General features: G+C 39.3%; 3 protein-coding genes and 1 long non-coding RNA gene across 4 annotated transcripts; 3 read left to right on the top strand and 1 right to left on the bottom strand.

The window, feature by feature from the left end:
* The first annotated feature begins 5,480 nt into the window (after nucleotides 1–5,480).
* Nucleotides 5,481–13,993, top strand: LOC139129718 (Golgi-associated plant pathogenesis-related protein 1-like). Its single transcript, XM_070695397.1, has 6 exons — nucleotides 5,481–5,637; nucleotides 8,260–8,296; nucleotides 9,238–9,396; nucleotides 10,852–11,118; nucleotides 11,937–12,014; nucleotides 12,671–13,993. Exons 1-6 carry the CDS (start codon nucleotides 5,566–5,568, stop codon nucleotides 12,844–12,846), a joined length of 789 nt encoding a protein of 262 aa, XP_070551498.1. The 5' UTR covers nucleotides 5,481–5,565; the 3' UTR covers nucleotides 12,847–13,993.
* A 4,248-nt stretch (nucleotides 13,994–18,241) lies between these two features.
* On the top strand, nucleotides 18,242–41,571 carry LOC139129700 (cilia- and flagella-associated protein HOATZ-like). The gene is made up of 6 exons (XM_070695377.1): nucleotides 18,242–18,439; nucleotides 21,023–21,061; nucleotides 25,434–25,504; nucleotides 26,934–26,993; nucleotides 30,888–30,937; nucleotides 40,974–41,571. The coding sequence occupies exons 1-6, from the start codon at nucleotides 18,256–18,258 to the stop codon at nucleotides 41,077–41,079; spliced, it is 510 nt and encodes a 169-aa protein (XP_070551478.1). The 5' UTR covers nucleotides 18,242–18,255; the 3' UTR covers nucleotides 41,080–41,571.
* Nucleotides 41,572–43,921: 2,350 nt separating this feature from the next.
* On the bottom strand, nucleotides 43,922–60,492 carry LOC139129699 (DNA-directed RNA polymerases I, II, and III subunit RPABC3-like). The gene is made up of 4 exons (XM_070695376.1): nucleotides 60,291–60,492; nucleotides 59,408–59,491; nucleotides 50,019–50,199; nucleotides 43,922–44,652 (listed from the first exon to the last, which is right to left on the bottom strand). Exons 1-4 carry the CDS (start codon nucleotides 60,475–60,477, stop codon nucleotides 44,535–44,537), a joined length of 570 nt encoding a protein of 189 aa, XP_070551477.1. The 5' UTR covers nucleotides 60,478–60,492; the 3' UTR covers nucleotides 43,922–44,534.
* Nucleotides 53,257–58,019, top strand: LOC139129701 (uncharacterized). The gene is made up of 2 exons (XR_011551649.1): nucleotides 53,257–53,731; nucleotides 56,521–58,019. It is a non-coding gene; the product is annotated as an uncharacterized lncRNA (long non-coding RNA).
* Nucleotides 60,493–65,400: the final 4,908 nt, after the last annotated feature.

Raw genomic sequence — 65,400 nt, 5'->3', positions numbered from 1 at the left:
AATTTGGGGGTCGCTGGGGGGGTTATTGCTTATTATAATACCTACAATCTATGGGGAAGAGGAGCTGTTTGGTGTAAAGTCGTGTGTCCGGTCACTGACTTGACACGGTTTCCGATCAACGAAAGTCAGATAGTAGCCCTGAGAAACGTGAGGTAAACTTGATACACCCATTACACGGCCAGGCACGCAATTGTCGATTTTGAAGTAAAAGTCTGAGATTTGCGTTCAAGACTTGAGTCCCGCAGGATGCTCATGAAATAGTTTGTCGGAGAAAGGGTCGGGCATGAAAATGAATAACAAGTCGTTGGATTTCTCCACAGGGCAATTCGAACAAGTTGTACTTCGTAACCCATTCTCACAAGTCGTGTTGTAACAAATATATTTGCGCTCCTTCGTAACACGACACCATGATATACAAAACAGCGCAAACGGAATGAAAACCTCTTCGTCACCGACGAAATAACTGCATTCCTCAATCAACTCAAAATTGCTGAAGTATGCTCCGATTACCTAAAATATGCAAATGTCATAAAATGTTATATATATTCAATTATATACCAGTATCTGGAAAATGGTGCATATGACGACGATTAAGATTGATGAAACCTGGAAGATGAAATGCCTCACCTGAGGTTTTCGGCAACCGGAAACATCACAGATGATGTATTAGAGCGTTTAGTCTACAAGAAGACATTGTTAATTCAATCGCTCCGAGTCGATGACATGACTGAAACTTGGACAGGGAATGGTTAGTAAGGAGTCGTAGATACTGCTTGTAAGACTAAGAGGTCATTCATATTGAATACGCGCATGACAAACGAAAGTCGTTGTGTTCAGGGGAAAGTGGTTCAGTTCTTGTTCGATTATGGTGGCGCAAATTGACACTTTACTTATGTGGCACGGTTACTCCATGGAAACTGTATAAGTGCATACCGAACACTTTATTAGGAAATGACTGTTTTTAAAAACCTATTAGTAGCTTAAACTTTCAACAAACTACTTCAACAATTTCTTTTTATGTTTGTTTTTGAAGATGACAAAAACAACATAATTGAAGATTGGTAAACACAAGCAGAAACTATTTAAAAACAACAAATGTCTGAAAAACTGTCCTTGAACACGTTTACCCGTTTGTGTATGTGTGTGTGCGCATGCGCGTTGTTTTCGATATTTATTGACTCGATTATTTTACTAGAAGAAAGAACACAGACTGACAAGTATGACGTCAGACTGTACACTTGTCTCTCTGTCCCGTCCATCTGTCGTTATGTTCATCCACACAGTCAAACGCACATACAGTAGGCCACAATTCTATTCATGCAAGGCCACTTACTAGTAAACTTTCACTCTAATATTGCAGTCTCCTCTAATTAAATATGTGATAATTATTATTACGGTAATCACTCCATTTATATGCAAAGTGAAATACGCGCCAAAATTGAAATTCCTTAGTTTCTAATTTAATAATAAATAGGGAAAATGACGGGTGTGTTGAACTCGATGAATACCTATATTATTCGCTTGGTTTCCTCATGTCTAACTTAGTCGGACACTGCGTGAATAAGAATTACATCCACTTTTTGTTAAAACTTCCATGGTCTTTCATACAGATAGGCAATGACACACAGGTACACAGACACAAAGAGAAAGTCTAGCTCGATAAGATGGCTAATTGCAATTTTATTTCTAACTAATTTTTTTGCAGTACATACAAATGAAAGTGTAATTCCCCTGTTGTCTTTGTGAACAAGTTTATTTGAATTGAAAAGGAACATCACTTGGGATGCAAAATTAAAGTCCTGTGTTAATTCGACACAGTTATTTTGTTATCAGAACATACGCATCGGAAACAATATGACAACTTCCATTCATTGTCAATAATGAACTCGGTGTGAGTTTCTCTGAGAGAGAGAGAGAGAGAGAGAGAGAGAGAGAGAGAGAGAGAGAGAGAGAGAGAGAGAGAGAGAGAGAGAGAGAGAGAGAGAGAAGAGAGAGAGAGGGAGAGAGGAGGGGAGGGGAGGGGAGGGGAGGGGGAGGGAGGGAGATAGAGACAGTATAACAGCGTCACGCAGCATTGAGTGACCTTTTGTTAGTATGTAATGTTAAAATGTTAATGTTTCTAATGCCGGGAAATCCACCCATGGAGAAACATAGGTGCAATGACCTTTGACCTGAACACTTCGTTTGTACTTTCTCAAGCTGCAGTAAACAATTTGAAAGATTAATCGCTTCAGATAATAATAATATTAATAAGAACTATGGTCTCGGAAGAACACAGAAAAAACCTCTAAAAATGTGCACAAGAAAAAATGCCTAAAGCTTGCATTACAAAAATTCCAAACCGGTATAAGTAGACGAGGCGATTCCGGGGAACAGATTAATTATTCTTTGTAGCCCAAAGTTCATTAAGATTTATTTTTCCAATTGGAATTCCATAGTAAGTTGGCGCAGAAACTGTAACTATCATTGTGGAATTCAAATGACGGTGTGATGAGCTCGAGGTCACTTTTCCCTCTAATAAAGTAATGGAATTACAACACCTAGTATTTGCTATTTTATCAGGAATAATAATAGGGAAAAGTGTTTATCAAAGAAATTTTAGAAAATGCTTTAAACTTCTGTAATCGATTTTCATGTACTCTGTACATGTACATGTACATGTACATTGTGATAACCAGCTAATATCGAGCTTCGAAAAATGTGCTTCCATGCATTTGGCTAATCTCTTTTTATTTTCCATAATTCAATTCCATGGTTCACTCCTTCCCACCGTTTTCTATCATGGCTTATGATGGAAAAGTGAAACAAACTGTTACAAATAAATGAATAAATGACAAATGGGAATAAATAAAGCAACAAGATGAATAAAGGTATTAAACTTGAACATACTAAAGCGATGCACCCTTTTTGTGAAGGAATGTTGTAGGCAACACAAACACATCTTCCGACCCTATCACAGTCCCGCCACTGTGGCCCAGGGCAGCAAAATTTAGCTCTCGAACGAGGCCGAGTCCGTTGCTGTTCTGAAGCAAACCGTCAAGATGAATTTTTAGTACAAAATATCTGAACAATGTAATTTTGGAGACATCACGACATAGGACTGGCCCTACCCGACGACAAATTGTTTCTGTCATCTGCAAATATTGAAAAAATTACTGCATCCAATTATTCCAGGACGTTCACAGGTATTTCCCAATTAATTTAAAAATGTGCAATATAGAGGTCATCCACCTACCGCTTGAAGACACATTGAGTTGTCAACGAACTTAATATTTTCTTTGAATATTGAAATTATTTTGCGCCCTGAATACAAAAAATCGTTATCAACATGGGCCAGTAATGCAGTTTTAACGCATAGTACAAGTAGCTTGAGTGTTTCCTAAAGTTTGTCATAGTGTTGTGGCCATGTAGCCAGATCTGGGCGATTATTCCATTAATATTATCCACGTTCAAGGGATACCTTTCTATTATAATGGTTGATGACTGTACTTGATTGAGTGAATGGACAACATTTTATGTAGAGCATTGTCATTACTTGTGTACAATTGATTCTAGTGATCATTTGTAGTAGTAAATTTTCCATACGTTTAGACACATTCGACATAATGGCGCGCAGTATTCAGAATCTTAAGACGGTCGTTTGACAAACTCGAATCGGCACAAGTTTTGCCACACATTAAAACACCTTCTTTCGGGGGATAAACGCCCTTTAAATCGATTGACCAATAACTAGTCTGCCGCATATTGACGGACAATCTTTTAATCCACTGCAGATTTCCCTGTCGTTTATACCTTGTAAATTGTGCTACTCTACAACAATATGCTTAGTAAAGAATAGATCCTCGCAGAAAAAAAGGGGGTGGGGGTGGGGAGGTAGAGGGGTCCATGATTAAAGTATCGCGAATATATATATATTTTAAATCCCGTTTCTAAATGTTCTTTCTTTTTGCAAGTACCCATCAATATATGAACAATTCATGGTAAAATTACAGTTGTAGGTTTTTATTTAACACGTCGAATTAACTTCTTCTTCGTTTGTCATTTCACGTGTGACATATTTTCTCTGAATGAAATCGTTTTAGAATGTAAAGGAATGTGGCTAGTTATTTGTAACTATCCCACTGAACCAGATTATGATCAGTTTTTGGAAATTTTCAGTATTTGTCTACATAAAATTTAAGTTTTAAGACGGCTTTTGACGTGTTATATACAGTTGTCATAAAACGTAGGAAAATGCGATGTGGGAGTCTGTTACGGTATCCATTTATATTTTGACCATGATGTGCTGAAGAGGTCACCATGCTCCAAGGGAGGTAGTCTTTACACCGAAAGCCTTCGCAGTGGAAGGCATGATGTCTGCTGCAACGAACACTCGATGTTACATACAGCCGTCAAATTTATGAACTTTCTCCTGATGTCTCAAAATATGCGAGTAGTGTCGGCAGGAGAGACAGTCAACTTACACTTAATCATGCATGAAATACACGTGCGTTTTCATTGGCATCTCGCTAGGATATAGGGTGTGTCTGGGTGGGACACTTTTCTTTCATTTTTTGTGCTACCCATTAAAAAAATCCGGCATATTTCTACATAAAAAATGGGTAATTTCAAAAATGTGAAAGCCAAAGAAAAGTATGAGGGTTTTACAGTTCGGTGTTGAGTTACTGAAAAGACACATGTTTTGTTACTTTTACCTTAATACTGCAAAAAAAAAACCGACGATTAATATCCAGATCATGTTTTTCTGCGTCCTAGTCGGGCGTTGCCACGTGCAATGCAATAACTCTGGTTCGTGATCACGTGATATTGATTGTACAAGGGTTTGCAATAGGGTATGCAATGTTCCTAATCGTGTCATCTGTGTATCTCTTCAAGAAATACTCTATTTTCGAATGAAGAAATGACATGAGATGCTATCAGTAGATCGGTCAAGAGTAAACATCGAATGACTCGCATGACGGAAATGCGATAAACTTTGACAAATTAAAATTTTGTAGGAGAGAGAGAGAGAGAGAGAGAGAGAGAGAGAGAGAGAGAGAGAGAGAGAGAGAGAGAGAGGAGAGAGAGAGAGAGAGAGAGAGAGAGCAGCTGAAAGGTAACGGTCAAAGAAATTGTGCAATATGAAACGATTGCTCAGATCACTTTCCCTGTGTTGCAGCATGTGCCAGGCGGTCGATAACAATACAAGTGGATTGTGAAACGATACTCTTGAAAGTAGTTCAGTGACACGCACGGTACATTAGTGGAAGTGAAAATTTTGACACTTTAGCTCAAACAAGGTGACGTAATAATTTGTCATAATTTAGACGTTTGGGAGAAAAAAAGCAGACGGCACTTCGTGATACAATGATTGAAATTTGATTATAGACATACCAATATGCTAGTGGTAATAACGCATCGGAATGCCATCTTTTCTGACCTCGCATTCCAAATGTAATTTCTAATTACAAGCAAATACCTGTCAAAACTCTGCTATAAAAACCCGTGCCGACGATTTCAGGCCTCGCGTTCCGCTTTCTAGTGGTAAGGTGTTGGGTGAACAAGCCTTCGGCTGTGACTGCAATCATGCCGCCGATTAAATCCCGCCTGACGCTGGTCATCCTCATCGTAGGATGTATTGCAATTGCAAGCACACAGGTAAGTCAACAGCGTTTATTTGCAGACCGTATTAAGAGGGAACATTATTTGGATTTGACCCTTATAGTTCGGTGATCTAAAATTATTACCTCAAGTGCACTAAGGGAGCGCATTTGCCCAGTTGCAAAATCTATTCATATTGCAAATTTACTCCTACACCTGTTACTTCTTTTAGCCGAAAATTATGTGTCTTCAGTGTAAAAGTTTCCGTATCTTCTCTCCCGGGTTGGACTTTTAGAAAAAATGAGCACTTCTCCGTGACTTCCCAGATAGCCATTGCATGCCCCTAAATACTGATTACATCCGACCGTACGCGTTTTCTTCTCTACGTACGGGGATCTAAATATCAATCAGCGGCAATACCAAGTCTTCGCTGTCCTCCAATATACCCTTACATATCTTTCTTTCACCAAAATGGTTCTCGCTGAAGTGTGACTGTAGGGATAGAAAAATCAGTAGGGATAGAAGAATCATAGTTCAGTTGAGTCGAGGTGTGGTTATACGTGTCAGTTACACGGGTCATTATCTCCTAACCCGCCACGTTCACGATACAAATGGTCTCTCCCCCCTCTCTCTCTCTCTCTCTCTCTCTCTCTCTCTCTCTCTCTCTCTCTCTCTCTCTTCTCTCTCTCTCTCTCTCTGATGTTTTCGTATTTGTTGGTTAAACTAATCGAGACAAGTAACTATTGCTGCGAAACTAAAACTCTATTAGGCTGCGTTCACAAATAACAATTAGGGGGAGCTGGAGGAATCTCGATTGAAATCTTTTTTTTTCAGATCCCCCCTAAGTACCCTAAAAAATTTTCAAATACCCCCTCTATATGAGCAAAATTTTTTAAGTCCCCCAACTATCATAGGCCCGCATATTTGTAAAGGATGTGAGCGCAGAAAAAATAAACATGTATTGCGCCGCTCCGCTCAACAGGTGTTCAACACTACCTGTATTAGCACTTTGTATAGTCATATTTCAAAGGCAAGTTCTTTAAATGCATCAGTGAATTGTTTGAGATTTATTGGTCAACTTGAGTTAATCCAACTCTGGCAAGGTCAATCGCTCCTGCTGAAGAGCACACAAAATAACAATCATGAGAGAGTAGGCAAATTCACGTGAATTCTGGCTAATTGCCATATTGCACAGTGACCTACCAAAATTTGTTTCAAAACTACAAGACATATATGGATTAGATGCTACTCAAAATTGATAATACTTGAAGGTTAAAATATTCCATCATATAAATGTTTTAATCTCTGAAATGTTGGATGTAATAATTGCAAATTTGGTTAAAAAATAATAATTCCATTTGGTCACATATGTTTTCTTTTAGTCTTTACTGTTCAAAGTTTTACTTCTGTATCATTTTATAACAAGAATGTGAAAATTTAGAAAATCAAGCATGGTGATCCCATCTTTTTTCTCTAATATTTGATTTCTCATATGCCAGAATTCAAAAATTTCTTTGTGTTCTTCCATGTGTTGCTCTCTTGCCTGATCTTGTGTACAAGTATGTTTCACTGTCATGAGCTTCATTTGATCCAATCTCTTCTTCAACTACCATGTACATCAGAGTCAGAGCTATCTCTGTCACTGTTCAGGTATGCAGTGAAAGTGACACTGCAGTAGCAGAGCATTAATGGTAGTGACACTACCCACTAGGCAGTAGCTGTATTAACTTTGATAATTTTGGCAATATTTTTGTTCAGTTTTACCATAGACCTTTAAGGTCTATGGTTTTACAACTGCGTTCTTGTTCTACTCCCCCTACAGCATGTTGAACTGTCCAGTATTCAGCTTGCTAACACAGCCTTTGTATGTGTACCATGCATTTGTATCACTGGCAGCTGACTGTCAGTCTGGACTCCAATTAAATTATCACCAAATACATATTTATATTTATATATACAGGATTTGCCGACAAACTAATATTGTGTGTTTGAGCATGCTGTAGGAGATAGCAAGAAAGTGTAGTAATTGTTATATTGCATAGAAATATTGCAGAAATCGTTAACAGTTGCAGCTTCTGCCCTGTTACTTGGCTCAAGTTTGTTTTTACGACAAATCACACTTTAGATTTTTTCGAGATAAAAGTCATGAAATGTGACAAAATGGTTCTAGATTTTGTTAAATTATTACTAACATTACAACAATTGGATGACATAAAAATGGTATTCATTTTTCATTGAATTACCTACAAAAACTTGGAATTGGAAAATGTAAAACACAAAAGGGAACCAAAAAATTTCAAGTCCCCCTACAGGTAGAGCAAAATTTTCAAGTCCCCCTCTACTACCCCCAAAATTTTCGAATCCCCCTGAATTCCTCCAGCCCCCCTAACCGTTTTTTGTAAACGCAGCCTTAACTATCTCACAGTCCAAGCACACGAAATCACTTTGCACATTATTTCTTGTTTTAAAAAATTGGAAAAATGATGTTCTTTGGAATTAGAAGAGCGGAGTAAGTTACCCGACTGTAGACTTCCGTTCCCGGCGAATAAAATATGGACTGCCCTGTCGAGATCGGATGCTATACTGTGATTATTACAATTGAGCAGTTACTACAGCTTTTTTAGAATGTAAAGTAATCCTAATGTCTCTGTTTATTTTTTCTGTCTGTCAACTTTACAGGACTTGAAAAAGGGACCAGACTCCAAGAAACGAAGAGGTAAGTGAAATCAGTCCATAAGATTGTGGCAATCACAATAGCATTCGTTTAAACTTGGTTCAAGTCGGTGAATTTTAGAATAAAATCATTTGCAACAGTTTCTCCTGTGTCTCTTCTATTCCAAACAAAACTACTCGAAATTTAGCAGGCCAGGTCAGTTTTTGCTGGGGACAGAACGGGTTACCTTTAAGGCTGCGCAGCAGAGAGTCCGTTTCTGCCGGATTCACCGTTGAAACTCTCCCGTGTCGCGTAAACCCCACTCATCGCGTTCAAACCACAAATATAGTTACGTTTCATACGAAAACAGAACACAAATAATCGCGTTTACCCCACTCAAACATTCACAAATCACAGACTTGAACCAAGGCTAGCATTCGCTACCTGACAACAAAGTGTTATAGCAAATTAATACACATTTGGTAAAATCCAATTCTATTGTATTTTCGTCTTACATAAAATTTCACAACAATATGCATTGGATGCATATAATTGTGTGTATATTCTCACGATAAATTACTGTGAAAATTAAGTGTGAACAGTGCCGAAGTTTTGATCATACTCCTCATAGATTTCTGAAGGGGAACGTCATAATTAGCAAGGTGACTCTCACTGCCATGTCCCATCGTCTAGCGGTACACTATCGCATCTCTTTGTACAAACAGATGATTAACCCTTTGAGCGCCGAAGTCAATTTTCGCCGCCTTTATAAAACCTATATCAAAGTCAATTTTTTTCAGAGTTTTAACAAAATTTTGATAACGATTTATCCAATGAAATGTGATATCCTTTTGGTTCAAAATAATCAAAATAATGATAGAAAAATTCATAAAATTGGTAAAATTTTGCTTTTAAATTTTGGTGGGAAAAACTATGATTGCCTAATGCAAGATAAGTCGTTGTTCCTAAGAGTGATTGAGATTCGAGTTTATTTTCTCGACCAGGTGATGATGGTATTTACTATTTTGAGGACTGCGCCATGCTGTATCCTACCAACCCATGGGCCTGTACGGACGGCAGCGGCCACTGCATGTTCGACTACGAGAAATGTGACGGCTTCACTATCTGTGACGACAAGGGCGACGAAGATCGATCCGACTGCGGTAAGTGTGCTTCTTTAACCTTCTGTGATTAAGGTAGAATGCGCCTTGGGGACAGATATTTTGGACTCTCAAACTTTTCCAATATTCTTTTCTGGTCTAAAACTTGTTGGGGCTCATTTTGAAGACCAAGGAGAAAGAAAACACTGTTACCGTTTTTGTATTTTGAAAATTAAAAATTGTATTTGTCTCCATAGTTAACACAGGGACGGCACCCATTTTGAATTTCAAATATCGGCAAATTTTGTGAAGCTTGTTACTCTATAGTACCAAACTTTTTTCGGCGACCCCATTTTCTTATTCTTCATTTTGAAAAAAAAATGGTTGAGATATTCCTATGGAAATGTTTGAGCAAGAGTTTAAGTCTTTCACTTTCGAGGCGCATACTACCTTAACTATAGCTTTTATATCTCCAGAATCCGACGTGTCTGGAGAAGAACATTTCAAAATTACGGAAAACGTCCTCACTGCACAGACGATAAGATCATAGATTTTACCTCTGATTGCCCATCCTGTACTTCGTCTACTCACACCGACCGTCATTAAACTTTCAAAGAAATCCAACCCACACAAAACTTTCTTTCCTAACTCCTGGCCCGACCTTTATATTCTTCAAAACTCAGTGTCACATCGGCCCCCACCCATCCATTTCTAGACACATGAAAGGCAAACACTTTGCGTTCTAGTATTCAACAACTTCACGAAGAAGTATTTCTCCTATGTAACACAATCACGTGATTTGACTCAGCCACTTCCCCTTCTAGTACTTGGAAGCCAACAATCTTGAATTATACATTTTGACGTTAAAAACACTCAGTTTAACTAACCCATTCAGCACTCGACACGAAAGATCGCATTATCGAAATATTTGAAACGTACTCTCTGGTAAGACGGACAAGGAAAAAATATACTACCACAGGCCATTAACATGACTTTCTGTGTGTTAATCTTGTCTCCCAAAATTAACCCTTTCCTGAAGTTGCCCAACTGTAACGTATTTTCAGAGCGAACTGGGAGAAAACAGTCTAAGAAATGTGATATTATTATCGCAATTTTGAAATATCCATATTATCAATGCAAACGTTTTGGTATTGAATCAGGGTACAGCTTCATTTCTGATCAGCAATAATTGATAAAATCCTTGAACGTGTATAAATTATATTCGACATCGTAGATTAGTATTAAAGTAGTATTAGGACACGCCGGAGACTACGTACTGTGTCAAGGATAATTTTTATCAAGTATAAGCCAAGCAGAAAAGAAGCTCAACCCTGATTGAATACCAAAAGGGTTGCATTGCTAATAATATTTCATCTTTATGATATTAATATTATATTTCAATAGACTTTTTAATCCTAGCTCGCCTGTGGGATTGTGAGTTGTTGGTCGCAATTTGCTAGGGAAATAGTTAACTACCAAACACTTAATAATTCTCTATGTTTCTGAATACTATTATAGGCTGGGGTGAAACGGACGCCAACGGATGCACCAAACCAAAGCAAATCGGCAACACGGGCACCAAAGACCTAGAAGACCAAATCCTGGAAGCCCAGAATTACTTCCGTTGTCTCCACGGTGTACCTGCACTTACGTGGGATTCCAAACTGGCCGCTGCTGCCCGCCCAGTGGCCACGGCCAACGCCGTCGGCGGCCTTGCCCATTCTGATCTGCCCCATGGCGAAAATATTGACATGCTGCAGCTAGTGAGCGAAGACAGACAAACTGGTGAGTTGTTTCTTAAAATGTTTACGTGCATTTATCTACCTGCCTGTGACGTTCAACAACTTTGACTTGTGGTTGGTGAAGACCGGGGAGGGAAATGGGGTTGGCAGTCCAATAGAAAGGTGTACATCTATGGTCCACCTGAAGTAGTCACTTTGAGTTCACGAAATTTAACATGGGTTGATTTTACATCCGAAAAAACCCTCATATGATTCTGTAACAGCTTAACAAACAGAGGGGATGACTAAGTTTGTCAAGAAATCCCTAGCAATGGGTCGTGTTTTGAATATTAGGCCAAAGTAATTAATCTCTTTGTTTTGCGTCCCCACACGCCTAGGTTTTTAAGGTTTCCACGAAAAACACACACTGGTATTTGAATAGGAAATTTTAGGACATGACCAATTAGCTTTTCTGAACGAAAATTTTGTTACAATTTGTTATTTGCTGCAATCAAATTACATTGTGTCAATTTTCTTGTGTGTGTTTTTCAGCCGCTTAGACGCGTACCTTTTCCCATTTAGAGTGGACGCAAAACAAAGAATTTAATTACTTTGGCCTTATGATAAATATGTGTTCAGCTTGGGCGGCACATCTCCGTATGAGTACCCTCCCTCCCCCGCTGGGGTGAGGTAGTGCTCCAAGCCCCTATAAAATCGACCTCTCTCATCGCACAGAGCAGTCTATTTGATAACTGCGCATGCATTTTTTAAAGACAATGCTTGGTTCCCTAATAAGCTTACTAGCGATATTTTGGATTATGTGTGCCCACCGTGTCTGCTCATGCGCTGTGTCCTCACTGACTGTGCATGTTCCATTCACAGGTTATGGATTCTCAAACAGATGGTACAAGGAAATCGCCGACTACAACTTCTACAATCCTGACATCTACGGCTATTCAGGTTTGTAACCTTACTTTGTAAACGTCCTGGTATCTGAGGCCATGAAAACCAGTGACGCTACAAAAATGTAACTTCAAATATTCAGTATGTAGTAATTCATGACATTATCCGAACCAGGCTAAATGTAATTTCTTCCAGGGATGCAGCTAGAATTTGAAGTTAACGATAAAATGGCCGCAATTCTTCTTTCAACTTTATGGCGAAAAATTTTCTATTTTCAGAAAACAAAGATAGCGATTTTTTTTTCATTGAGAGCTGTACAGCGACCCTAACAATGCGCCTCGGGGACAGATATTCGGATTCTTAAACTTTTACAATTCTTTTCTGATCTACCACTTGTAGGGGGATTCTTTTTAAAGTTTTGGTGTAAGAAAACCTTTCACCAGCTTAGTTTTTCGAAATTCGAAACTTTTATTTTTCTCCTCAGAGTTAACACAGGGATGGTGGCCATTTTGAATTTTAAATATCTGTAAATCTTGGGTTATTTGTTTGTCTGGAACCAAATTTGCACGGTGACCCCTGATTTTTATTCTTGATTTTGAAAGAGAATGGTTGAAAGAGTCCCTAAGGAAAGTGTGAAGCAAAAACTTAAAGTCTTTCACTTATTTTCGAGGCGCATTCTACCTTAAGCGACACTTTTTTGTTTGACCTTGCAGGCGTGACTGGTCATTTCACACAAGTGGTGTGGAAGGAGACTACAAAAGTAGGATGTGCCTTCGCCAACAAGAAAGGAAGCCCATACACCATGTATGTTGTCGTCTGCGAGTATGACCCACCAGGTAACATGTTCAAAGAGGAGGCTTTCAAGGAGAACGTACCATCCCCAATTTAAAGTTGTAGAATGAATATGGTCTATGGAAATAACGGATTTTTTGTAGACGGTCTGCGCAACTTGAACTGTTCGCGTGTTCTAAGACAATACACTTTCACTATGTACTTTTAAAAAGGAATATTTTTCACTCTTACTGTTAAAATTACGATTTGTTGAGGCAAATGGACTAATTGAGTTACATGCGTACGTTGAATCGGCAACCCATATTGATTCGCACAGAAGTTCATGGCTCCATTAGGTACATTTTGCGTGATAACAGCTGTTTTACCAGTCGATATAAACCCAAAGTTGCACTCAGGGGTAGAGATCAGTCACGCTTCGATACATTCAGTGGGTCTTCACTAGATTCATATTTGTACTACAAACACGGTAGAACAAGAAGTAATTCCTAATATATTTCCCATCCGGAAGACCTTTTTTTCCAAACGCGTTTCCACAACAATGTCGCATTGAATTGAACGCAGACTGGCTATTCGCCAATGATAAGTTAAGTGAATATGCAACACTAGCCACCATTTGAAAAAAAATTATGCACGTCGCTGTATACATAGATGTTCCTTCAGATACTCAGCCAGATTTTGTCATGTACATTTGAAAATAGCATCGTCCAATGTTGTGTCTTGTTGCTTTGATTAATGTTGTGGTCGCTATGGTGATTGTTGTCAATGCATTAAGTCTATACGTGTGACTTTCAATTAAGAAAGTTGTCCTGTCGCTGTTTTATGTGTCTCTGAATGTGCATTCGTTTGATGTCAACTCTATGTGTCCATGTCAGTGACCGTATTCCTCGTTTGTTAATTGTGTGTGTGCCCGTTTCCAGCGCCGCTATAAATGTCAGATTTCACGTTGGCACGGTTACCGAACAGATTAAGGTGTTCGGAAGACTATGGTGTAAAGTTTCCTGCAACCAGAAGTTGAATGTCTAAATAATCTCAGAATTGTGTCATTGAACCAACAAATGTTGTGTTGCAGTGGTCCACAGTCTGTTCATTTTTCTGCCGGTTGACAAATGCCCATGGCTGACCTGCTAGGCCGTGAAGCCGAACAGCATCGCACGCAGTATTCAGAATGTAGTTGTATAGGTCACGTTGTTTCTGATTAAATTATGCATATAATAAAGAGCATCAGCGTTTAAGACTTATAACCTCACAGCTTTGGTCGTTTTTCTTAAGCATTCACACTCCAAAAACACCTCTGACTATAGATCCACTATTTATAACCATGAACATAATTTTAATCACTGTTCACGGATCTACAATATACTCTTTCCCCTTGATTATAGGATTTTATTCTGTCCATTTCATTATGTGCATTTTTGCATATATCTCGTGAAGTTGTTGAAGCTGTTACGTGTCCTCAGGTATGTTAATGCATGGCATAGGCTTACTTACATGTAAAATCAGTTTGAACATACTTTTTATTTAGACCTGGTCAGAAAATTGTGAAAATTTCCAAAAATATGTTTCGCATTTGATTAAGTTGAAATTTATCATAATATATTACCTATGTCAGGTCACGTGACCAAAATCTGTTATTTTCCCGCCAAAATTGTATATTGCAAATAACTGAACATTCCAACCGCTAAACATCAAAATATTTAAAATATTATGACCAATTAATGTAAAATGGGATAGAAACTTGTGTTAAAACTACTGGCAGATGCAAAATTATTGAATTTTGAATAACATTTCTTCACAAAAAACAACAAATACAATATTTTTGACGTTTTACATGAATGTTTTGAATGTCAGAAAGAAGTATAGATAGAGTTTTATGAGTGCCATGTCTATTGAAAGAATATGATGGATGTTGTCTCCAAAAGTGCAGAGAAAATCAAAAAAAATTTAACGGCTTAAGGTTGGAATTTAATCAGATTTGGTCACGTGACACAACTCGTCAAGATTTGGGCAGACATTTTTTTAAAGAATTTAATAACTTCAATAATTAGGCCAAATATCAATCAAATCTGGTGGTTTTTAAAGATAATTGATCATTTTCTTACTTTTGGCTTGATGGGTACAATCACCCATCCATTAACTTACTTGAGTCTTACTTACGGTCGATGATTTGAAGTACCGGTCTGGGGTCGTTTCAGTTACGCTTTCACTTACTGAAGCCGACACACCAAGTCATCGGTTTTAAACACCACTTTAGATTTTTACTAAAACAGCAACGGTGAAGATTCAACTTTCAACTCTCCACCCAACTCTAATTTTATCTAGACATTGTACAGCTCCAATAATTTTCAAATCTACATATTATAATGAATAACTTTGCATACAACTTTAATCAAACACAGATAGGTCGTTTATTATTATAAGATACCAAATGATGTCAAAATAGGATGGGATGATCTTTCAACTTGAAGCTTGAATCAACATCAACGTCTAGTCATTGCTGATGTTGTTAAAGAAGAGCATCACTCAATCCAGGACATATAGTTACTTTAAAAGTGCGAGTGTGAACAGGCTTAGTGAATCACAGGAAGATACGTCTGCTGGTAATCGTTACTATCAGTCAAGTTGCTTATTTAACGTAACCCTTTCACCCCGTCCAACTTTACCATAGAAAACAATGGATTTGGGAAAAACCATGGTGGGTGAAAGGGTTGAAACATCCGAAACCAGGGGAAAAGGGCATGAATAAGGCGTTACAGAACTACTTAACTACTGAGCAACAATAAGACTTTCTAAGTAATATTCAAAGCTTCTCCTCTTAGGAATGTTGGGAATGACCTACTCAAAAATAAAATGTCGCACTCCGACTTCTGCAGTGTCCCATGAAAAATGGACCCTGGCGACACTATGTCTTAGCGGTGCAAACATCTAACTCGCACGCTATTCTATCCCAGAGCCTACGTTTCTGTGCTTGATTTTGTTTCATACTGCAGTCCATATCCGAATTCCCACAGCATGCAGTATTCATACAATAAACGGCGTCATCGTTATGGGGCTATTCACTACAGACACAACTTGAATATATCGTCATCTTCTAAATTTATTGTATTTCCTTCTTTCAAAAACGTGCCCATCTATCAGTGAAACCACTGTGATGACAATGTGGCTGTAACCTCCACAAATGTAATAATCTCCACAAATGATCAACCACAATTGTAATAAAATGTACCCATAAATGTAATATCGCCCATAAATGTAACAAAAATCAACCATAAATGTAATAAAAACACCAACCACAAATGTAATAAATGGTAACCATAAATGTAATAAAAAAATCACCCATAAATGTAATACTTGTCAACCATAAATGTAATAAATCTATTTTGTCGTTGCAATTGAGGAATTAGCCCTCAAATATTGATCTATGTAATAAGGAAAGCAACTCCACACATTATTCATTTCTTAATTGTTTGCGTTTAGTGCGTTTTGCATATTTGAAAGTGTATTTTACGTTTCCCTGTTTTGTGTACAGAACTGATTGGCCATGGCTAGACACAGCTGTAATCTGAACGTCAGTGCAGTCTCTACTCCAGAGTGGGGAAGACTGTATAACACTACGATCCTTTAACGCCGTTTTTTTCGAAAATTGCCGTACTTTCTTAATCAATCGCCTCAAATTCGTCTTCAGTGGATAAATTGTGTGGAATAATCGATAGATTGTCTGTATTCCTATGTTGTCCCACTTGAAGTTTGTTCCTTCACTAGGGATGCCAGGATGTCTAATTTTGTTCTACTGTGTTCAAGGTAGTGTTCGTATTGTTTTTTACTAGATTGAAATATATGTTCTCGTCAACATGTTTTGTGTCGTAAGTTTCTGTTATAAGGTTTTATATTTCTCTGTTATTTGTTCTGAGTCATCTGTCATAAACTGTGTGTGGTATCACTGGTTGACGAGTTATTTTGACGCTTCCTTATTATGTAATTATCAATGTCTAGAACTGCTGTCCACTTCCATTATCTAACGGTTTCAGTACCTCGCCCTTTTCTGATAGTGTTCTCAAAGTATTCTATTCTGTGTTTCGGAAAGGAAACCTAGTTTCAGGAAAGTATTCAATAACATTACACTAGTCTTATTAAAGTTAATATTTACTCAGGGCAATGATAAACAAATGATCACATATGCAAGTTCAAGTTTATTACATTTATGGTTGAGTTTTATTACATTTATGGTTAATTTATTTATTACATTTGTGGTTGCGGGTTGTTACATTAATGGTTGACTGTTTTATTACATTTGTGGTTGATTTTATTACAATTGTGGTTGATATTACATTTGTGGAGATTATTACATTTGTGGAGGTTACAGTGGCTTCCTCAATATAAGATACGCTACAGGTAGAGATCGGTTTTGTCCAATATGTGTTGGAGGTTAAAACTAAGAAAACATGGCTAGGTATTTGTCGTACTTGGATTTTCGCGGGGGAGGGGGGGCATGATGCTCCTTGTCCAGAGAGCTTTTCGTTCAAACACTTGGAAAGTCTGACTGTTATGAAGGGGTGGTATCATCATCAATTTTCGAAAGATTTCTCTACATTCTTACAGTACAAGTGAAATGGAATATAAAACTTTAAAAACATCTTAAGTATTTTAGTGTATCTACTTTATTTGATCATGGAGGTATTTTCTTACCTCCGTGATTTGATCGGGCTGCACTTGTAATGTCATAGCGGATGGAAACCGACCCTTACAATTCTGCATTTTGTGATATGCTTTAAAAGGTTCAGGAAATTGTGGGGCTGATCTCGGTATCTTTCACTTTCAAACAAATATCTGAAGACATTCTTCCCTGTGTACTGGAATTTCACTGCTATCTCGTTGCTCTCTGGAACTTGTATCGAGAGCTATGCCCCTTACGCCCGTGTCAGATTTTTGACCACAGAAAAATAGAAACAAACCCTATCAAATCTGCTTTTATTTGACCCTAGTAGGACTTTCAACCTATCGTTTTGTAGAGTATTCAGCAAAACATGACTTTGACCCCCATACTTATCGTTATGTAGAACATGTTCCAATTGGTTTTAACACCAACAGGCTGGCGCTTGGAACGTTCTAATCTGAATAAAATCAGATGTAGAGTACGGCGACGTATGTACTTGCGCGTTATTCTCTTGCTGTCGCCTCTAACTACCGCGCAAGTATAGACGTCGCCGTACTCTACATCTGGTTTTAATCAGATTGGGAACGTTCAGGATACAACTGCATAGCGAATGTTGGAAAAGTTTAGTCCAAGGTGCAGATTTATGGTTACGAGATGATACAACCAAAGGAATTTAATAAATACATATAAAGCAAGGGAACAAATGAGATTGGTTGTTCTTCCTTTGTTGACGGACTTTTCCCGTAAAAACGAAGGTTTCTCGGTGCACATACTACGAAGGCGCTGTATATCGGCGCGACGCGGTAATAGTAGAGGAGCAACGAACAACCGCGCATTTTCATAGTAACACATAAAATGGCGGCGTCAACAACGCAAGTGATGCCCGAAGATTTGACTGAATTCAGTAATTCAAGGAAAGAAGATCAAGCATGCGCCAAGTTATTTTGGCAGTCGATAACGTTGTTACCTCCCATTGAATCAAGGCTCGTATCGGGAGACATTAGGCAAAGACTTCCAGTCGCTAAACCAAAAGGAACTTGTGAGTAGAGTACTGTATCTGCACAAGTATGCTACATACAGTAACGTACAAAACTGTGGCTTTGTAGTTGTACCACGGTTACTCTACCCCACCGGTTAGGAAACTGGCCTGTTCTTTTGTTTTAGTCCTTGTCTCGAAAAATATGTGGGACAAAAGGGTGTTAAAACGTAGTTCACACGTTAGCCTACTGGTATCCAGTGGCGGCACGCGTAATTTTAATGGAACGGTACAGAGTCAGGACCTCGGATGTAAACAACCTGACCCGGATAGTGAAAAAGATGTCCGCCGTCTTAGCTGCAAAATTGTAGCGCTACGGTGAGGCGGCCGGTGATTTTTGGTTTTTGCGACTTCGCTCACCAGTAGTGCTACAATGCCGATGGCCCTGGGGAGTATTAGATAAGCGCACCCCACTCGACAAGGCGTGTTGATGTGAAATGCTACATATTTACTGCATTTGGTCGTACCGATTTATCATTACTGAAGACCATGGATGTAAAGTGTTTAGTCTTCACATGGATGTAAAATTTTTACGTCCATGTGAAGACTAAACACTTTACTTCACTAACCTTGTCGTTTATGGAGTTTGGAATTTGTTCAAACACGTCGATCGCGATCCATAAACATTGACCGTGGGGGATCCGTGTATTAGGGAGCTGCCATTACCGGAAGTTGTAATGGCTGCTCCCAGAAATGTTTTCTGAAAGCGATCGACGTGTTTGAACAAATTCCACACCCCATAAACGACAAGGCTAGTGTAGAACAGTGTTTAGTCTTGAGTAGTGATAAATCGGTACGACCAAATGTAGTAAACATGTAGCATTTCACATCAACACGCCTAGTGGGGTGCGCTTATTTAATACTCCCCAGGGCCATCGGCATTGTAGCGCTACTGGTGAGCGAAGTCGCAAAAACCAAAAATCACGGACTGCCTCACCGTAGCGCTACAATTTTTGCAGGTAGCCGCCGTCTTAGCCCTAGGAGTATGGCGAGAGTGTCTGGCTTTGGCTACGCTGCCTCCCACGCCGTCTGTAATCGAAATAAAAAATGTCTGAAATCTCAAGAAAAACAGCATGGAAGGCCAAATGAAATAGCCATTGCTATTAAGTGGGCCTTCAAATGTTTGCCAAGACTCGTAACTAACACATTTGTTGCATATTGCACTTACATTTAGGGTTGGAAGTATCGCCGCCATTCTTCTCCTTCTTGATACTTATATCCCTGCGTTGATTTGTCGCAGCACCATCTATAGGAAAAGACGTAGAGTTAAAAGATGCAAAAAAAATTTTGAAAGACCAGCTGCAATGCCGATATTATGGTATCGGAATCTATCGCCTTTTTCTTTACAGCAAAATGAAATTAACTCATAAAATGTGGCATCCAGTAAGTTGGAAACATCCTTCAGGTGATCAGCGGTATTGGCACGTCAATTTAGATGATCCGTTCACTAATTGCCGTGCGTTTGAAGAAAAAAGTCAGACACGAAAGAACAAAATGGCGGAGTTCGACATCGTCGGCCATAACATACGTGACAATCGTAAATACGGTCGAAAATCATTTAATTTGCAAACAAAGCAATAAAAAAGACATAAGCTACATGTTCAATTCTGAAATGTACAGTTTCAAGACTACGCACCGATATTTGAAGGGTCAGAAGACGCAGTACCTGTACTGGCGATGCAATAGTGAACATGGCTGCCGTCATACAACGTAAAACTGTCGATTTTCGTCAACATTGATTCTCATAATGATAGAAACTACCTACTCGTCTGTTATGTATACATGTTCATCCATCGAGCAGGGCTTTTACAACGTCGATCTCTCTCTAAAATGCAAAGAATTTACGATTTTCGTGGCGCTAAGGTCAGGGCGAAGTACAAGGATGCGACGCCAGAAAGCACGCTATGACATCATAGGCTTTAGGTGCGCATCCCTCCTCATTCACACCTTTGAACAATACAAGTTTCCTAACCAGTGGGGTAGAGTAACCGTGGTTGTACGCAGCAGTTGGGAACTTGCGGTCGAGCTCCCATTTGCCGAATACAATGGTTTTGACAATAATTAAAAAAAATTATGATGAACTGATGATCAGGGTGTCAAAGCTGGGACTAAAATGTACATGATTACTGTAATCACAGATTGTAACGAACTTTTGCGTACACAGTAGCTACAGTACAGTAGCTCGAGGTTTTGCCTGGGTGTTTGGGTTGCTGTCCAACCCAAACGCCCGGGCAAAATCTTGAGCTACTGTATTGCAGAGCTAACAACACAGCTTCTCATCAGGCAGGAGAGTTGTGGGGCTACAGAGAAGCCTAGATCGCAGGAACATTTGTTCACGTGACATGCGTTGGTAATACATTTAGTGTACACACAACTTTTATGCCTTGCTTCCGTCATAGGACAGATACGCTCCATAAAAAAAAAGCGCGATCGGGTGTATATACATCAGAAACCTTATATGTTGTCTGCACATACTGTACATAGTGCTGCGCTGGACCATAATGTGTTGTTAAGTGATTGACAAGACACTAGAAAGTACAATTACATAAATTTCGAATTATATAATGATATATTTTCTCATTACAGTTGTGAATCGAGCATTTAAACCAATAGAGGAACCTAAAGGTAAGTGTATCAGGGAGAGATATCCTCCATTAGCTAGGCAAATCACCTACTGGGCCACATATGACCTACACACTTGACCGTGGAGTTGGGGCATGACAGGAGTCACAGCTGGGATAATTCTCCTACAATCATCCTTTCTTCATCACTTCTTTTGCATTGTTTTAACGCCTTTCACCCCGGTTCCCTGTATACAGGTCCAACTTTACCATAGAAAACAATGGATTTGGGACAAACCATGGTGGTGAAGGGGTTAATGCCTCATAAATGTATTGTTGTATGAACTCCCTTTGCTGCAATGTGTGTTTCTGACAGATGCCCTCAGTGGCAGCAGAGCGTTATGAAGCTGAGCGAAAAGTAACCCTTTGTTGCTCTGTTGACTTTCTCACATGTAAATATTAATTACCATACCTGAAGCACAGACAACACATGCATAGCATGGGTCAAGCCTGTCAGTGTTATATAAACGCAGGTAGCAATTGCAGTCTGCCTAGAAATCGTTCATTATTATTGCATCAGCCACAGTTTGCCGAGAAACTGAAAATGACGATTTCCCTATGGCTTCTCATTCACTGTCAGCAGTCTTTATTTGTGTTTATTTAAGGTAGCTTTCCGCCTTTGTTTTGGTATTTTGAGATAAAAACACGATTTTTCTTTTATCCCTGAAAAGTATTCCTATAATATTGATCTTCCTTGTGTGTAGAATATCTTGGTCGTGAAGTTCCTGTTTTTGGGTGAAATTTTGGAATAAAAATGTACGAGAGGCACAGGTGTACATTTTGGCGTTTGAGACTACCGTTAAGTCTTGATTGACAAGGGATTACGCTAAGCAAGCAGCGTCACAGTATTCACATGCACTTAGACAACATCCGCTGTGAAAATCCAATTAACACCTACCGTTCACTGTGTGGGTCAAGACCATAGAGTGTACCTGGCGAAAGGTGGGTCTTACCGTTTTTCTCATAGGGGTGGCCGCTCCCAAAAGATCACAATTTATCGACACAATCGGACAAGGTCAGACTTATGACATTGTTGACGGTACAATTTCAGATTACAAAAATGGCCCACACACTAAATGTTTTATCTGGGACATTTTTGTGCTTTTGTAAAAGCACCAGGAGTGGTGGATAAGTTTCGTAATGTTAAACATCTTTGAAGAGGCTGTCCCGTATACATAAATGGTACGTTCCACTGGCGGCCTTAGTGACAGCGGGAACACTTGAATACCGCAACAGACACTCTTCACATCTTCAACATTCAAGCAACATTCGGCCTCTTTCGGCCGAAGTTTCGGCTTCTTTTGGCCCCAAGACATTTCGACACCCCCGTTACGATTTATTTTTTTCCCTTCAAACTTATAAGTAACTGACAGACCAGTCATATTCATAAGCGTGACCTTTGCGTTCTGACCAGTATGACTTTTACAGTGCCGTTTAGGCGCCGCTTTTCAAACTTTGACAGTGTCGGCGGCTATTGCTATTGAAAATGTCATTGATATGAAACTCTTTTCTCACGGTTTTTCACCATGTTCTCACAAACTTTAAAGCATGTGAATGATGACACTATACTTCTCAGTGTTTTGATTTGTAACATTTGGCACGAGTTCCCCCAACCAGGTAGTGCCGAAACGTCTTTGGTCGCGTTGCCTAAACGTCTTGGCGTCGGAAATTGTGTGGCCGAAACGACTTTGCGCCAAAAGGTCTAGAAACCCGACATTGTCCGTTCGATGAGAATACTGAGTGAGTTGAACAATTTATGAATAAAAATGAAATATCAGAAACCGCGGCACTGGAACTACTTGGGATTAGAAAATACAAGGTGGAAACAAATTGCATGGGCTTCAAGACAGCGACAGGAAATTTTCCCAAGGCAAAATACGTAGCGATGCAGAAATCACACGCCACAAAACAATAGCTGCTTTGGTTTGCAGACGTTTTGGCACAATGGCAGTGAACTGATAATGTCGAAGTCGTTTCAATCCCGCGGTCCCGTTTTTCCTTGTCCCATTTCGTTACCGACCTTGACAAGGTAAAAACATACGTCGACTAACAAATGTTCATCGTACACCGGACGAATGTGAATCAAATGATTTTATGGGAATGGACACGACAACATTGTTATCAGTTATCATGGCAGTAGCCAAAATGCTGCAGGACCGAAGACAAATTTCAATATGAATTTGACCGTCACAACGTAATAACGTAATCGCCCTGAGTTTTCATCAACATGTCATCATTGGTCGTGTGGAGGGACCGTGGTAAACCATTGCATGAGACGCTTACGGGCTAACTACTTGAATACACCATCCTAATCCTGAGATTTACATGTAATGAAGACGGGTCTGATATCATATTCGCCTGGAATCGATGGTACTCATGTTGGATACGAACGACAGCAGAGAGTAATATCTATCTGTGACGTATGACGCTTGACGAGCGGTCTATCGCATGCAACTTGCGCTTGATGAAATGACGTACTTTTCTCTATGTTCATGTTTTCTCAACTTCTCTCCTTTGACTTTTATGCCGCCGACAGGCGATTGGTCATTTTAGCATAAATGACTCCAGAAAAGTCTTCACCCACAGAAATGCTGTACAGAGTGAGGACGAACTATTGTCTCAGAAATTCTCGTAGTTTGATTAGTGTTAATCGGTTTTCAAGGCGCGTGAAGATCTAAAAAATGGCTGCTCACTAGAATCCTCGGTTACTCTAACCGTAATGAATCACAGCATGGAGCTGTTCTTTTTTTTATCTCCATGATCACAGACACCGCAAATGTACATCCACATACAAACGCAGATATTTTTGTTGTCAGCCAATATTGTTTTCCCTATATCACTCATCGGGCTCGCTTTCTTTCCGCAGCAGTGAGTCGTTTCCGAGGTCGAATCGAATGCTGCCATAAACTTACACTGTAGTGCATGTACGCTTGTCATGGAGGTAATTAGTCCAAGCGCTCGTGTAGACGGCATCGAGATGCCGTAGCAGTTCCGACAGTTAGGTCGAACAGTTAATACTCTATTTAAACCTTACAACTAATCAGTCAACAGATTATGCATAATCCCTTCCCTGGCACTCCCCAAGTTTATTTACTCATCAGCTACTGTGTAGATTGCGCTCTAAAAGAGTACAACGCTCCCAAAATTCACCCTTTTAGCCTCATTTCGACCGTTGACACTGATTTCAATGAGTGAATATACTGTTGAAGTTGAACACTTTGATTTCACTATCTGGTTTTAGTGTTTGTCGGTTGAGTACATTGTTTATTGCCATTTTAAAGGAAAACCCCGAACCAATTTACTAAATCGCCTTTTTCTCGGTTCGGCATTTTGTCACATTGCAGCACGCTCAAAAGAGTTTAACTCGAGAACGCGTGAACGGAAGTTCACCAGATTTTCACAGACGTTTGTCAAGTAGGTTGTCTCCAAAACCGTGTCTCAGTTTTTTTATGAAGATTTTTAAAGTCGAGTTATTGCTGCTTAATTAGGCGGCATTGTAAGACTAATCGGTGGATAAACTTTGACTCAACGATATGAAAAAACTAAGGCCTTTTTCAAAAATCTGAGACACGGTTTTGTAGCCAGTATTCTGAAGACCAATTGCCCGTTAACACCTAAACAATAGCCCCTCTCCGCTCAGACTTAAACTTTTTTACGTGAGACCACCCATTTTCTTTACACTTTCACTAAGATCTTCAAAAAATTCATCGCACACTAATTTTCTTGATAAAACAAAAATATTCATAGAAATAGCTTTCAGGTGATATATAATACTTGGGTAAAAGTACACATCTTGATGGCAAAATTCACGTTTGAAAATAGGTCGTCGCAAAGGCGGAAAGCTACCTTAATATAAGCACATACCTGGAAGCTTCTCAAATACTTGTGGAGTATATTGCTTTAGATGGGCATTGTATGAATGAGCACAAGTCAGATTTCAGTATTTTTTGAAGTCAGTGATGGTATGCATCACCATGTTAGCGATGACTCAAATGATCAACAAATCAACGAAATAACCAAATAGGTCTTAAATCAGCTTCAAGCCTGTTTATCTTGCTTAGAAAGTCTGAACAATTATGAATCCATCTTATTGCATATATTGTTCCCAAAGATCCAAAAAAAATCCAGTCTGTGGAGAACACTGCAACCATTGTCAAGGACACTAATACTGAGAAATTCCTAATAGACCATAAAATTTAGGCTGTTAGCCTTTAACAGACAAGTTATCTTAATGACTTTCCGCAAGTATTTTGTTGAAGATTTCTGTTAGTTCAATGAATGGTGTGAGTAGCCATTGTATTCTGTTTTTCAGTGTGTTATGGAAAACATCAAGAAGTAATTTAATAATTTAAAAGAAATTGTTTTTGTAATTTCAGTTTTGACAAAATTTCTTGAGACGGCGCATTCTGGAGTTTTACAGGAGGAAAGTGGCAAACTAATGAGACAGGTAGGTGCAACATGTATCACAGTGTGTGTCAGTCTGTGTTTGTGTGTATGTGTCACAGATACACAAGAAATTCCACTGTCTATTCTACTGATGATACACAGTGTTCATTTTAGGATGTCAAAACAGGGGGCCACTGTGGGCCCCTACTCCTGTCCCAAGGGGTCCATTTTAGAAAATCGGGGGCCATCATCAACACAACATGTAAAACCCTTGAATTTTCTGCAGAAAATACTATAGTCTATCAAGTCAAGAAAAGGAGAATACTAGAGATCGGGCCCCCGTAACCAACCAAGCCCCACTGCAAAGTTGTTCTCCGTACGTGCGCAATAGGACCAACCACGACAAAAGCAAACTAACCTTTTGGTTTGATTCAATTGTTTACGTAAATTATATATGTGATGAATTATTGATATGTCAGACTTGAACAACTGTACAAATTGCTAATGACTGTGATTTTGACTGTGGAGATGATCATGATCAAAGGTTTAGCGCACCGGTAGGATTTCTCCGAGAGTGGCCCCCGATTTGGTGAAAAGTTTTCTTTCACCAAGAGCTTTAAAATGAACCCCCACATGTGGTATATCAGAACAGAATTGTAACAGTTTGAGAGTCCGAATGTCTGTCCCCGAGGTGCATTCAACCTTAAAAGACAGTTGACATCTTTCTTACTCCATGAGCTTCAAAATGAGCCCCGACAAATGGTAGATCAGAGAAGTATTGTGAAAATTTGAGTGTCAGAATATGTCCTTGAGGCACATTCTACCTGAACCCTGTGAGCGCTGTAATTTTTTCCCACCAAAAATTTAGAGCAACATTTTACCAATTCTTATTAATTTTTTTGTAATTTTTTTGATAATTTTGGACCAAATGGACATCATATTTCATTGGCTACAGTTTTTGCTCAAAATTTTAGAAAAAATCTGAGAAAAATTGACTGGGGTTTATTTTATAGAGGGGACAAAATTAGACTTCGGCGGCACTCAAAGGGTCGATGCCAGTGAAATATATATGACATCTGAATAGTGTAACTAAATCCCAGGGAAATTCATGCTTCCACATAACTGTATATTTCACTGTGTGTCTGTCACTGTTTCATCATCGTTCTCTATCATGGTAATGGCGGAAGTCTACATGTAGCTCCAGGGTCAGTGGCTAACTGAAATTTTGAGAAAAATTGTGGAATAAACTTTGCACTGTTGAAATGTCCCTAATTGTCCACCTTGTTGACAGTGACCCTGTTGATATGTACCTCCAGTAAGGCAGTGTGCTTGAGCCTTTTGAAATTTATGGACTCTTGGTCTTGGAGTCAATATAGGAAATGCTTGGTAATTTCTTCACATCAGCCATATGCCATGATAGGTATTGAGAGTTACAGTAACACTAAAATACCAGATACCTGAGCTGTGAAAATACTTTCTTGTCTTAATAGGCACAGAAAAGGGAAGAGACGATTATGAGGCTACGTAGAAGGAAAGAAGAGAGAATTCAGGTAAGAATCCAGGCTGCCCTGTGATCTCTGTCACTGAAAGCATACTGGTAAGAATACAGGCTGCTAGAATGTGATTTCTGACACTGAGGGCGCACTACTAAAACTCCAGGCTGCTGCCTTGTCAATGTGATGTCTGACAATGAGAGGAAGTGCTTCTGTCTTCTATGAAACAATTGATGATTTTATCCCAAAGTGCTGCAGTGCCACGATTTCCAATCGGATATGATGCCAATGCCTTTGATTGGTTGTTGGGAATGAATTAACGTCACTCTCAGAGGCTGTTTTGTGATACATGACAACTTTTCCCCACACAGACTTAGACGGGTGGCTGAGACCAATCTCTATTGAAATTGGTCTTAGCCACCCCGTCTATTAAAATTCATGAGTTTACTTTTCTTGTTTACGTACATACCTATATCAGATGGAAATCTGAGGATTTGCGATTACATCAGGTTGACAACCCCCCACACAAGAGCAATGAATGTAAAAAGTGTGAAAGAGGCTCCCACCTAACTATCCAAAATGTTTTTGTGTCGAGTTTGTGTTTGATTCGTTTCAAAAATGTGTTCCTACATTCTTATCCGATTGTTTATGTTAATAAAAATGTTTGTTTCGCCTCGGATATTTGTAGGGAAGTTTGGGTCAGTGTGTACGGTAATGTTTTGTTTGTGTGGGGAAAGCTTATGGCGAGACGCAGTCGGACCTATTGTGTTACAGAGTTGATAGAGTGGCCCTTTGACGCTTGCGTTTCGAAACCCGAGAGTGGTTTCTCATCAGTCGCAGTGTAGATTCTTTCCTTAGTTTGTGTTTGTGAAAAATTATTAGTCCCCACGGACACCGTCCGGGGGGACTTATAGGTTTGGTCGTGTCCGTGCGTGTGTGCGTCCGTGCGTGCGTGCGTGTGTGCGTGTGTGCGTCCGTGCGTGCGTCCGTCCGTTCACGCAGATATCTCAGAGATGCAAGGAGCGATTTCATTCAAACTTGGTACAAGAATTACTTCATATGTCATACAGATGCACGTCAATTTGTTTTGTGATACGATCCAATATGGCCGCCAGGCAGCCATTTTATTACGATTTTTTCATGTACAGAGCCATAACTCAGACATGTTTCAACCGATTTTATTCAAAGTTGGTACAAGGACATTGACCAATGTCATAGATATGCACGTCAATTTGTTTTGTGATACGATCCAATATGGCCGCCAGGCGGCCATTTTCTAACGATTTTTTCATGTACAGAGCCATAACTCAGACATGTTTCAACCGATTTTATTCAAAGTTGGTACAAGGACATTGACCAATGTCATAGATATGCACGTCAATTTGTTTTGTGATACGATCCAATATGGCCGCCAGGCGGCCATTTTCTAACGATTTTTTCATGTACAGAGCCATAACTCAGATATGTTTCAACCGATTTTATTCAAAGTTGGTACAAGGACATTGACCAATGTCATAGATATGCACGTCAATTGTTTGTGATACAATCCAATATGGCCGCCAGGCGGCCATTTTATTACGATTTTTTCATGTACAGAGCCATAAGTCAGGCATATCTCAACCGATTTTATTCAAAGTTGGTACAAGGACATTGAACAATGTCATAGATATGCACGTCAATTTGTTTTGTGATACAATCCAATATGGCCGCCAGGCAGCCATTTTCTAACGATTTTTTCATGTACAGAGCCATAAGTCAGGCATATCTCAACCGATTTTATTCAAAGTTGGTACAAGGACATTGACTTATGTCATACATATGTACGTCAATTTGTTTCATGATATGATCCAATATGGCTGCATGGCAGCAATTTCGTTATGGTTGTTTCATGTCGAGAGCCATAACTCTGGCAAGTCTCAACTGATCTTATTCAAAGTTGGTACATGTACATTGACTTATGTCGTACATATACTTGTTGATTTTTTAAACAGTAAGATCAAATATCGCTGCATGGCGGTGAATTTGTTACAATTTTCTTATGTACAGAGCCATAACTCAGACATATTGCCACCAGTATCATTCAAAGTTGGTACTAGGACATTGACCTATTTCATACATATGCTCCTCAATTTGTTTCACGTCATGTAGCAGTAACATGTCAATTATTGAAGTTTCGTAAATAGGCTGATATGTCAAGAAATACTGCATCAAATTCATGAAACTTTGTACAGATGTTAAGCTCACATTGCTTTAACATTGAAAAAGACATTTATCAGTGTCATTTTAATTAATTTGTAATTGCATAAGTAATGAACTTTCCTAATTAGGGTGATATAGCCACAAATTAATACAACGTCAAATTTGATGAAACTTTATACAGATGTTGATCTCATAGTGTTGTAAATACTGCATCAAACTTTATGAAATATGGTACAAGTGATAATCTGTTAAGTGTTAGGATTGTATGCAAAAATGTTTTGCAACATCCTGTTGATTAATTCCTAGTAGACTCATTTTATGAACTTTAGGATGGTGGCCTACTTTGGTTTTATGTTTTCATCACCATGGAACTCATTCTTGGCCATTGAGTGCCATCTGTATCAAAGTATTTTATCACAGACCTAATTAATGAAGAGGACTCTATCCTCTCTGAGGACATGTAATCAAAGTACCCATTAACAAGTGGGGACTGTGTCATCAACGATGACTTGTTTTAATGTATTTTAGTGGTCTTGCTCTTCGAGTAGCGAGGCAAGTATATTAATGTTTGGGTCTCGTTGTGAGTTCTCGTTGGTGGTTCAGTTTGTTTGTTCTATGTTTCTTTACTTCAGTTAATTTTGTTTGAATAGTGTGTCTTTTAGAATTTTGCCGAGGTTTGTGAATTTTTAGGCAATAAGTACCACTGCGGGGTACGACTTTTATGTTTTCTTGATCAAGATACTTACAAGTATCATGATCGATGTGTTTGTTCTCGTACATTTTGTTTAATAGTTCGTGTACTTTGTTTACTGTTTGTTCTGTGTCGTCACTGGCTAGTTGTGTATAATACTTAGTGTTGCGTAATTGCCTTTCGCATTCGTGTACGTAATCTTTTGTGTTGACGAAGACAAAACCTGACCCTTGTCAAAGGTTTTTTATGGTAATTTGTCTACTGTTTGCAAGCTGGTTTATCGCGATTCTTGAAAGGGTATCTCTAGAAGTGCGAGTTTAGCAGCTTCAGATAGCTTTCAGGTTTTTGTAATTTTTGCTGTTCGTGGAGTCTAATTTGACTTTTCTTTGAATTGGTGTTGTTGCGATTGTTCGTGTCTCATGATGTCTCCGGTGTTTGGCTTAATTGCTAATGAAACTTTTAATGTTAATTGTTTTCCAAGTCAACTATCCAAGCATTTTAAGAGGGGTGATCAAAAAGGCCAGAACAGCCAATTTTGACCAACCGGGTTCAAGAACCCGGGAAAGGTGTTTAAAGTGTGCGATAGATGTGTTTACGACATAAACATTACGAACAGTAGGATTAAGATAGGTATGAATAATCCAAAGTGCCCAGTTTCTGTGTGGGGAAAAGTTGGAATGTACGGATGTTAAGTGTTCTAGGGTGAACATTTTGCCTCAGAGTGTAAATCTTATCGTGATGTTGAACCACATTACCTTGGCAGCAGCTCTCAAATCAAAATTCCATTTCATACCAGGTGGATTGTACACTTACATTAGGTTCTCTTGTTTTCAGAAACATCCCCAAAAGATAAATGATTATTATTGTCTGAATGCCAAATGCATCAGCACCACAAAATTCTACCTTTATACCTAGTTGTGTAAAAGTCAATGTTCAGTGAAACAAATTTATAACATATTAAATATTAATGTATGTTTTCCCCACATTTCTTTTTCTTTGCCTAATCTTACTCTGTCTGTGTCCGTCTATCTCTTACTCTGTCTGTCTGTCTATCTCTGTAGAAAGAAGAAATTTCTCACAAGCTTCGAAAACCTATTGAATTAGATGATGAGTAAGTATAATATAATCACCTGAAAAACACCTCATCTGTGACCGTCACAGTTTTGGGTTGAAAACGAAATATCCAGTGGTTGACTGGTGTGCAAGTTCAAAGTAAATGATGTTGACTGGCGAGAGCAGGGTTCTCCTCTAGGGGGATCTTTAGGGGGTGAGTCACCCCTCTGTTTTTGAGCAATCTATTCATATGTTAATAACTGCACAAAAGAATACATTTTTCACAACAAAAGAATATGCAAATTCTGTATTGTAATGCAAATTGACCACCCCTCTGTCTTTCCAAGCTGTAGAGAATGCTGCAATAGAATTCTCTATGACAGTCATGAAGCCATGACCATGTCACTTCATCCTGGAGATGATTACCTCAAGGGGCATGTCATTTATCAGCTGTATCTAAATGCCAATTTGTTAACTTGATACAGATGTTGATGGAAAACAAAGTGTTAACAACATGTAAATACTCAATGTCAACAAATTATACAAGAGCCAGGGATTGATAACTGCCCCTTTAAAAGTAGAATGCGCCTCTGGCACAGATATTTGGACTCTCAAATTTTCACAATAGTTTGCTGTCACACTGCTTGTGCAGATATGGACTCATTTTGAACTTTATGGAGTAACTGAAATTGTAACCATCTTGGTTCACAGCTGGCGTACGACTAATCAGCACACTAAATAGGAAATCCTCAGATGAGGAGCTGCCTGCTGAGTTTGGTGGATTTCTTATCAGTCTTATTACAAGACCATAAAACCAACTTGTTTAGGTAAACTCCGGGTCATATACATGTAGCAAAATGCTCAGCTAAGTTGCTGTGTTATTACCTAAATTGGTGTGCCAATTACTTGTATGCCAGCTGTAATTAAAATGGAAAATTTAATATTATCCCCATAGAGTGGCACTTGGTTAGCAGATATTTTGAATTTCACTTATCAGCAAATTTAAGACGATTTGTTTCTCTAGAACCTAATACTCTGCGTAGTCATTCGTGATTTTGAAAAAGGGTGGGTCAAACCCTTTCACCCCATTTCCCTATCTTGAGGTCCAACCTTACCATAGAAAACAATGATTTTGGTTCCAACCATGTTGTGTTGGTGTAACTTAAAGTTTCTATGGGAAAAGTTTGAGCAGAAGTATAAATCTCTCAGCCTGACATACTTTACAGGGAACTGAAATGTCAGCTGTGTGACATTGCAAGGCAATGATCAAGAAATGCGCCACAAACAACAATATAAGTTTTGCCCATTTCTGAAATACACATAATTTTGATGCATGTTGTTATGAACATACAAAAATAGGTACTTTCATGACTCGTACATGACTGTACTGTACACCCTTATACAGCGTTATTTGTATGAAGCCGCCAGTTTGTATATGATTAAAGCCCTGCAATGCTATCCACTAAAAATTCAAGTCAACAGCGCTGATCGCAAATGATGTCACTGTTCTCTCTCATTAATATGTATAAATAAACATTTGTCTGCATTTTCCGCATAAACGACGAAAATAAAACCTGCCAGTGTTAGAAAGGCTATTTAGCGTCACACTTATTCGTATGAATTGATGACTGAGACTACAAGCTGCAACAACAGCTGCGCTACAACGACAAAATTTGTCCTAATTTCAGCATATTGTCCGAAAGTCGCGCGCGTGCAGCTATATTTAGTAACAAACCCGAAATCGCGATCAACGCTATTGTGATTCTAGTTTTAATACTAGAAAAAATTTGCACTCAGTTTCTGAAAACAAAATGTTGAATGTTGAATACTACATGTAGTACTATATCTGTCAGTAAATTATACTGAATGTAAGGTCATGTAGGGGTCATTAAGATTCGGGATTGGAAGGAATTTGCAGCAGTGGATATTTAAACATATGATGAACTGACGTGATTCACTCAGTGTTAATTTTATTAAACTATGTTGAAATCATTTTAAGTGATGGCACAAAAAGTAATGATGCCGTATAGATGGAAAACTCAAAAATAGAAAGTTTAAAATTATGTGTATTGGATCTTATAATCTCCAGAAGCTTTAACTTTTGACAATTTATGTCACCATTTTTGTGTTTTTGTACGTCACTTTGCAAGTTCTTTTTCCTCTTTTCAAAACATGGTAAAACACCATTTATTTAGTTTACCAACACAGTATCTGTACATCTATATAATACAGTGTTCTTGTGAATATATGAATTCTAGTCCGGGCCAGATTTCACTTGTCAACCAATAAAAATGCAGTCTACACATGTACAGGCTGAAATGACAAGCTCAACACCGTGTATCACAACATGCCTTTTTGGAGCAGAAAGTCAAACCTCTAGTTGACGTGAAAAACAAAAACCAAAAGTAGTGAGAAAATCATCTTACGTTACAACTACTGGATGTTTAATTTTTGGAATGTTACATTCTCTGTTGTAAATAACTACTAGATGAGCTTGTGAAGTGTGCATGTGTGTGCAATAAAAACTGTATGTGCAATATGTCATAAAACCTGAAAGATGGCAACAGTGTATGAAAATTATGGCCCCCAGATTATCACCTGATTGGCCTTCTGTTGCTAAAAATTTAAATGGAGTACACTTTTTTCCTACAAAGTTTATCAGACAATATATTGTACTGCATTTCTTTCCAAACAAAGTACTAGTTATATATTGCACACGCTAAAGTAGCTGGCTTGGCATATATTATGTGTTTTGACAAACTGCAAACAGTGCTCTTAGAGGGCGCCCTCTGTGGTCAATGTTACAAGAACTTTTGTCTCTTCGGCTTCAATGCCAGGAAGGCAAATTTAAAATTATGGATTCAAATACATGTGTCTGTATTCTGTAACCAAAGCATTTTGAATGTAACAAAAAGGAATACGCATTTGTATCTACAGAGAGAGAGAAGAAAATCCTTTCTGTTTGGTTTATTTTAAATTTTGAAAGATGACAACTTTAAGAGAATCGAATTCTGTATAAGGGAACTGTAACAATAATTTCTTTGCTGGGATAAAAGAATGTGTTTTAAGGTAGGATATACAGAGGTCATAGGTCACAGATTGACTGAAATTCTCTACTTGATTCGGGGAGTACAACTGTGCCATGTAACTAGCAGGCATTCCTGATTCCGTGTAAACACAGTCTTGGTAGGGACATAATTACTGTATTATCAGGGTTTCATTTAGACATGGGATGATTCTCCCTCTGTTGACGTTTAGGCACCCCTAGAACTTTATCAAGGGGGGGACAAGTCCCCATGAAATTTTGTTAGTCACACCTCAGAGATATAAATAGAACGTACAAAAGGGATGGGATCCCCAAATATGTTGACCCTCCCTTTTGATGCCAACCTGGATGAAACAATGTATAACGGTATATGGAAGAATCTCTCATCCATGGAGTAGTCATGGTATTCTCCAACTAAGACCTCTTGTCAGCTCTTTACAGTGGAGGCTTTAATAAGTTTTAACTGTATAAGTTGCAGGACTTACCAAAATTTACCAAAAAAACCCGTTTTTTTTTATAAAGTATCCACACTTTGAATACACATAGCAAGGTTTTTGAAAGAGAGTGAGATTTCAATTAAAAGAGAGCTGTTGTAACCTTTCAACAAAATAGACGATTTATTTGTGAGGAAGATAAAATTACCATCGTGATTAAAATTTCATGAAAGGACAATGATATCTAATAAGTCTTGCAATTTGGATTGGTATGTCTAAAATTTAAAGGGAGTATGGGTCTGACAGATCACAATTACAGCAACCTTCATAAGAAAAAACACATCTGCTGCTAAACTCCTTGTATTTCTGCTTGCACTAAGGAATACATGTTATCAATACCTGGCTTGGTAATTTGGTAAGGACAGTGTTTACACCCAGCTACATTCACTGATTTGGTGTCAGCTTGTCTGCTTGTACTCTACATGTTAAGGTAGTATGCACCTCGAAAGTGAAAGACGTAAACTTTTGCTCAAACTTTCCTCAAGGGATCTTTCAATCATTCCCTTTCAAAATCAAGAATAAAAATAGGGGGTCACCGTGCAAATTTTTGTACTAGAGAAACAAATTACTCAAGATTTACCGATATTAGAAATTCAAAATGGCCGCCATCCCTGTGTTAACTCAATGGAGAAAAATACAATTTTTCGAATTTCGAAAAACTAAGCCGGTGAAAACTTTCTTTCACCAAGACCCTTTAAAATGAACCCCCACATGTGGTATATCAGAAGACAATTGTAAAAGTTTGAGAGTCCGAATGTCTGTCCCCGAGGTGCGCTCTACCTTAGTCACCCATCTCCTCTGGTTGGCTCTCCCAAGGTGGACAAATAATTATTTTTGGTTGTAGAACCACCGGAATGTCCATAATGGATACTGGCCTGTCCAGTTTTCAGTAATTTTCACTGTCAGAGTTCATGGGTACACATGGTAAACTAGGTCAGAAATCTCTGGACGGTTCCCATCTGTCATCCGTAGTACAAGTTTACCTGAAACTTTTGGAGATCCCTGAACTCTGTAAATCAATTTTATAATTTCCTATTATTCCTTTAACCCTTTGAGTGCTGTAATTTTTTTCCAACCAAAATTTTAATGCAACATTTTACCAAGTTGATAAATTTTTCTGTAATTGTTTCGATAATTTTGGACCAAATGGGTATCACATTTCATCGGCTCAGTTTTTTGATAAAAATTTTGGCAAAACTCTGAAAAATTTTGGCCAGGGTATATTTATGAAGGTGTAAAAAATTGGGTTTGGAGCTCAAAATGGTAAATTTTGTGTAATTGCACTACCAGTGCCTGTACCACATCATGTAATGCAGTGCTGCTTTCTTGGATCAAGAGAAGGCGTCTGAGTGAGTGGTTTTGTCAAATAGGGTATTCTGCCTACCATAGCAGCGTGATCACAAGGGTCTGCAAGAAGGAACTGCAAGCTAAATTATTTAGGAACTATCGTAATATTAAAAAGAAACCAACAATGTCCTATTATTTCAGTGATTGTTTCAGTTGAAAGATTGCCAACAGGAAAATGACAATTCTATCCTGACAACAAATTCCAATCTGTCACTCAGTAAAGTGACATCAACCCCCCTCTCCCACCCTGACAAAGCACTTTAAATTTTTTTGTCCGTCGCTGCAGGGAGGGCAAGCCCAGGCATGATATGAACAAAATCAACCCAACACGGGACAATCTCACATTTTTTTGTTATCAGGGGGTTTTTCTTTTCTCTTCAACGTCATAAGAATACCCAAACAATTAAAAAAGCCCCTGAGAGTTGGATATCTTCCAAGTCACATACCAGGTCGGTTGACATTACAGGGTGTACGTACACCACTGCTCTGTTCAAAGTTCTATTGTCTTAGGTTTCAATTGTAGTTCACCTTTCTTTTTTCATTGTCATGTTTTGTACTTTCAAATTTTTCCTACCTTTCTTCATTTCTTCTCTTCTTTTGCCTTGGAGGTGTCATTGAGCTGGAGCCAATAGTCATTATTTATGGCGTGTGTCGTCACAGACCCAACAATTTATTGTTCTGACAAAGGGGATCCCTCTTACGAGTGTCCCTCAGCTAGCCCTCTCTCCGAGGTTACCAATATCTCTTGTGCTTTGTTTCCTGTCCGACCACAGCCTTGCCTTGACACACATAGGGTACAAACATGAGCCTCTCAAGGCCCTCAGGTTTTACCAAGAGCCACAAAAAGACGACTTTAAGGTAGAATGCGCCTCACTGACAGATAGTTGGTCTCAAATTTGTACAAATTTTTACCGATCTACCACTTGTGGGGATTCATTTTAAAGCTCTTGGAGAAAGAATAACTTTCACGACCTTAGTTTTTCAAAAATCAGAAATCTTGATTTGTACTCCTAGAGTTAACTCAGGGATGTCAGCCGTTTTGAATTTCATACATTGGTAAATGTGAAATTGTTTGTTTCTCTCATCCAAAAAGTCACATGATTGCCCCTGATTTTCATTCTCCATTTGGTAAGAGAACAGTTTTAAAGTTTTGTTGAGGAAAGGTGTGAGCCAAAGTGAAAGTATTTCACTTTCGAGGCACATACCTTTTGCCATTCTTTTTGTGTTTTGAGAAGAGCAGTGGGAAAAAAATGTAGCTCTGAAACAAAACACCGCATTAGTATCAGTGGCTGTTTCATATGTTTAGCAGGCAAGCATTGTTTGTTACACCTCAGTCAGTTTCCGAATCATGTCAAACCTACATAATCAGTAACCTCACTTATCACAGTTAATAAATACACTAGTATTGTAGGCACGTGTACATTACACAGAGGAAAAACACATACTGGTTAGACACCATTATAAAGGGAGTGTGGCAAGAAATGTAGTGTCAAAAAAGATTATCAGGACCCCCCTTGAAAATTGTTTGTCCAGGCAACAGAAGTAGAGCTTTCAGATCATCTCTGATACACAAAAGATAAATTCTGCTAATTCTCCAATCAATTCAGTGCTGTGTGAATTATACATTTCCCATAAATTGGCCATATATTAATTGGATCATTTCCAAAGATTCCTGGCTCAGCTTTCCATTCATCTTGACAACCTTCTTTGATATTCTAATACTTGTATTTCGTGTTCCAAAAACATACCAGTCACTTTGGTGTTTTGGTGTTTGAAATGGGCACTGATGTCCAAATCTTTCCTTATCACTGTGTACCTGGCTTCGATGTAAAACCAGGAGCAAGTTTTTGGGTCAAGTTTAAATGTCAGTCATGGTCCGTGCTTTGATTGAAGAGATACCGTACAATTCAAGTTGACAAACTGATCAATATTTATTTTGTCAGAGATTGACATCTGTGAAACTTAAAAACAGGTAGAGAATTTCAGCAACATAGCGTTTTATCTTACCATCTAAATCTTTGGAGTCTGCTTTTAAAATGTATATCCACATACTTATTGCATTGCGTATCCTAGTTGAATGTCACTGAAGGTGTCTGGTAACAGAAATATGTACTTTGCACTGTCTCTTGTTAGGTGCATCCCATTTTCAGCGTTCTCCAAAGACAAGTAGTTATACATTCTGTAATGCTTCTCTTTCTCTTATTGTTCCTTTTTCATATACCGTTCCGTCAGGTCAATTTCCATACCCCCCTCCCCACCCACAAATGCTAGGAGTCAAACACTCTAAGCTTTCCCCAAATTCTTCCCATACCATTGTCAAGTAACAGCCACTTCCCCCACCCCAACCTCCAATCCCCCCAACCTCAAATCCCCCAACCTCCAATCCCCCCCTCAACTGCAGCAAACCTTTCAGTAAAGTAGGGTCCCACACCATATTTCCCCCTTCTTCCTTCCTCCTCCCAAACTCCCTCCCCAACTACAAACACCACAGCATTCCTGTCGTGTTTAGTCTTGTAGCAGTTCTTGTTTAATTAGAACACTACGTAGGTGCGACACAGTACAGTGTATTTATGATCTACCGTAGTTGCCTGGACATGTTCTCTTGGTGAAAAATCACCTTTGAATATGTAGATAACAACACTTCTATCAATCAAAGTTTGATCAATCAGATTCAGAGCGACTGGTGGAGATATGCTGCACGGCTTGATGTCAGATTCAAGTTCTGTTCAGAGATTTATAACTTAAATCTTCATGCGAATTACACCCTCACAACCAACACACTTTAGAATAATCATATTATTGTCAGTGGTGTGGTCTGACTTACACACAGAGGAACGGGTTGGAAGGGTGAAATGTGGGAATTTAACAGCGTTTGTTTTGTTTCATTGAATCTGCTCAGAATTAACTAGATCTGGCATTGCAGATAAAGTATGAAGCTATACATGTACCAAATATGGCAGCAAAAAGCATCAAATATTGAGTAAAAACTTCAGTCCAAGTTATGAATGGTCTGGTATATTCATGACATATCTTGGTATGGTTTCACATTGAAATATTTGTGTTACTGTCGGTCATTTTTTATTGATTTTTTTTTCTTCTTTTGTTTGATGAGAAGTAGGATTGCTGAGGGTGTGTTTTGTTTTGCTTTGGTAACCAAGGCAACAGATAAAACAAAACAAAAACCAGCAAAGCCCGATATTACATCATGTTTGATGATTATGAAGGGAAGGACGTGTTGCAGCCAGACGGAGTCACATGTATGTAGTTTGTCTTGTGGTGACCTATTTTCAAACACGATTTCTAACCATAAATGTGTTTCGTGTAAGTTACTGTATATCAACAGAAAGCTAATTTTTGTGCTTTGTACTTTGCCTTCAACAAATTTATGAGTGATGCAATACGGGTAGTTCTGAAAAAAATTAGTAAAACTTGAGTGAATTTTCTCAGTGAGATTTCATTTTCACTAGTTGTTGGCAAAATGTCTTGAAGTTAGCATGTCATTGTGGATAAACCACTGAAAAGGAGATTTTTTCCAAACTTTTTGAAAATTTTTGCATGGGAAAAAGCGAAGATGGTAGATTACTGTGTTGAATGTGCTGGTAGATCTTTGAGCATGCTTTGTTAATTATGAAGTTTGCTTTTAGCAACTTGAGTGCTTCATTTTGTGAGTGATGTCAAGAGTACTCTGTTTGACTACGTAACTTACACAGCTACATTTCAATGAATTAACATTGGCAAGTCAACCTGAGCAAGCTCTAATTCAATTTCATTGAATTTCTGTTGTTCCTCTTTGGTCTTGAGGCAAAATATTTCACCGTCCTTATTTGAGAGAGAGAAAGAGAAAGAAAAAAAAAAGATGGTCAGAGGGTCCATGGCATGAAGCCAAGAGCTGGCAGAGATGGTCTCCACATTGATGGAAGCCCTGCAAGTTGAAACAGGAACAAATGAATTCAGACTTTGGTTTGTTGTATGTGTGTGTGTATGTGTGTGCTAAGTTTGTTGTAGTGGTTGTTAGGCAGCTAAGACAGGAAAATTTCTGAAGAGCACGGCTCTTGATGCCTGGCAACTTATTGGGAACGGGAACTGGCAGTGAAAAACCTGGAAAAAAAATTATGGAATTTTCCAGAGCCTTTGTATGTTGACTGACCCAGATGAGATTATTGTAATGTTTCAGAAAGACACCACCATTGCAGTTCTTGTTTTCAGTTTAACAGCGGACGTAAGGTCAAATTGACCTTGCATTGCATAGGAGGTGCAATGCCTTGATAACATTCACACCTTAAATATGTAAAATTTGGCCACCGGAATCTACATGTACAGAGTTTTGTTCCAGAACTCAGCGGCTAGAGCTGCGAGTTAATGAACAAGGATATAGAAACCCTCATTTTCTATAGTTGGCTACTAATCATTACCATAGCTTGGTCCGAACCCATCGTTACCTATGATGAGAGTTGAACTGTGAACTGTCCACACTATTAGGCATTACATATACAGGCAGTGTTGATTGAACAAATTCTGAGCATTTCCACAGACTTCTGAGTTCAACAAAAAAGTGTAAAAATGTGCACAACAAAAATGTCCTAAAAGTAAAACAGTTGCAACGTAGAAGAACATATATCTGCTGCAATTTCAAAAAAAATTCCAAATTAGCCTAAAAGTAGAAGTGATTCCGAGGAACAATTTAATCACTCTTCCTGGACTAAGTCAGAGATAACTTTTTTTCTGTGACATCTACATTTAAGGAATTTTCTGTATCAACATCTCTTTCCAATGTTTACCGCATGAAAATATTCCAGGGACCAAATAAAAACTGTAATGAAGACAGGATCCTGCAGGAAATCAGAAATTATTTACTATACACAAGTTACTATGATAGAAATAGAAGTGCCGGAAACCAGTGGCTAGACAGTACTTGTGTAATTTTGTGTAATCAATCTTTTTTACAGACATCCTTTACTTGTCCACAGATTCCTACTTGACTGGTTGAAAATACGTGGTTATTCCCAAACTTTTGTCTTTAAAGGGCGGGTCAGAAGTTAAACTGTTCAAATAAAATTTGTTACGTTTTATAAATTGTATCAAAATCCCCTATTTAACTTAAGAATTTTGCCCAATTTTCCGATAAAGGTTTTCAGTGCAATACCAAATTTCCCATAACAGTCTGTAATTTCATGCTTATTTTATTTCTTTTTTGTTTGTATCAACAGTGATTACGATGAGGGTGAGTTGGAAGAAGCCGCTGTCGCCATGCAACAGCTAGATCAGTTTGAGAAGACAATTAATGGGACTAGTGGAGATGTCGACTCCGACTGACCACCCCTGGGGAAATACTCAGCTTTGACAAACACTAAGAAAAAACTGAGAAATGGCAGGAACATTAGTGAACATTGAACTAAAAAAAAGGCACTTTCATAGAGTTGTTCATTTTTCTTTGTTTCCGTGGAAGCAAAGCAGTTTCTTCGTGATGTTGGCCATCGGGACATCCTGCCTCACCCCTGCTTGTGATTGGCATGGTCCATCACCATGGAAACAGGCTGACCTTGAGTGACCCTTGAGTCTTTTGTACAGAAGTCAGCATAGACTACATAGCCTTTGGGTGAAATTCTTCTATATATTTGATATTACATGTGGATATTTGCAATGCGGCCTGTTTTGTTAATTTAACTATTGTTGGTGTGTTTAACTATCATACGTAAATCTTTGTGTGTGTTTACAGACATAATTCCGTCCAAACTCTAATATTTCACTGTACACTGTCACTTTTACTTTTACTTTGAAGATTAAAATGACATCTTTGATACACAATGAACAGCTACCAGATCTGGTCTGATTGTTTGTTGTTTTTTCTATGTCTGCCTATCATTTATCAATGCACTGTTCAAGATTAGCATTTTGGTTTTAACTGACTTAACTTGCCCACCTTAAGGTAGTATGTGCCTTGACAGTGAAAGACTTAAACTTTTGCTTGAACTTTCCTCAATGAAACTTTCAACCATACTCTCAAATCAGGGGTCACTGTGCAAAGTTTGGTTCTAGAGAAACAAATTACCTGACGTTCACTGGTATCTGAAATTCAAAATGGCTGCCATCCCTGTATCGACTCTACACAATGTATAAGGGAAAAACGAAATTCTTGATTTTTGAAAAACTAAGACAGCAAAAATTTTTATTACTCCAAGAGCTTTAAAATGAACCCCCAGAAGTGGTACATCAGAAAAGAATTGTGAAAATTTGAGAGTCCAAATATCTGCCTGAGGCGTGTTGTACCTTCAAAGAAAATCAGAGATCACTCTAAGTGCTCTCTTTGACTTCTCAGTTAAATTGTGCAGCAAGGATTTCTTTAGCCCTGTCATCCCCATTTTACTATGTAAGAGTCCAACTTTGTCACAGAAGAAAATGGAGGGGGCCAAACCACGTTAATGAAAGGGTGTGGCCTTGCCCCGAAACCTAGACTCCGTTTGTAAATTGGGCGACATTCCTCAGAGGAAACTGTCAAATTCAATTTTGAAGGGGTTCAGAGTTGGTTGACAACAGTGGGATTTGAAAATGATCAAATTACCTGATTACATGGGAAATCCTGGTCTTAACAAAATTACGCAAAAAAAAAAATGATAAACTCTAATGTATTTATGTTCTGGTCAAAGATGAAAATCATCTTATTTCTTGAACATGCTTTTGTCTATCATGGAAACCCAGTGCATGACTGCAAATTGCATAAACAATTCAGACATACAAATTGACCCAAACAAGGAACTATGTAAACTCCAGGCAGAAGCTTGCCCTCTTGACGTCGGGAAAATGGTCACCTGTCTTCACCCTGACACATGGTCCATTTTGTCAGCTATAATGATATTGTACCTGACAATGCAGAATGTCAGAGAAGGGGTCTGCAGGATGTCATTCCCATTATTAATTTAGAATACTAAGTACAATCAATGTCTCAATGTTGAGATAGCAATTTCATGATTCTATGGGTGACTCTGAAAGTTCACGTATGCATTTCATGTCCTGGTGAAAGAACAGTTTCAAGACAGCCTTTCAGAACTGACCATGCATGTCCATCACCACACTACTGATTATTAACTTAAGGTAGACTTGGATTCTTTCAAAACAGATTGACTCAACACAGTCTGGTTGTGATTAGGCTCTTTAAATGTTTCTCAACACTTTATCATACAGTGTGTTTCCCAGACTCTGACATGATCAACATTCAAAACCACTCTCCAAAGTTTTGAATTAGTGTTTGCCAATATTATTAAATCCCAACTGAGAAACACTGCCAGATAATTAGTTTTCAAAGTACACTTTGGTCAGCTTCTTCCGTGAAAATTAATCTGATGGGATTAAAGTCAGCTGTTGGGACTTGTTCAGCTAGCCACTCAGGGAGGGGACCTCAGTCCGTTTTTTAAGGTCTATGCTCAGAGCGAGCATACCAGCAACACAAAAGGCATTTTGAGGACATACAAGGTCATGCTGACCTTTCACCCCGGAAGTGAAATAAATTCCCAGCATTCCTTGTGGTAACAGAGCAGACCGAGGACAGCAGAATTTCATTAAAGATGTGCCTTTATTTTCAGGGTCAATCAATGCGATAATTGTTTACTTTTGCTGACAACAGCTTCCTTACTCTAAATTTAGTGTTATTTACTCTCAGACTACCTGTCTGTTCCTTTGAGTTGCCTGCACTGGTTTTTCAGATTCAAAAAGGCTGTACAAGGCTTGAATTTGGAGATCACACAAAGTGAAAAAGCACTTGGCAAGGTACATGTATCTCTTCATCAGTCATCAGAGATGTGTAATTTTTTTAAGGCAATCCTGCCGTGATTTTGTAAAGGGAATTTGTTGAACTCAAAAAAGCAGACAGCTATACGAACAGAGATCACATCTTTTCACTTGAAACTTTTGTAAAACTCCACACCAGTGTACCCACCTTTAACTCTTTGAATCAATTTTAAGAATTTCTGGAAAATTTCTTTTTATCATCTGAGACATATACCTGTACATGTCGTACCAGGTATGTCAAATTCTTGAATAAAAGGTAAATTTACAAAGCCAATGGTGCAACAGTTTGACTCAGAGGGCACACTGGTACTTACACACTTGACATTTGCATATCATTCACACACAAGTGATAACTCGGCACAAGATAACGTCATTCAGTTCACTTTTTTATTACAAAACAGTTACTTTTTTCAATAAATTTACATATAAAAAAAATGCTTTGATGAAAACTCTATGTTGAAATGGCAGTGCTTTGTATCGCCATAGTAATCCGAGTCTCTTCATTTCGCAGCACTTTCTGCATTTCAAATCTGATGGAATGTGTATACAACGGGACGTGGAAATGTTTTTTTTTTCAGGACAAATTTATCGGTTTGGGTACAAAAGGTTGATGTCAGTACTGAAAACAGCCAGAACTTTGAGTAAGCAAAGAAAAACATCATTTCAATCTGTCATGATTTTCACCACAGAAACTATCGGTGCCATCTCACTGACTTATTGATCAATTCAAGCTATCATACCCTAAATACGGAACAGTCCTACAGTTGGAACGGCCGAATCTGCCCACACACAACACAGTGTGAATTCAAAGCTGTGTACATGAGCTACCTCGGGGCACAGTGAAGAGATCAACATTTTGGTTTTACACTACCGGTACACTGATTAAAAATCTCAATGCCTGTTCCAACCAAAGTGTGTTTCTGGTTTCAGCGTGGCTGCAGTGGCAGTGTTACTGATGTTGGAGTTGTCGTCCCTTTGGCTTTTTTTTAAAATGCAAGTTTCTTCATCAACAGGTAGACATTGGAATCCACTTCCATGCCGTGAAGATTGTTGGCGTCACCTTGTATCCGCATCAGCAGACCTCCATGTGAAATATACGCTGCCCTGAAATGTACATAAAAAGAGAGAGTTCACAGTAAGTTTCACATTTTTACATTCCAAGTATAGGTTTACGTTTGCAGTTTAAGTCTTGCAGTCAATAGAACTAATAAACAAATCAGAGGACAGTCGTAATGAGATCAAACAAAAACTAAGCGACAAGTAAATACAAAATCCATTCCCCCCCCCCCAAAAAAAGATATAAAGTGTACAAACCCAGGTGTACGAAATGATTAAGATGTTAAGATTGTCTGCTCAGCTGAGGTAAATGTTGAGAGTCACAAGATGGTGGTTATGACAGCGTGCAGGAACTCAGTTGTCATATTTGGACTGTGATTGTCAAATATAAAGCAACTGAATATACAGAAGGTACATTTGTACATGTATCAGCAGCAGGGACACAGATGACTGATAGTTGCCATGGTGAGCTGGAGGGGACAGCACAGAAATCAGTGACAGAGCACTCACTTGTTGATGACATCAGAGAAGTGAGACTCACACAGGTCAATTCAAGCAGTTTGTGAGAGGGCAGTGACGGACCACATTCATTGACAAACAAAGAGCATACAACAGGATTGACAAAGCAACACAGAATCCACAAAAGAAGCGACACAAGTGATGACAACACACACAAAGCTACACAGAAATTGATGACATAGAGCTCACACTAATATCCAACTGACATGGAATTTGATTCCCCAGAATGGACAAACACCAAAGAGGAGTAGATCATTGAAGAGGGGGAAAAACTGACAGGGACAAAAACACTCAGTACATGTATCTCCACTTCCATCCATTTTCACTCGGTTTTATCCTCCCCCCCCCCTCTCTCCCTACCCTAATATTTTCAGCTGTGATTTACAACTTTCATGGGGAACTGGATATTCTGGAAGGCAACTTTCTGACCAGTAAAATATCTCACACCGCCAATCAATATCAAATCAATTTTAAAACGTCACACACCAGCCATAAAAATTTATTGCCTTCAGGGAAGGATTTCAAGAAGTTATTGATTTGCTAGAACATGCATCATCAAGAACCCTCTGCCAATGAGGGCTGTGACTTCACTGATTCTCAGATAACAGTAAAAAAAAGTTTATCAAAGTTGCTTTGTTGAGGTTTCAATATCCACCCACACCTACATGTACATGTACAGTACACCTGTGATAAGGTGTGATTTGCCCCGACTTTGGAATTCTTTCCAGGTAAAATTCTCTTTGTCTGGAATTTTTGGAATCAGGGTTACTTGACTTGGCTCCGTTTCAAAAATTGTGCGCTATTGGTTATGTCAATAAGTGCACTCATCAGGTTTAACAGTGCATAATGGAATGCAGCCGTTCTTTTAAATATAGGGGGAAAAAGGGTGACCGAACGTTGATCTGGAGAGAGGGAGATACATTTTGTTCCTTTTCTAGTACCGTGATAAGGTATGTGCAATCATTTTAGTATCAAGTATGTCTGTACCATCTCAAGCTCACTCTCTTTGATCAACCTAGGAAGGTGCCTGAAAAAATCTTCATCTTCTACCTGTTCAACCCGATTCCCTGTAGACTGGTTCACAATTCCTCATGGATTTGGACCAAACCATGGTGGTGGAGGGGTTACACAGAGGGGTTTTCTAAGAGGGATCCCGTAGATTTTGTAAAACACCTGGATCAGCTTGGATTATGAAAACTGTTCCATGTGGGCCAGTTCATCTTCAGATTTGCACAATTTAGGAATCCATGGAAATTACATCGGCTCTATACCAGTACATGTAATATTCATTCTTGTGATTGGGGTATACCCATTGCCTTACTGGGCACACTGGCCACATGTGTACAGAGATCTCTGTCATCTGCTGTGTCTCTATCTTGTCAATCTGATTGACACCCTGTTACAGTACATGCATTTCAAACTTACTGACATGAAAAGACAGTTCTCTCCCTACGGGTCGTGAATTTTGCAAAAGGCTCATTACAAGATTACACAATATTTTTATTTTCTTTTCATACTGAGCTGCAAATTACTAAATAGCACGCATAAGATCACATCTGTCACCAAAGCTTTCAACCAACCTTGAGATCTCACAACCACAACTGAACTACACAGTCACACAACAAACATTTACACACAAGCAAAGCCAAGGTAATTCCATTTCTTTCTCTCTCTATCTTTCTTTACTTTTTTCACTCTTTTGAGAATAAATCACCAACAAAGGACGAGGAGAGCTGTGTTTTGGGCTGTTTTGATATGCCCCTCCATGACAACCAAACACGAAGGTTGGGTGTGAGGCCGTTTCATTAGGCTAGGCTGACAATGTGTGTGTGTTCAAAGCTCATTCGGTGTGAGCAACCGGCATGTACGTACATGTCCCTGCATGCACTCACTTGCAGGAGGGGGTCAACTGACTTTAAGTGGCCATGGCGCAGTTTGAAAAACGAGACAAATTAAAGTGATAAATTTTTTTTGCAGTTTTTCACAGCAAGCTAGTCTGACAGAAATCTTACTTTATGGTCTTAGAGAGAACTATAGATTTCTCCTGTACACATTACCAATCTACCGGTATATTTTTTTGGAGGACAGGAATAGCTGGTCAAATTTTTTCAGTGCTGACTGAGGTGTTGTGGGCTTACCTAGTAACACAAACTGGGAAGCAATTTACAAGACAAACTATTGAATACTGTGGCATGTTACAATAACTTAGATGTCACTCAGTTTTGATAATCAGCAGGACACACCTGCATGTCAGACAGTGCCGACACCACCGTGAGAACACCCTTTTAGAGAACACTTTGAGGACTCAGAAGGACACGTTGGAGGAGGTTGAATGAGGGAGGGAGAGAGGGGGATAGTCTGTGCTACACAATAAGTGGCCTGGAAACTTCAATGTTACTCTGTGGGTATTCTGTAGAGAAATGAGGGATTAAGTAACAGCACCTATGATTGGTTGAGATAGACAACACAGCACTTTGGTGGACCAACCACGGGTTGGCTTTCTTTTTTTGCACTGAACGACAAACAAAAAACAAACACACATCTGAAAATATGTGCAGTATTTAGTTTCTCTATCACGCACAACACAGTACAGAAACAAGACCACCATACAATGTTACATTTTTTGAATATTCTGAACAAAAAAAATCCCTTTAGCCGATTAAAATTTAGAGCCAAAAAAATTCAGAAGGACCGACGATAATTCACACCATAATATGGGCAGCTCGGATAGCTGTTGAAATTTATCATCATCAACCAGCTAACCACACTGCCATATCATAGCATGCAATAATTGGTGAACCATTGCTGCTGAAATGAGGAACCTTGCCCGACAAAAATAGCGAATTTGAATTGCATTTTCTAAGAGGCAAACATTTGAAGTCTTGCATCTTGGACACTCTAGGGAATGTGATCTGGAATCCATGTTAAGACCCAAAATAACTTTCAAACATTGAAGAATGAGTGATTTAGAAAAAAAGAAAGATTTCTTCCTGCTGTTCTGAAAAACACTGACATCTGGAAAGTACATTTCATCAAATTGAACAAAAATTTCATTGTATGAGTGGGACTACCCTCATCCTGGCCAAGCTGTGAGGACAATGTCCCTACAGACTTGAGTCACCATACAGCTCTCTCCACCTCCCCAAAAAGACTGAAACTGACCGCACAGAGCCAGACAGCAGACTGTGTCCGATATTGATTTCTAATAACAGAAACAGATGGGGTCAATTTTATCTCCCAATGGTAAATGTTCAATAAACTACCTTTGTCCACCTTTGTACCAAGACATGCCGCATTGGTCGTTAAAAATAGCGCCGACAAAGAAAAAAAATTCCATCACTCCATTGCTTCTTGATGAACCTCTCTCTTTCATATTGGATGGAAAATGAAGTCGTTGTCTAACCCTGCGCTGACTGTAGCACCAAATGAAACTCACCACTCAATTTCTTGGCACTTTATTTTGGCGGGGAGTTTTAGTGTGTATACACACTAACTGTGGACATATGGTCTGTTCACACACTGATAATGGGGGCTACTACACACTTGCTATCACTGGGACGCTTATCTTTTTTCACAATCACTACTCGTGTCAAAACCACTCCGTTTTCAACCTAATTAGTACCAACATCTACATTCCTGTCAGTGAGTGTGCCTTTCCACCGGAATCTTTTTGTTTTTGTTTGTTTTAAGTAAGGTTGTTTTCTTGAGCCATTTGTGAACATTACAAGTGCTTTAGATAAGTTGAGCTGTGTTAGATCAGTCTAGCATGCCAGATGTTCAGACCTTGCCACCGTCAAGAGACAGAACTAACCTTTCTGAAACACACACTGATCAGTAACATTGAATAAATTCCTGTCTCAGCTGACCAGCCTCATATCTGCAACAGATCAATAATTATGGCCACCACCCATTTTTTATCTGGTTTCAGTGAATACTTGATAAATCTTTCTCAATATGATGGGGGGGGGGGGGGTGTCAGGCTGTTCAGCAAGAAGTAGGTTACAGAGGTCAGGTTATGAATGACTTGTATGTGCAGTTTCTGATAGCAAGATACGAAGGTTACCTCATGATATTTTCTGATACATGCTCTGGTGGTCAAACCCATCATGGCTGGTGAGTAACTGGAAAGGTTGTAGAATTGAACCTGAATCTGATTGGACAGAGGCTGATCATTATGCTGCCAACACCCCCTCCCCTCAGCTGCCAATCACATGTCTGTGGCTGTTCCACTAATCATGCCTTCCCTGGACTCTCTGGCGTTTCTTTGATCAAATTTACCTGTCAATCATTAGGTCTCTCCTGGTAAGATTTTTGAGCAAGACTGCAATACTAGGTTTCACCATCTTTGTGAACAGTGTCACTCAGTATTTAATAACAAATTTTCCTCACCACAGAAACAAACATTTATACTTTCAACCATACGAAAAAATAGAGAGAAAGCAACAGACAGGACACACAGACACAGAAAAGGGCAGACACACAGACACATGATTGAGAGACATGTACCTGTAGCAAATCATCCACACCTTGACAGGTACCGTACTGACTTACACAAAAATACTAACTCAACATTCAAACACTGAAGAGAACAGACGCAAAGACAGTTGAATTAGAGTATTAGAAAAGCTTTCCTCCCAATAATGGAAGAGAACACCACACTGAGATGGTGCTACGAAAGACAGTGAATGTACGTGTACATAACATCGACAATGGCACAATGACACAGAGCAGAACCTGAGAAGTGTGTGTGTGTGACAACACAGAAACAGAATTGCAGCTTTTGCTGGTGTCAGACAATCGGATACAGCACACCTTTTTTCTTACGTACATGCAGCACTAACACCACACAGGACAGAGAGAAAACACCACATGAAGTTAAGAGGATGGTGACTTACAATTTAGATGCCGTGTCGGCAGCCGAGTCATCTCCTTCAATTTTGTACACCTTGCCGTACATCACATACTCAAACTGATCGGCGCGGCTAGGTGTGCCGTCATTCAGGGGCGTGTACTCGCCGTCGTCCGGGTAGCCATCCTCCCTCAAGGTTGAGGCCAGGACCAGCCGGAACTTGTCGCCTGCAAATCAAAGAAGGCATGGGGGATATGTTAGGTATGCATTGAGTTTAGGGGTCACCCGTGATCATAATCAATTGGGTTCGACGAACTGACATCCACCGACGGCATGATCGGCCGAGGTGTTGAGAATTTTACTTGGACGGCTGCCAATGGTCTTGAGAGAGAGACCCTCTAGGCCCTTCAGAAAAAAGCCATTGTGATACTGCGCTCAAGGTAGCTGTGACATGCAATCATGGGAATTGGACATTACTTCGTAGCTACCTACTCATATACACTCCCACGTAAGGGAAACAAAATACATCTCATTTATCGACAAAGCTTGTTGGTACTTGCTTGGGCAAATTCTCAACCTTTTTTTGCTTACATGGCAATCTTACACGGTCAGCCAATAAGAGAGATGGATTCAAAATGCTTCGATAAGAACAGCTGAGTTTTTGAAGACACACTAACTCAAGTTTTTTTTAATTTGCCTCTTTTTTGTTTTCAGTCGGCAAAAGGAAAGTTTCAATTACGAGACAGCCTGTGAATTTGTTAAAGACGTCCTTAATGAAAGGTAGAACTCTTCATGGACCGGCCTTGTTCAGAAAGTTTGTAACATTCAACCCAGCAAAGTTGGCATTTGGTGAACATTTCCTTGCTTACACACCAAATGAAGGCTACAGAAAAGAGGATTTACTGGCAAACTATCAACAAAATGACGACCAAGTCTTTGTTCAGTCACTGATCTGAAAAGATTTCTACCAATGGTATGATAATCTACCATTCTGACATCTGAAAGAAACTAACCTAGGAAGGAAATATGCAAGGGCAGACATGCAATCCTGGCAGCTAGATTACCTGAAACCGTTTCAAGTAATTTGTCAATCCTACCATTCCAAGCTTTATATCCATTGTGTTGTTAGTCAGAACCAAAGAAAATAAAACTATTTTGAAAACTCTAAGCCAATGATCGAGCAACGGAAAATTGTGAGAGGTGAAACACAGACAGCAACACAGTGAAAAAAGTCCCACATGCAATCATCAGAATGTAATGGTACAAAAAAAATTTCCAAAGTATTACTCGCTAGACTATAATCAATTCTAAAACACTGCTACATTTAAGCCGAGTCAAACATTTTGAAATTTGGCAACATCAAGAGAATAAACGTGCAACAGTTTCTTGTGTTTTAATTGGCACATTCCTTCCTGTATGACAATGCTACTACGCAGTTCACACTAAAGAAGAAAAAAAATTTTTGGCTCGCGACCAACTTTCTTAAGTGTCATGACAGTCGACGTATCGATTGTGCATGGAATGCGGCGCAGTGTCCCCTTGCACCAAGGGCAGTGGCTGAAATCTCTGCCAGTCAAAAAAGTGAAAGATTGTGTATGTTTACAGGTACGTGTTCAAATGTTCTGCCTAGCAACAGTTCAAACACGAAACACAATTTTCCCTCCAAAACAATTCACAACCAGTTTCCCGCTGATAATATTTTTGAAGAATTTTCAGTACAAAACTTTTAAAGGATATTCTGGTTAAAATGTAGAATCACATGAAAGCAATGAAAAAGGGGAAATCTTTTGACCCTGTGTTGCCTACTGAAGGGACGGCCAGAGGACACCGATTTCTACAAAACGTTTTAGTCTACAGGACTTGAATTCAGTGTGTTCAGGGGAGAGCACAACCAAGGCCTATTGTTGTAGGCTTTGTCAAATCTCATGTCAAACCTTTCCATTTGACCTGTAAAAATCTCATCCAAACAAGGATTTTACAAACTTGAAACATCCTTTACAGTTTCAGAACCATGAAATTGAACTTCGAAAAGACTGCCAAACAGTTTTTGCTTCAAATGGCGACAAGTTCACAGACTGCTGTGACAGAAACTTGACATGGTGCAATCCAGAGCAGACATTGAGAATTTGGTGAACAAATCATTCAAAATGTTTTATAAAGCAGGGGGAAAAACACTACAGGAAATCTAAAAAGATATTGTGAAATGTAAAAAAAAATTAGCTTGGACATTTCATGATGTACTTTGCAAAGTGTTTCTACTCTGGGAATGGCCACTTGGTGATCACATTTCTGTTCACGCGGGAGTTGAGGTTCCCTCCAAAATTTGAACTTTGCCCAAACATGCTATCAAAATTCCACGCCCTAAACCACCATTTTGGATCCAATTTTATTCTGAAGGGGAGAGAAAAATAGTGTTCCCTTCAGAGATTAGAAAAGAATGAGAATCTGAGATCAAAAGTAGGTGCTATGGCCACGATCAATCCTTTTCTGGTGTACAGTATGTTGTGTTCTATCGGTGTCGTGACAACAACACAGCAAAAAGTCTTATCAGGAAAAGCTGGTGAAAATTTAAAGAGCTACAGCTGAAATCTGGGGCTCCAATTCACCTGATAAGAAACCAAAATTCACAAACCCGTGTCTAGCATACTAAAACCAAACACCATGAAATATTCTCAGAGCAATGTGAAAGCTCTCTCAACAAATTTTTCAAGTTGGGCAACTAAAAGCAAGAACTGAACAGCAGGGCATGTAACATATGGTAGTCTGCCACTATGGCCTGGGACAGACCAGATAGCAGGCACAGATAAGGCAGAAATATCTCTGAAATGGGCAAAACCTAAGATAAACTTCAAGAGAAAAAAAAAGGTAACTTACTTCAAGGCATGGCGATTGAGCCAGTGTCTAGAGCAGTGTGAGCGTGCCGTCCACATGGTGGAACCCTATGTAGGTGGGACCTGAGCCGGTAAGTGTGTTTCCGCTCAAAGGCCAGGAGACACTATGATTGTCAAGCTCAGGGAAGGCCGACCCTTATACACCCTGCTTCCCTCCAAAACTAGCCGCACGTTTGAATGGCCGGCCAATGGGGCAGCTTCCCTCCAAAAGCCATTCGAAATGGAGCCTGCTGGGAAGGAATGTTTGGTAGCCCCCCTAAGCAAGCACCCGGACTAGCTGCGGCCAAGATAATTTGTAATTGAGGCAGGGTCACACCTTTACACACACAGAGCCGGCTTGAGAAAAAAAAAAAATTGTGGCATCTTGCCAAGGCACATGTCCACTGAACAGTTATATCAACTGTCGGACGAGTTCATGCACACAGGAAAGAAAGGCACAGGATCCAAAAATTCAGACAGAGTGAGTTCAAACTTCATTCCAAAAATCAAAAAACTTTGATAGGAGACGGTTTTCTTGAAGATTTTGGGATGAAGTGGTGAAATCTTCAGGTCCGATGGCTGGCAAGATTAAACAATCTAGGCACATGTCAACCATTGTCTCGAATCTGACGTGACATGTTACGGCATGATCGGAAACCAGTTATAACACGACCCATACCTGCTGTACTTTGCACAGCCAAGAAAACTCCTCTGCAATAAAAACCTGCACAGATCTCCCTCCAAAACTCTTCACAGCTGACGCCCAGCCAAAAAAAACCCCACCACTTTTGTGAACAGACCCAGGGAAAACTCTCACCATATTTTTCACCGTGACATTGGCAGTTTTTTGGCGGACTGACGGACAAGTCGAAGCCTGTTCAACATGGTGGTAAGGCTACAATTAGTTTGTATTATGACGTAGGACTATTTTTTTTTGCTCCTTTGGAACCGTCATTGTGGCACAGTTAATACTTTATAAAAAGCCGACCGAAATAGCACTACAAACCAGGTAGCCATGGTACTGAAATTTGATTACCTCTGGCATGTGACTTCCATCGTACGACTGTTCTTAGCAACCATGCTACTCTACAACATTCCTCACGCAAAATTCACCAAACCAACAGGATGATACCGGACTGTTTTGCGGACCACAAAAGCAAAATAAAAATGGACATCTTGAGGCAGCATAGACAGACAGATTGGCTCTCGGAATGTAATGACGGCAAATCTTAGACATCAAATTCAAAAGTACCCGTGAACCCTACTTTCCTACATGCATGAATTGAATCAAACTTTCTTTACACCCAACTGAATTTCTCTGTCTTTCTGTGAACCTGCTATTTGCTTCCATCATATGCAGTAAAATTACTGGCTCCTTGATTAGGTTTACTGCGTTGTCAGGGACAGAACAGCGACACACATTTTGGCTGCAATCCAATCACTAAAACACTGACATGGCCAAATTTACAAGTTAAAACCTGGGTGAACACTGAAGGTTGTTTGCGTATTGGAAACTGCACATGGACGAGAATGTTAAAGGATTTAATTCTCAGTTTTCAGGTTTCTCATGCTATTATCTCTTGTAGTAGTCAGTACGTTTTGACTGTCCTTACTTACTGCTGATTTTTATTTATAAAAAAGATACCAATTTATCTGTCTTGTAAAGCTTGTAAGAATCAACGACAAAATATGGATTCTGCATTTGGGAAGAAGGCCTGTCACTGATGACTGGAAAAAGGCTTCTGAAAATTTTTGAAACCGGTTTGATTGGATTAAAATGGTCATATTACAATTCACTTCTGAAAGACTGTTGAGGGACCCCCCACTCACTGATATGACAGAACTCATGAAACTTTACTGCTACACTGACAAAGCATTCAAATTCCTATCAAATTTATAACTGCAAAATGGTCACCAAACTCTCTGAAACAGTCAGAGACAGTGTAGTTGAAATACAACCTCAAAATGCTTTTACAAAAGCTCACCTCAATCAAGGTTACAGTGAATGTCACAAGGTTACTGAAATGCAGTTATTCCAAACAGAGTTTTGTCAAATACACCAAAAAAGGGAGCTCCAATTAATTTACTCAAAACGTTTTACATTAAAATAACAAGTAGTATTGCTTAAAAAATTGTGATAATTCTAAGAGGTTTCCAAACCACATGACATTTTGACTGTCAAGAGCTCGAACAGCTGTCAGAGCAACTGCAAGTAATCCCATTTGCATAACCATGGTGGCAGCCATCTTGGATGTTTTCAACCCCAGCTGAATGACAATGCACTGAGCAGAGATAGTCGCTAAATCTGCTGAAATTTTTTATCTTTTGAAATAAAATTTGTCTAGAATGTGACTTCAAAACCATCACAAGGCTATGGCTGCCATTAAAACTTTTGCTTTGAGGGTAAATTTTTGATCAGCAAGAGAGGGCATTAGATATTACCAGTTGAGTTCATGCCAAAAGAAAAATGCATAGAATGCACAAGAACAAGTTTTGAAAAGCATTCTAGTTCAAAAAGACTCCCTAAAATTTTTCTGTATATTCTAGAATCAACAAAGACAGCTTCAGCAAAGAGAGGGAAAAGTCTGAGTTTGAATTTTGGTGGGAAACCTGTGTTGGAACATGACCCCCTGCAGTGATAGGTCCCCACAGGTTTTTGGAGGGAAATTCAAACAAGCTCCCACAAGCTGCTGCTTGGAGCACTGCCTGCACATTTCAATACAAAACCAACAGAGGTGTGTGACTACTTTCAAAGCCACTCTCAATCGATCTTTTTCTCCGTTTTTAACACATCACAACCCATGAACTGTCATTTACTACTTTTTTTTTTCTTGTTAACCTTGCATTTTTTTCCAAAGAGTCCATGGCTGCTGATTGTTTATGTCATGCATATGTCTTAACCTCCAAACCTAATGCAACAGATTTATCTTGTCAAGTAAATGCCAGATTTTTAGGCCCAATTTGATTTTTTGCAGAATATTTTAGCAAGAGTTTCAGCAGGTTGATAAGATAAAGACCGTCGGACCTATCTATATTTACAAACTGTGCAGAGAGCAAAGTTCAGTGTTGTGAACCCATGGCAATCTGCTGCAATATTTTTACACGGCCACACTCTGTTCTTTGGCAGTGTTTGATTTTTACGCATGTAAACCAGACATGGGAACTCTGGTGTGAGACAGGGGCATCACTAAAACTTGGAAAACATATTCCTTTCATGCTTGCTTGCTTTAAAGGTTTGAACTAAGCTGTGGGACCCCGAAAAATCCTATACCATTTGATCTGTATGGACTTTGTGAACTACGTACTGTTTGAAATTTAAAGAACACAACTTGGCACATACCAAACTCATGTGCCCTGGCAACAATTGCCCCATTTCACTAAAGGAACAGGTCATATGAACTCAGATGACATCAACTTTGTAATAGAATAGCTTCAAACAGTAACAGCAAAGAAAGTCTGGAGTATTGAAATTACAAAAATGAACAATTGACTGGACAGGCAAAATGATCAGGAGAAAATAATTACAGTTTCAAGCATAACTTTGACCATCTAATAACTAATATATTCTAGCTTGGGACACACAATCTCCTGGTAAAACGGATTACATCTGTGACCAAGATCAAAATGAAATCTCAGTGAATGAAATGTATTTTTTTTCTTTTTTTATCCGTCATACAGATTTTGTCAGTCTTTGCAGGAAGATGAGAGCCATACTAGAAGTCCACACCTATATGAAAACATCAGCCGGAAGAGCCTAATATTGCATCCTTGCACTGCGGTTCCGAAACCTTATTCAGCTGCAAAGCTTGTGAACAACTTTTCAAAGGGATTTTTTATCGATGCACAGACACACGGACCAATTTATTTGAAGGACTTGTGAATTTTTGACACGCCTGAGTTTATACAACATTTCACATACAGTGTATTCACTTTCATTGGTATGACCCTAAAAATATATATGTATCTGGCTATCCATGGATTTGGGTTGGTTATTTTTTTTGCCATGACAGATACTCTAAACCATGGAAGGGGGATTGGTGTCTGGGAACTTCTTGGCATGCTTCCTTCTATATCAAGGACTGCAATACATGCCACAAATCTGAAACACTGGATCAGCCTGCATAAGTAAATATAATTTTTGTTTTGAGAAAACCATGTTAATTTGAGAACTACAAGCCATAAAACACAGTTGAATGAGGAAAAACCAAAAGTATGATCATAAACTGAATGAGACTAAATGAGCCAGCCTGTAGATTCTGATATCTGATTTTTAATCCGCCTAAAAATTAGCTTTCAAAGAAAGTTTTGAAAATGGTTTTCCTAGAAGACAAATGCTGTTAAGCAGCAAAGTCTCGAAGACTTCTGATATTTCACAGATCAAACCTACACATATTCACCCTGTCATATTGTTCTGGAAAAACAAACTTACAGATCTCCACTATCCACTAACAAATGCTGGAATTTTTGTCCTTTTCTCCCCCTATCTTAAGAGGCTGAAGGTGGGGAACTGCAGGCAGGGACAAGTCACTGGCCTAAGATGTATTACTGACATGTCGTGACTGGCCTGTCACACCCTCTAAAATGTTTACACGGCTACAATGGATTGCTCCATCCATTGTGTAACAGGGGGATTCAATTTAATCCAGGGTCCATGGCAACAAACAGCTGGGGTGTCCTAAACTGTGCAGAAACATACTGACATTGCATACTTCTTTCGGAGGGCGAGAACTGCACAGCACACTGTAAGTCTCTAATCTACACCTATTTTAACCTTCACAAGAGCTTACAAATTTTGACTAGGGATATATTGAGGTTTCTCCAACTGTAATTTAAGAAAGCTCTCTTTCAGATACTTTTGTGTTTTATTTTCAGTTTCAAGTGGTTTTCCTTTCATACTGCCGACCAGCAAACATTTCTTGAAGTTTCATTCAAATTTTCTTTTTCTCGTTTGAAATTATGGATAATACTGGTACACTTTGAAAAAGCCGAATCGATGTTTAAATTATTGCTACTTGAAAACTGACAACGATATATTTTTCACATCTTAGTGTAAAACAGAAAACCAGAGCAGCAAAAATTACTGAGCATGAATTGTACGTTCTGATAGCCTGTACAGCAATACATTTTGTTTTTTGTCTTTCACTTCACTCAATAAAGGTTGACCTTTGACCGAGAAACATCATTGCTAATAGGTAAAATTTTTTGTTCAAAAATATGGCTGAGCATTGGAAGAACCTGAAGACAAGAATCCTTCAGAATATTTTGTGAATACAGCGTTTGGGGTTTTCAAACCTGTGTGCTGTGTCTGTGAACTTGCGAGATACAATGCAGCAAACACTAGTCTGCTGAACTCTGGTCTCCACGAATGCAGTCCATTGCAAAAGACTTCGTTTTTGTACTTAAAGACCAGCAGCTTTGAAAGAGATTTTTTAAATTCTATTTTCTAAAAAAGAGTCAGAGATTGCTTCTGATTAAAAAAAAACAAAAACACAGGCACCATAATGCAATCCTTAACATCAATGTGCCTAACAGTCCTTCAAACTCGATAACCACAGAGGAACCGAAGCAACCACAAAGCATGACAACCTACACACACCTGTATAGTCTCAGATTACTTCAAACATGAGTCAGCAAATTATGTCACCTCTTAACCTCACCAACATGTTACTGTCAAAGAGGCTAGCGTTTCTGAAATTTAATCTAAAAACTCTGATACTTCTTCACTGGCTGACACTGTAATTTTTGATCCAGTCCTGTGAGTATTCAAACAAAGGTGGAGTGACAGCTGAACCTCCAACTCACCATGAAAGACAGAAAGTACCAGAGTGTTATCAAAAAAGTTCCAACAGGGGCAAATACTAATTAACCCTTTCACCATCATGGTTTGACCCAAACCCATTGTTATCAATGGTGATTGTGGACCTGTTTACAGTGAATTGGGGGTGAACAGGTTAAATACCCCTAACCATCACCTTTAATCATGGTGAAACAAATCTCAAGATCACTCACTGGCTTCGCCCCTTTTTATTCCTGTGATCTTTCTTAAATTTGATTGGCCGTAAAATTGACTAAAGGAGCTGGAAACCCATGCAGAGTTCAACTCGGTACAGTTCCCTGTGACCTACAAACCAAGAACTTCCAGATTTTATGGTGAACTTCTGATGTTGATGACTTCTAATTCTCAAGGATTATGTTGCTAGTTTGCTGGACTAAACAACTGAGACAAGAATTCAAATGTAACTGTTACTCATGGAGACATGTTCAGAGTGATAGAGGGACCGTGGTCTAATACTCCTCTGATTGGGTGGTTTATTTTTATCAAACTGACGAGATAATATTTCAGCAAATTCAAAAGTACCGGGTAAGAGTAATGCACCATTCGAATCTAAGTAGAACAGCAGCATGCCACAGTGACCCTACAGTATGATTGATATAATGCGTTGAGTATGTGTAAAAAAGGGGAGGGAGGGAGGGTGGGAATGGATGGAGGGGAGAAATAAAATCCCAGTCCTTGAGTACTTACTGTACAGTCTGTATGGCACACAGGATGGACTGGGGTACTTACCAAGGTCGACTGGATACAGCTGTGTGTTCACATCCAAGATCAAATCCATCTTGAAACTCTCACTTTCACAGTGCAACCTGGAGACTTTAAGTTGCCAAAGTTCAAAATAGAAGAGAAAGAGTAGAGAAGAGAAAAAAAATATATATATACATATTAAAGTATGGTAATAAGTTGACCTCCTTCAAAATAAAATTGTACCATTCATCAAACAGTTTTAAGCAAGGTGTGTTTCACAATGGCGTTTTAATACAGCCCATCAGTGTTTTTTATCGCCAGTAAACCTATTTTTCCTGGTTCTGCTCAAGACACACACACAGGAAATTAAAATGTCATAATGATTATGCTTCATAGTTGCCAACATAGCAGGAATTCCAGCCAACGGTTTAGTTTATCGCTCTGCAGGATTGCTTTACTCCGGCCATTTAAATTTGAACGATAACGGTTTCTCTGAACCCCTCCGACATGGCAAGGAGCCACAACTCCCTGTGGCATACCAAATACATTACCTTTCGCTATTTCGGAGAGGGAATTCCCGTCCCGAGAAGTTCCCTTAAATTTGCATACCGAGGATGTTTGGTGCTGACGCCTCTCATTTTTGCCGACGTTTCCTCAAAATCGGAGATTTTGAGACCTGCCGTTATTCCTACGGATGAAAGCTGGACTGAGACACAGTTAAAGAGTCGGGATTTAAATTTTTGAATTTAAAACCCCGCCGTAACCGGCTTGAAACTGATATGCAAGCATTCCTGTCGAAACATGAATTTGCTGCGCGGAACACGTTCTGCGCCGGTGAACACAGAAACGTTTCCGCCTGTTGTCTTCGGAACTACGCCCTAAAAAATCAACAACCTTCTTTCCTGAATAGATCTCGGTGCTTTCTTACCTCTGTCAAACTTTTTCCCCTCCGGATCGATGTCTTTAACGTCGAAAATATCTTCAAACAGGACTCCCGACATGTTTGGTCTTGCTTCTTGTTTCAATCTCGCCCAGAATATCGCACCCAACGCGATCTCACTGTGTGTGTTAAATGTCCTTGAGGTCAATGAGAGGTCACCGTTGATGGCAGGCATGAATACCCGGGAGGGGTACTCCTGATATTTTCATACGAAGGTGTGCCGCCCAAGTCAAAAGCATGATTGTTTGGGATTTGCTTGACAAACTTGGGGAATTTTCACGTTTACTCTATTGCATGAGAACATTTTCCTGCAGCATGGGACATTTCTTTGGTAATCGACCAATGGTTGGTTTTCCAGATGAAAAAATCGACCGGTGTTTAGGAATTTTTCGTTAAGAAGTAGCATATTCGGTCGACACATAGGAGTACACCCCGGGATTGCAGCGCGGCGTAGTGAGGGAATCGTGACGCCAACTGAAACTTCAAGTCAACCGATTTTACAGTCATAACAGAATAAACTTTTATGAATTTACGGTGTCTGTACCTACGACATAAATTGTTTCCCGATCAGCAATGAGTTTAAGTATTGGACTTAGGCTAATGAATATAGTAAAGCACAGTCCCTCGTGGGCTATTCAGCTCTGGGACAATTCTCCCCATAGACGAGACTCGTGTAGCCTACATAAGCGAGAAACAACTCTCGCTTATGTACACTCGTCTATGGGGCGAATAGTCCCAGAGCTGAATAGCCCACGGGGGACTGTGAGTAAAGCTACGTTGTAACACGGTCCCTCTGTCACACAGCCGTGACTTTGAGCCTGAATCACTAATGGTAGATTTCTGTACGGTTGTCCATCATTCCTACAAACTCTTTGATCGGCAATCTCTGGTAAATTGAGAGCTGGTTTTTACCAGGTACAAATGTATTCTCATTGGATTGTTGAATATCGTTTATCATGCAAACACTGATCATGTAAGAAATGTAGTAAAAATATCAGTGTCGCATGTCGTTGTCAAACAGTCTTAGTGCAAAACAAACACCTCTCAGATTGCACCATTGGACACATCAATTTCTCAAAATTTTCGGTGCGAGAGGGGGACATCTCGTGCTCTCTACGTTCGTTCTCTTACGCGTTTTCCTCCTGTACTTTCAAATTCTCCCATGATAGATAACCTACTGAAAACATTGAGTTATTACGCATTTTCACTACTTTTGCGGCAAAGTCGATCGAGATCCTTTGATGCTTCGATATTGGTGTTACATTTACATTGACAGCCTGCGAATCTTTTCGAATGAAATAAAGGCATTTTTCATTTGAATAATGCTGTTTTTTGCAATATCACCGTCCAGAGTATGTTTAGGTATGAGTGACAGTATCACAATAATGATACAATGCGAACCTCTGATCAACATTAACAAGTTAAGTTTTATGGGGCTGTCCAAACCTTAAAGAATTAAGTTTATCAGACATTGAGAATTTTTGATGTCGTTCCTTATTATATTTCAAATAAAATAATTAGTTAAATGACCTTAAGTGTTTTGAGATCTTGAAAAGTGTAGTCCGTGAAAAAAAGGTAATTATTTGTAGGATTTATTAATTATTAATCATTAAAGAAAGAGTAACATACAAACATTATGGAGTAATTCCAGCCTAGTAGCAAACTTGCATATCTGCACTCGGGTGCCACAGATTGGTTTCAGAGCTGTGACAGTTCAAAACAGCTCAAATGCCGATTTGCACAGTGTTTGGAGCTGTCATTTGTCTGCTGCAGACTCGAGTGTCTCTGGAAGACGAAATGCAGAGTTGTGCAGCTCTTTGCTGATCGATCAACAGCCGTTAAACACCCGTTATGCAGCTCAAAACCGTTCGAGGTAAAACTTTGTTGACACTATGCTTGTCACAGGGCGGTGGCAGCTCCAAACAGCTCTACATTGCTCACTGGCAGTAAAAATGAGCAGAGGTATATCTTAGATGGGCTCATAAATTGGGTTTTCGTTTTCGCAGAGTCTAAAAGTGAAAGACAGTTTCACTCCGTTTTTAAATGGAATTGCCGTGCATCTGACTTGCGATATCGGCTCAGAAAATTGATCGTCTAGTACGTATCCTATGTGCATCTATGCACACATTACGCGGGGAAAGCCCTGTGCGTCAATGAGAAGTTTCACTGCTGTCATATCAGTATATCAATGTGTTTTCCTCAGAATCATTGTTCATTCGATGTTAGTGTTTTGAAAACTTTGCTCCATTTGTAGGTCCGAGCAAACAATACTTTTGCCACTCCGCACAGGTCAGAAATCAATTATATTATAACACACCTCATTCGCAGTCTGTGTCCTAATTCGTCAATTGATTGTCAGTTGATAGTCAATTGATAGCTGATCCTGCCAGGCATCAGTTCCGAAAAATGATCGATGCCCGCTGACTTCCAAAACGACAGTTGCGCCTGCGCGAAAAGGAATGTGGAGAGGGATGTCGTCTGCGGCCGAGCGAAGCGATAGTTGAAAAAATTATCGGGTTATCCTACTTTCTGAAGAAGAACTGTATGCTCTGGTTTTCAACAAGGACTCAAGACGGACGAAAACGATAATCAAAGGTATCTTGAACGTTTTGCAGGAGCATTGCGACGCAGCCGGGAAAAACTTTTTCTCGCCGAACCACATAGGCCTACATGCGACAAGTTTTGTGTGTGGTAAGCTCTCAATGCATGACTTTGGATGAGGTTTATTATAAAACACACATTGAAGCGTTTTCTCTGCATGTCCATTGAAAAGGGCACTTTCTGCCCCATTCATTAAAATTAGGGGGCAGACTTGACATTTTAGTGGGCATTCAGTTTTGATATGATTTTGCCTTCCTAAGAAACGCTTTCTCGACATCATTATGATCGTCACCCAGTTCGGTTGCTCCGTTTATGTCGCACGCAGCACCCGTACTAACATCGACATCATGATGTTTGTCAGCTTGTGATGTGCTCGGCTGCTCTCCATCTTCTGTCGATTTATCACCTGCAAGTTTACCCGACTTATTTATTCCCTTGGACACGATTCAATCCGAATTTAGCGGTTTAAATGCATGAAAATATGCACCGATCCCCGTGAGCCGATCACACCCTCATATATCAACTTATTAGGTGGACGCCTTTGCTTGGTGTGTTCTGTGCGCGATTTCCGAGCGTAACTTTTTCAGGGCAGACTCGAAATGTGCAATTTGCGCAACCGCACAGTCGAGAGAAAACCCTGGTTGCGTCGTCCTTGTCGCGTGCAGCACCCGTAGGCTACTAACATCGACATCATGATGTTTGTGAGCTTGGAATGTGCTCGACTGCTCTACATCTTCTGTTGATTTTATCACCCGCAAGTTTCCTCGACTCAGAATCTGACGTATTTGTTCCCTGGACACGATTCAGTCCGAATTTAACTGTTAAAATCCATTAAAATATGGACCGGTCCCCGTACGCCGATCACACTCTCATTTCTCAATATACGTGGACGTCTTTGCTTGCTGTACGGTGTTTTGTGCGCGATTTCCGTAACTTTTTTTAGGGCAGACGATAGCTCAGACTGGAAGATCTGTCGCTCGAGGGCGCTCTCTACGCTACCCGTAAGAGGAGGAAAGCGAAAGGTTTATGGGCTTGGAGTTTTAAAAGCCGCCCTGATTCATTGTAATGGGTCGATTTTTCAAGCAAGGTTTTATAGATCTTGAGAGTTTGGTTTGGAAACAGTAGCACATCTGGAGAAAACCGGAAAACAGTGATGGAGAAATTTACGAACTGCCTTGAAGATCTGGAATACTAGAAATCTGTCCTTTAAAGGAAGGGAAATAGTGGCTAATATGCTGGCTGCAACAAAATTATGGCACCTGGCATCAATTGATTACGTACCTAAGGAAATTCTAAATGAAGCAAATAGTAAATTATGGAATTTTATTTTGGGAGGCAAACGAGAAGTTATAAAGAGGGGCATTTTCATTCAAAGATATGATGACTGTTGCAAAAAGGTTGTCGACATTGAAGAAATTATTTGAGAAAAATCTAGATAAAGGGACCCCTAAGTGGGCTAGCTTATCAAATTATTCATTGCGAATTTGACAATAAAGTGAAAAGTGTGCATATCACTATCTCCATCTTAATTTCAAAGTTAACAACAACCGAATCCCAATGGTGTATGGGAATATGTTGAATACCTGGAAGTCACCTAGACTTACAAGAGTGAATTTACCAACATCAAAACAGAATCTTCTTAGTGAAGTTCAGTGGTATAGTGACAATATGAAGAATGAAGGAAGTGTCCCCTTTTATAAAAAATGGTCAAAGAGTAGAAGTCTAAGTCTTAAAGACATCTGAATTGATAACAGAAATGACTAGTTCCCAAGTTGGCACAGGCCCCGCCAACTTTCCTCTTTGTTTGTAAGGTTAATGAAGTACGTAAGTGTACCAAGTTGGCACCATGGCCCACCACCTTCCTTCTTTGAAAGGTTGGAAGTAAGTAAGTTCCAAAGTTGTTTGAAAGGTTAATAGAATTAAATAAGTTCGCAACTCGGCACAGCCCCCCCCCCCCCTCCCGGCCACACACCATCTCAGTTCAGTGAAAGGTTGAAATTACGTAAGTTCGCAAGTCGGCACAGGCCCCAACAACCTTCTCTGTGTGAAAGGTTGGAAGTAAGTAAGTTCGCAAGTCGGCACAGGCTCCACCAAATTTGCTCTTTGAAAGGTCGGAAGTAGGTAAGTTCGCAAGTTGGCACAGGCGCCAACCACCTTCTCCGTGTGAAAGCTTGGAATCAAGTAAGTTTGCAAGTTGGCACATGCCCCCACTACCTTAGCTCCATGAAAGGTTGGAAGTAAGTAAGTTCGCAAGTTGGCACAGGCCCCACCAAATTCGCTCTTTGAAAGGTCGGAAGTAGGTAAGTTCGCAAGTTGGCACAGGCGCCAACCACCTTCTCCGTGTGAAAGCTTGGAATCAAGTAAGTTTGCAAGTTGGCACAGGCCCCCACTACCTTAGCTCCATGAAAGGTTGGAAGTAAGTAAGTTCGCAAGTTGACACAGGCGCCCACCTCCTTCTCCGTGTGAAAGCTTGGAATCAAGTAAGTCTGCAAGTTGG

The sequence above is a fragment of the Ptychodera flava genome, chromosome 3, assembly GCF_041260155.1.
Source record: "Ptychodera flava strain L36383 chromosome 3, AS_Pfla_20210202, whole genome shotgun sequence".
Taxonomy (NCBI): domain Eukaryota; kingdom Metazoa; phylum Hemichordata; class Enteropneusta; family Ptychoderidae; genus Ptychodera; species Ptychodera flava.
The sequence above is the reverse complement of the archived record's forward strand: the minus strand, read 5'-3'. Positions and strand labels throughout refer to the sequence as shown.

Coding starts and splice junctions, on each gene's coding strand:
- LOC139129718 (XM_070695397.1), top strand. CDS start 5,566: ATGCCGCCGATTAAATCCCGCCTGACGCTGGTCATCCTCATCGTAGGA. Junction 8,297..9,237: donor AGACTCCAAGAAACGAAGAG/GTAAGTGAAATC, acceptor TTTCTCGACCAG/GTGATGATGGTATTTACTAT. Junction 9,397..10,851: donor CGAAGATCGATCCGACTGCG/GTAAGTGTGCTT, acceptor ATACTATTATAG/GCTGGGGTGAAACGGACGCC.
- LOC139129700 (XM_070695377.1), top strand. CDS start 18,256: ATGGCGGCGTCAACAACGCAAGTGATGCCCGAAGATTTGACTGAATTC. Junction 21,062..25,433: donor ACCAATAGAGGAACCTAAAG/GTAAGTGTATCA, acceptor TTGTAATTTCAG/TTTTGACAAAATTTCTTGAG. Junction 30,938..40,973: donor CCTATTGAATTAGATGATGA/GTAAGTATAATA, acceptor TTGTATCAACAG/TGATTACGATGAGGGTGAGT.
- LOC139129699 (XM_070695376.1), bottom strand. CDS start 60,477: ATGCCTGCCATCAACGGTGACCTCTCATTGACCTCAAGGACATTTAAC. Junction 59,492..60,290: donor GGGGAAAAAGTTTGACAGAG/GTAAGAAAGCAC, acceptor GGCAACTTAAAG/TCTCCAGGTTGCACTGTGAA. Junction 50,200..59,407: donor GCTGTATCCAGTCGACCTTG/GTAAGTACCCCA, acceptor TTTGATTTGCAG/GCGACAAGTTCCGGCTGGTC.